We start from the raw sequence: 72,089 nt of genomic DNA, 5'->3' as shown, positions 1-72,089 counted from the left end.
ATCCCTTGTGCCTCATTAATAAAGTATTCCTTTGTCTTACCTTTCCTGAGAGTTGTGTCAGTTTGACCCTTGGGATACAACGTGGAACTCCGTGTACAGCTTTCTCCCATTGGACTGCTTCATCCCAGGAGGCGGTCATCTCTATTGTGCTGTGTCTCCAGCATGCAGGGTAATGTCTAATGATCACTCTGAGATGCATTTCCTTTTCCAGAAACCTAAAGAACACAGCTGGACATCATTTACCAAGATTCCAGGGTTTTATGAGGCACTTCTGATCACATACAGCCCCACCACATCACTAGTGTAGTTTTACCATGTCCTTGATTTAAATTAATTAGCAATAGACCCCAAGTAAATGGAATACTATCCCTGTAGATAGAGTGTTGGCAGATAAGATGACAGGATATACTCAGTGAGTGTCTACACAGCTACAGGTCATAATAAATAAAAAGCCTAAATGTCACAATGTCCATAAGATGATTCATATAGAGTATTGAAATTTCATTTCATAATATTATATAATATAATGATGCATAATGGCATTTCACATACTATATCAATATATTCATAGGGTTGTATTATTATTTATGAGAATGATTTTTAAATTGACATCAATGACACGTGTGACATGCTATGTGTTATCTGAAAGGGCATCTGTTCATTTGGTAGCTTTATATTCTGTGAATGGAAAGTCCAAAAAAGATTAGAGATAATAGGAATGTGAGGGGAAGGTGGGGAGAATCAGGTGGAATTGATCACAATGATCTATGTATAACCTTGTACTAGGGTGTGGGGAGAATGTGAAAGTGGTAAAAGGGAGACAGCCGTCTGGGTAAGACATGGGGAATTGTTTTAAAATAAATTATCAAGGGTTCATGAGAGAAGGAGGGTGGGAGAGTGGGAAAATGGAACTGATATCAAGGGCTCAAGTAAAAAGAATATACATTGAAAATGTTGATCGCAGCATATATACAAATGTGCTTGACACAGTGGATGCATGTATGGATTGTGATAAGACTTGTAAGAGCCAACAATAAAACAATTAAAGTGGAAAGAAAGTACAAGAGGTTTGCATGCGTATTGCAGAAGGGTCCACTCTAGTTGAAGACATGAGGAGAGAAGAGGGGAAATCTTTCTGAGGAGGAGCCACTTCAGGCAATAGATGGAGGACAGGGAGTGGAAGAAGTGTCCCAGGGAAGAGGCTCCTCTGGCCTGACTTGTATCTGCCTCAGGGGCCTTTTTGTACCTTTCATAGTTGAACTCCACCACTCACTGTTCTGGCTTGGCCTTTTGGCATCAAGAAAAGTCATTTCTACCTGATCAGTCCACGGGATGATAAAGATGTGGATGGGCCCCACCACAGAGCCTGATTAAAGGTCTAATATTGAAACATACACAGGAATTGTACATGAATACCCAGTGCATTACATTCTGTGTTTCTTTGTATTCTGCAATTAGGATTTTTGTTTGCTTTGCATGATTTTATACATTAGTAATTATTAGGGTACTTCAAAAAGTATGTGGAAAATTTGAATTAATAGTTAATAGAACACTGCCACTTGCTGGTGGGGGGAAAGTGTGCAAGTATTGTGAAGAACAGATCGTTGGTTCCTCCAAATGCTATCCCTAGGCAGCAAGTGAGCAGCAATTCATCTGCTAGATACTACCCATAAAGAATGAAAGAGAGGTGTATTACAGAAGCAGTATTCACAAGTACTATCTGGTAGAAACAATCCAAATGTCCATCAACAGATGAACACAACGTGGCCTCGACGTACAATAAGTGATTGCTCCGTCACTGAGAAACCATGAAGCACAGGATTACATGATACAGAATGAATGATTCTTGAAAATTTACACTACGTGGGTAAGAAATCACAATCCAACTCTCTGCCATGGTGTTGGTTCTGACTCAGAGTGACCTGTGGGGAGAGCAGAACTCCACAGAGGTTCCCCAGGCTGGAATCTTTATAGAACAAACTGCCAGATCTTTCTCCCATAGAGAAGCTGGTGACTTGAGACCTCAAACTACTGAAATTTAGGTTAGCAATGTGTTCATTTGGTTTCCTGTCACGTGATTGGGGCAGGATTCTTAGTAACATAACAATTGGTGTTTCCCCTGATGTGACGGAACCTAACCAACTCCATGGTGGAATTTACTGTGAGCAGCAAAGCAGATGTAAGAGGATGAGGGAGGAGAGAGCCTCATCACCCAGGCCATAGCTCTGCTGCAATTGACAAGGAGTTTCCTCAGGGGTGTGGCCTACTGTTATGCAAGCAGACTTTGTAGACTTGACATTTAGTCATTATTGGATTTGGATCCTACATCTTACCCTGGTGTTTTGGCCTTGAGTCAACAGCCTGCTATACTACCTCACAATCTGGGAGCTATCATTAGCCTGCCATAATGACTGCCAATCTTAGATTTTTTTTTACTCAGCAGGCAGAAGCCTGATCTGTTGGATTTTTCTCCCTCTACCTGCACCAGCCTGTTTTCTTTCTGCTTCCTGGGTAGTCTTCTTGCTTTCTGGTTTACCAACCACAGCACTTACTGGGTCATGTTAAGACTCCAGTTTAACATCTGACCCATAGATTTGAGCCAGATTGTGCTTACTCACTTCTCCATCTATCTATCTGACTATAGAGATACAGAGATAGAGATAGGAAAAATAGTATATATCAAGGGACTTTCTCACACTTGTAAAAGTATGATATAGATACATAGATAAACAGATACATCAATAAATAGATAGCTATAGATATCAAGATATCATGGGTCCTATTTCCACTGAGGACACATTCTAGCACCCGGCTGAGCGCTTAACCTCTGCGTCACCAGGGTTCTATTGGCCTGCCTGGGGTGGGGGAGGGGGCACCAGAGACAATATATCATATATTCCCATTTATGGAATATCACAATCGCCAAAAATTAAATCATTCTAAGTTGCATGTTTATCCATTTCATATTGGAAGCATTGGCAGCCTCCTTCAGTTTCTTCATCACTAACTCTTGTGGTTCGTGTATAAATTAGAATATTAGTTGTGTTGTTTGATTTCCTTGAACAGGAAAATATAATCCTATTGTAGATAGCACAGCACTTCAAGATAGATATTGAAATATCCTTCAGTTGGGGAACTGATAACAATGATTATTGATATTACCACCACCCCTCAGGGTGACCGACAACAGAAATGTTGGTGAAGGGAGACATCAGATAGAGTGAGTTCTGAAAATAATAATTTATAATTATCAAGGAGTCACAGGGTGGGAGTGTGTCAGAGGAGGGGAAAAAGAAGCTTATATCAAGGGGTCAAGCAGAAACAAAATGTTTTGAAAAGAATAATGGTGATATATATACAAATGTGCTTGCTAAAATTGACATGAATTATTATAACTGCTATAAAAGCTCACAATAAAATTATTTATATTAAAAAGAAAGAGAGATCCTTACTGTAAACACAGGGAATCCAGGACAGATGAACCCCTCAGGACCAGTGGTGAGACAATGGCAATACCGGCAGGATGGTGGGAAGGTGGGTTGGAAAGGGGGAACAGATTACGAGGATCTACATACAACCTCCTCCCTGGGGCACGGACAGTGGAGAAGTGGCTGAAGGGAGATGTTGGATTGTGTAAGATATGACAAAATTATAATTTATAAACTATCAAGGGTTCATGGGGAAGGAGGAGTGGAGAGGGAGGTGAAAATATGAGGAGCTGATACCAAGGGCTCAAGTAGAAAGCAAATGTTTTGAGAATGATGATGGCAACATATGTACAAATCTGCTTGACACAATGGATGGCTGGATTGTGATAAGAGTTGTATGAGCCCCCAGTAAATTAAAAAAACAAACAAACCAAATCTCCTAAAAAACAACAAAATTATTTATACTTTTAAAAAAGGGACACAGGAATAAAAGAAAGGCAGGGAGATCCTTTCTGATATTGAATTCACACCTTTCCTCATGATGGTGTCATTCCTGCCTTAGTGAACCGTATGATTCTCAGATTTTAAACGGCCTGTTTCAGCTCATCCACGTCTAGGATCTTGATCATTTTAGGATTCGTTTCTTTTTTATGACTTCCTATTTCCCTAGATCCCTACTTCATACATCTCAAGTCCTGATTATTAAAGGATTACTGCAGGTATTTACTTTCTCATGTTGAGTCATGCCCCATCAGCAAATGAAGATCTGGAAGGCTCTGCTCTGCAGCGTGGACACCGTCCCTGGCAATGTAGACGACTCTACTTGGAGAAGGCAGCTCTTCCTCTGTCACGTTCTGAGTGCCCTCTGACCAGAGGGGCTCATCTTCTGGCACTCTGTCTGACAAAGCTCTCCTTCTGTTCATTTGGCCTTCAGTGTCTGACCTTGTCCTGATGCTGTGTACAAGGGGTTTAGTGGTCAATTCTTCTGAAGTGGGTTGCAGATTCATTCCTTGTGCTCTATTCTCCATTTGGAAGCTCCCCTGACAGAAACTTGTTCAGTGTGGGTGACCCTGCTATTGTCTGAACTATCATTGACTTATCTTCCAGCATCACAGCAACACACAAACCCCCACAGTGTGCCCAACATGTGGGAGAATTCCATTGTAGAGATATGATTAACCTTTTATTGGGAACATTATAAACCATTCCCTTAGGATATGTGATAATTATATTGATAAGAAAAGAATTTAGCTAATATAGTAGAATTTGAAATACTCTTTAGAAAAACAAAGTATAAAAATACAGGACAGATTTTTTTTGAAACAAAATACATAGATGTTTGACCTATACATATAAAAAATTCAAGTGATTTGACATTATTAATTTTGCAAAAACTAGGGTTGGATGAAGTCAATTAATAATTCTCATTCACAAAAGAAAACCCATGCCTGCTAGATTAAGATATGTCACTAAACAGTAAAGAAAATCTGAATTCATATATGGCCTTCCTGAACTTCCATTCATCCGTTTCTTCTCACACGAGGGCACTTCTGCCTTACATCCAGGAGAATCCCTCAGTTTCTTAAATGCACCACTAGCAAGTATAAGACAAACAGTTTGCTAAGTGGGCCTTCAAATCAGAGCCTTCCTTTGTGACCTGTGAAGAATGTTGTGCTTGTGCATCTTGAAAGGACAGAGTCTACAGCCCTGGGTTTCCAAAGGCTGGATACAAACTAGATCAATTTTGCTGATTAGAAACCTAATACCAAGCATATTTCGACCTTGGGTAGGGGGATTCCATATGACTAATGTTAAGCCGTTTTCCCAATGGCCGATTGCCCACGTGGGTTACTAGCAGATGTATGTATGACTACCTTCTTTAACATAGATGTATCCAAGCTTCTTTACTTGAATTTCCACTAAGGTTCACTGAGCATCCTGGTAGGAGTGTCTGTTGATCTGGGGTGATCATAGAACAATGTCATATGACATAAAAAGACTTGTCTTCTTCTTCTCTCCTCAACATAGAAACAGACCACAGCTGAGGGAGGCCTCTGTCAAAGTGGTTACTACGATGGACAAAGAAGTGGATGATAGATGGGTCATGAGCATTAGGGAGACACACTTCTTCATTACTTGACAGAACAGATTTGATGATTACCTGACCTGAGAACAGATGTCTTGGGCAAATACTTATCAATGTGGGTTATGAAACTTTCTCTTGAATATAGAGATGTTGATACAAATGAAAGAAATGAAACAAAAGAGCTAAAAAGAACATTGCAAAGGCCAGCTCTCGAAGATAACATAATACCAGGAAATGTGCACAGAACTGGTGCTAAAACCCAAGAAAGAACAACCATAGTATTTTGTAAGCAGAAAGGACTGAAGGAAAAATGGAGGCCCTAAGTTGCAATATTGAAAGATTCTGTTGGCAAAACCTTGAATGATGCAGAAATCTTCAGGAGTTGGAAGGAGTAGAGTCGTAACACAAAGAGGCATGGATTGGCATGGCACCTTTTCAAGGGCGAACGCATGATCAAGAACTGGTGCCTCAGTCAAGTGACCTGGAAGACAGCTCCCAGACACCTGGAACAGTAGTTCTACTTTTAGAAAAACAAACAAACAGAAAACAAAATGCTGGAGAGAGTGTGGAGATACTGGAATCCTTATACACTGATGGTGGCTTGTAAACGTGGAGAAACATTGTGGAAACTGATTTGGTAATGCCTAAAATAATGGAATAGAAATACCAGACCACCCAGCAGTTCCTCTGCTGAGTAGACACTTGAAAGAAGCAACAACACAAACGGATCTATGCTTTCCTGTGTTCATCATAGCGAGTTCCTAATAATAATAAGCTGGCAGTAGCTCACATGCCATCAGTAGAAGAATTGATAAAGAAACTGGTACATAAACACAATGGATACTGTGCATCCGTAAAATACAGTGATGAAACCATGAAGGTCCTGATGATGGATGAACTGGGAAACCATGAAGCTGAGTGGTTAGTCAACCACTAAAAAAGAACTCCTGTATGGGCCACCACTGTAAGGATAAATGCCAAAACGCAGACAGACTTGTGATCTCAAGTCACGCAATCTTCTAATGTATTCTATCAGGTAATAAGGAAGTGTGTCTGCCTAATGGTCGTGATCTATATACCATCCTCTTGTTTTTCCATCTAAGTAACAACTTTGACAGAGAAGGCGTCTCTCAGCTGCAGTCAGTTTCTATGTTGAAGAGAGAAGGAGACACGTCATCTCCTGTCATATGACATTGTTCTGTGATCACCCCAAATCAACAGACACACCCACAAGGGTGCTCAGTGAACCTTAATGGAAATTCAAGTAGAGAAGGGCAGGTAGGTCTGCGTTGGTGAAGGGAATCACACATCTGTTGGAGAGTAACCTAGATGGGCAATATGCCATTGGATAAAGTGGTTAACATTTCTCATAGAGATTCCCTACCATCAACAGTAACACCAGGACCACCACCCAAGGTGAGGATCTGCCTGGTATTATGTTTCTAATTGGCCACTGTTTAACCCATTTGTTTCCAGCCTTTGGTAACCCAGGACTTTAGGCTCTGTCCTTTTAAGGTGAATAAGCACAACATCCTTCACAGGTCACAACAAAGTTCTGATTTGGAACCTCCATGAAGCAAACTGGACTTTGTCTTAAACTCACCTATAATGCCTTTAAGAAACTGAATGACTCTCTTGGATTAAGGCTGAAGTGCCCTAGTGTGAGAAGATGCAGATGGATGGCAAGTCAGCAAAGTCATATGCTATTGAACTTCTCTTTATTTTAATGACATATCTTAATCTAGCAGTCATGATTCTTCTTTTTGGTGAATGGGCATTATTGTTTGGCCTTTGTCCACCCCTACGTTTTGCAAAAATATTGTTCAGTCACTTGAATATATGATCTGTACAGGTCCACAATCTATCAATCTATGTACTTTGGCCCCAAACCTCTCCTGTATATGTATATTTTCTTTTTCTAAAGAGTATTTGAAATTCTACTACATTAGCTAAATTAATATATTATAAAATACGTATCACATACCCTAGGGAGGTAATTTATAATGTTCCCAATAAATGGCTAATCATATTTCTAAAATGGACTACACCACTTGTTTACCATACTGTGGTTGGTGGCTTGGGTGCTGCTGGAAGACATGCTAGTGAAATTTCAAAAGTCAGCAGGGTCACCCACACTGAACAGGTTTCTTATAGGGGTGCTTCCAAACTAAGAATGGAACACAAGGAAGGAAGCAGCTGTCCACTTCAGAGGTACTGACCACTAAACCCCTTACGCACAGCATCAGGACACGGTCAGACACTGAAGGTCTAATGAACAGAAGGAGAGCTTTGTCAGACAGAGTGTCAGAAGATGAGCCCCTCAGGTCAGAGGGCACTCAGCACCTGACAGAGGAAGAGCTGCCTTCTCCAAGTAGAGTCGTCTCCATGGCCAGGGACGGTGTCAACGCTGCCGAGTAGAGCCTTCCAGATCTCCATTTGCTGATGGGGCAAGCCTCAACATGAGAAAGAAAATGACTACAAAAATCACCCAATAGTCAGAACTTGGAATGTATGAAGTAGGAATCTAGGGAGCTAGGAAGTCATACAAAATGAAATGGAACCTAAAATGACAGCAATCCTAGACGTGAAGGAGCTGAACTGGGCCATTTAAAATCAGAGAATCATGCGGTTCACTATGTCAGGAATGACACCATCATGAGGAAAGGTGTGAATTCATTGTAAGGAAGGATCTCTCTTTTTTTACCTTTCTGTGTCCCTATTTTAAGTTTAATGAATTTTGTTTTTATTTAGGGCATTTAAAATGATATTATTGGGAGCTCATACAACTCTTTATTGTAAGGTGATCAAGAGGTGCCAGAGACCACATCGGTCAAATTTAAGCAAACAGCCTTTATTAGGGAGAAAAACCCAGCCTGGGTGAATTCCCACAGTCCACAGTGTCTGATGGAGGGAGTTGTGGCCCAGGCTACAGGGTGGTGTTTATATTGCCAGGTAACGTGTGACTGGGCTGCCTTGAGTTTGTATAAATTAACGTAGTCAGGGATTAGGAGATACAGGTATGTTCGGGTTTCAGAAATGTAAGGTGTCTTCCTCATTCCGGGTGTATTGGTGCCAGATGTAGGGCAGGCCTTGAGCAAAACGGGCCATGTGAAAACAGGGCTTACAAAGCTGCTGACAGTTTACATTAGCCAACTCTGGTCAGCTCCACACATGGGCGGTGGGGGAGGGGGGGTTCAGAGGGCACTCTCTGCAAGTTGCTTCAGCCACCTCTGGTCAGCTCCACAAGCGGGTGAGGGGAGGTTCAGAGGTCACTTGCTGCTAGGAGCCGGCCTGACATTGATCCAGCCAGACACTCATCACACTCCATACATCCCTCCATTGTGTCAAGCTCATTTGTACATTTGTTGCCATCATCATTCTCAAAACATTTGCTTTCTACTTGAGTTCTTGGCATCAGTTTCTCATTTTATCCCCATCCTCCCCGCTCCCCCTTTCCCCATGAACCTTTAATAATTTATAAATTATTATTTTGTCATATCTTACACCATCTGACATCTCCCTTCACCCATTTCTCCACTGTTTGTCCTCCAAGGAGGCAGTTATATGTAGATCCTTATAATCCGTTCCCCCTTTCTCCCTCACCTTCCCTCCACCCTCCCTTGATTCACCACTGTTACCACTGGTCCTGAGGGCTCATCTGTCCTGGATTCCCTGTGTTTCCAGTAAGGATCTCTCTTTTTATCTTTTTAACAAAAATTATTTTTTGTGGGTTTTTACATCTCTTTTAACTATTCATGTGTCAATTTTATCAAGCACATTTGTGTGTATGTCACCATTATCCTTTCCAAAACATTTTGTTTCTACTTGAGCCCTTGGTGTAAGCTCCACTTTTTCCCTCCACACATTCCCACCCTCATGACCCCTCAAAAATATAAATTATTATTATATTCATAACACTCACCATCTGCTGTCTCCCTTCACCAACATTTCTGATATTTGTCCCCCTGGGGGATGGTGGTGGTAATATCGATCATGGTGATTGATTCTCCCTCAGAAAGGATATTTCAAGATCTATCTTGAAGTGCCGTGCTATCTGTAATACGATTATATTTATCCCTCTTCAAGGAAATCAAACAATACAACTAATATTCCAATTTATACATGATCCAAGATAGGTAGTGGTGAAGAAATTGAATGATTCTGCCAATGCTTCCAGTATGAAATGGATAAACATGCAATGTAGAACAACTCATAATTATTGGCGATTGGGATATTTCATATAAATGGGAGTACATGCTATATGGCCTCTGGTTCCCCTTCCCCACTCCACGTAGGCCAGTAGAATCCTGGTGACACAGAGGTTAAGCATTCTTGTTGATGCTAGTAGAATGCATCCTCAGTAGAAACAAGACCCATGATATCCTGATATCTATTATCCATCTCTCTATGTATCTATAACACACTTTTACAACTGTGAGAATTGCCTTGATACATATTATTTTTCCTATCTTTACCACTGTATCTCTATAGCCATATAGATAGATGGAGAAGTGAATAAACACAATCTGGCTCACATCCGTGGGTCAGATGTTAACCTGGAGTCGACATGACCCAGTAACTGCTGTGGTTGCCCAACCAGGAAGCAAGAAGACGAACCAGGAAGCCAGAAGACCACAGGCTGGTGCAGGTAGAGACAGAAAAGCTCAAGTTCAACTGGTCAGGCTTCAGGCAGCAGAGTAAAAAAACAAAACAAAACACCATATTGGCCGTCATATGGCAAGTAATTGATAGCTCCCAGATTGTGGGGCAATATAGCAGGCCTTTGGCTCAAAGCCAAAACACCAGGGTCAGAGACAGATAGATGTTGGATCCAGATCCACCATGGAGGAAGTGGCAAGTCCACCTACAAAGTCTTCTTACATAAGAGTAGGCTACACCCCCAAGGAAATTTTCCTTCAATTGCAGCAGAGCTATGACCTGGGTGATGAGGCCGTCTACTCCCTAACCCACTTATGTCTGCTTTACCATTCACAGTAAATTCCATCATGGAGTTGTTTATGTTAGTTCACATCAGGGGGAAACACCAATTGCTAACTGCTAAGAATCCTGCCCCAACTACGTTGACACAAAACCAAAGGAACACAGTTGCTAACCTAAATTCCAGCAGTTTGAGGTCTAAAGTCACCAGTTGCTCTATGGGAGAAAGATCTGGCAGTTTGTTTTATAAAGATCCCAGCCTGGGGAACCTCTGTGGAGTTCTGCTCTACCCCACAGGTCACTCTGAGTCAGAACTGACTGCACGGCAGTGAGATGGATGCGCTTTCTTCCCACTAGGAGTAAGTTTCCAAGAATCACCCATTCCCTATCACAGAATCCTGCTTCATGGTTTCTCAATGACTAACAATCATCTAGTGTATATAAATGCCACATTGTGCTCTTCTGTTGACATTTGGGTTGTTTCTACCAGTAAGTACTTGTGAATACTGCTTCTGTCAGAATTCATATACCAGTATTTGCTTAAATACCTATTTTTAATTCTTTTTAGGTTGTACCTAGCAGTCGAATTGCTGGTCACTTGCTGAACTTAGGGGTAGCATTTTGAGGAAGCAACAATCTGTTCTTCACAATAATTGCGCCTTTACCCCCACCAGTAATACATGAGGTCTAAATGTGAGTGGTGGAAAAATTGTGGCAACATTCCATTAAATATTAATTCAAATATTCCGCAAATTTCTGAACCCACTAGTAATTACCAATATACAAAATCACGCGCACAAAAAATGAATTGCAGAATAGGAATCAACACTGAATGCAATGTGCTGGGTATTCACGTACAAATCCTGAGCATCCTCTAATATTGCAGTATCCTATAATTTTTTTTCAGCCTTTGTGGTGGGGCCCATCCACATGTGTGTATCATTCCATGGACTGATCAGGTATATGTGATTTTAATTGATGCTAATAGACCAAAGCAGAACAGTGAGTGGTCGAGTTCAGCTGTAAAATGTACACAAAAGCCCCAGAACAAGATAACAATCAGGCCAGAGGAGCCTCTTCCCTGGGACACTTCTTCCACTCCCCGTCCTCCATCTATTGCCTTGTGTGGCTCCTCCTCAGAAAGATTTCCCTCTTCTCTCCTCAAGTCTTCAACTAGAGTGGATCCTGCTGCAATACCTCTTTCCATTCACAGAACAGAAAGCTACCAGATGGACAGATTCCCTTTCAGATAACACTCAGTATGTCGCAGGTGTCATTGATTTGAATAAGCAAATCATTCTCAAAAATAATAAAAGAAACCTATGAATATCTTTATATGGTATGTGACATGTAATTATGTTATATTTTTATCATTATATTATATGATATTATGAAATAAAATTTCAATACCCTATATGAACCATCTTATGGACATTGTTACATTTAGGCTTTTTATTTATTATTACCCATAGATGTGTAGATACTCACTGAGAATATCCTATCTTATCTTCCCACAGACTATCTGCAGGGATGGCATTCCATTTGCTACCTGTCTATTGTCAATTAACTGAAATAAAAGACGTAGAAAAATACAGTAATGGTGTAGTGGGGATACGTGTGTGAGCAGAAGTGCCTTGTAAAACCCTGGCATCTTGGTAAATGATGTCCAGCTATGTTCTTTAGGTCTGTGGAGAAGGAAGTGCATCTCCGAGTGATCAGTAGATATTCCCCTGCATGCTGGAGACACAGCACAATAGAGATGACCGCCTTCTGGGAAGAAGCAGTCCGGTGGGAGAAAGCTGTACACGGAGCTTCACCTTGTCTCCTGAGGGTCAAACTGGCACATGTTTGAATTTTCTTCTCTTAGATCCAGAGAAATAAAATTCTCAGGGAATGTAAGACAACAGAATACATCATTAATAAGGCACCAGGGATTTCATCCACTAGAGCCAAAACACTGTAAATACTTCCTCTACACTGACCAAGCTCTACCTGATTCATCTAAGGGGATGAGAAAACACAGTTGTACCTTCTAGAAGCCACATGAATGGGTCCATCTCCATGTTCTTCCTGGGGGCACAACCTCTAACTTTAGCAGTGGCACTTGGGAGAAACAGCACTGGTGAAGTCTTCGCTGGATGAGGTACAACATCATCTCAGCTGCTTGGACATTGGTGATGCATGATGGCCCTGTCTTATTGGCAGTATCTGTAGGCGTATCAACAAGTATAACAAATAAAAGCAAGTTTAATGGATTCAGTCCTGATAAGTTAGAGTCTCTGGTTCTAGAGACTGATTCTGGCTACATGACAATGTCTTCTTTCTCAGATCTGTCTTCCCCGGTGCTGGCTCTCATTCCTGCAACCTCCTTCTCTCTACAGCCTTCCTTACTTCACTGCATTAATGTGTCTGTTAACCTCATTCAACTATTTGTCCACACTGTAACTCACAAAGCTCTAATTTAGAATTAAATTATAGTCTGGATACAAAGAAATAAGTAGACATTTTCCTTCTTTCCAGTATCTGACGTTCTCCGTAAGGGAACAGACGGTAAGTGTATGCTTATCCCGGCTCTGCAATCCTACTGAAATGGATCATAATGTTGTTGCCCTTCCTGAGGAATTTTAGTTTTGTTGGATTCAATTAGTTAGTATTTTGTTGAAGATTTTTGCATTTTTATCATGGGTAATATTGAACGATAGTCTTCCTTTGTTATATATTTGTATCTGGTTTTGATATTACTCACTGCCATTGAATCTATTCTGAGTCATAGAGAGCCTGCAGGACAGAGTATAATTGTCCCCATGAGTTTCCAAGACTTTTACTCTCGATGGAGCAGAAAGCCTCATCTTTCTCCCATGCAGTGGCTGGTGATTTCAAATTGTTGATCTTGCTGCTGCAGCTTAGTAAGCAACCCACTCTCCTACAAGGACTCCTGGATTTGATATTAGGATATAGCTGGCTGCACTGAATGAGTTAGGAAATACTCCCTCTGTTCTTCCTTTCTTAAAAAGATTATAAACTATTTATATCGTTACTATTTTTTTAAGTTTATAAAATCCACTAGAATTTGACTAGTATATTGAACTATCACTGCATTTAATCTCAAAACGACTCCTAAATTCACTGAATTCTCTTCCATTTTTCTATATATGAATGTTTCAATTAATTATTCCTATTTTAGTTTTATATTTCTGATGTAAGCATATGAATTCATGTAAATCATATGTATTAAAATATGTATCTAGTTGGGTAATTTCACTATTATTACTTTTCTGGGTATTGTGAAGTTTAGGTAATATAACCTTCCTTTCTCTGATCCTTATACTGATTTTCTTTCCTCCCCTTTTATCTACTTCCTCCCCTTTTGTCTATTTCATTCCTTCCTTCTTTTCTGTACTCTGGCTTTCTATCACAAGGCAGAGGATGGCCGCAAAAAAATCTCTGCCCAAACGATTACTGGTGTTTGAAATACCCAAAGGCCTGATTTTGGATTATGTCTCTCAACTCAGTTCTTATAGGAGAGTGAAACTGAAATTTTCTTTTAGTGTTTTTTGTTGCTGAATTGGCTCAGCCTCCATAACCCACCATCATAGTTTAATGTGGAGAGAGCAGGAGCAGTTATCAGTAAATGAGATATAAATTGAAAAGATACCTTAGCCTGACATTTAAAATTCAAAAAGGAAATACTATACCCACATAGAAATTAAAGGAAGAATAACTTTTGTGAAAGGCTGAATAATACCATTCATGGACATTATATTACTATATACAAATGACACCATACTGTAGCACATAAAAATATTTATGTTGTCAGCTGTCACCAAGTCAATTCCATCTCTGGATGTGTAGAGTAGATCTGGGCTTTGATATTTTCAAGGCTGTGACTTTTGGGAAGCAGATCACCAGGCTTGCCTTTAGATTCCTCCATGTTGATTGTAAATGAAAAACTCTTAGGTAGTAGTCATGTGGTTGCGGTTGCTCAGTATAGTTCAATAGGATATGATATAATTGGGTGTGGTATAATAATACATATGACAATTGTGAAAGGTTTTTAAGTTTTTTATCATGGAGTCTTTTACAACCTCATAACCATCTGATCCCTTATTCCCATCACTTTAACGACAACTTCAGTTCAGATTCCTTTTATGCACATCAGTTACACCATCCACCTTGTTGTCAGAGGGGGTGAGGATTACTCCTATATCAGGAGTGTCGCACAGGTGCTAACTCTGTACATGTTCTTCTCATGACTAGCATCCTGACTGCATTCATGTTCCTGCTGTAAGCCTCAGTATCAGAAGTGATTATATTAAGAAGCATTTCTCTTTACTCTGTAACTTGCTTATGTCTCACCATAAATTACGTGGCTTACAGACCTGACCATCATTCAAGAAATGACGCACATTCTGATTTAATTCATCCATTAAAATTCCCTGATGTGTCATAGCGCATCCTGCTGCCTCTTTGTGTTTCCTGTTTTCATTCCTCCTTCCTTCCTTCCTCTCTGAATTTTGTTGCTGGGAAAGTGCTGCCCTCTTGAATTTACATAGTTGAATATTAGTACAAGGAGGAGATTTCAGTTCCAGATATGACTGCTGTTTGCATTCTCCAGGAGTCCAGTGTACCTATTGTTTCCTTGTGTCTTTCAAACTCCATTACTCTTCCTAACTCTGGAAGAGGAGGGCCCATTCCTTAGATCTTATGCTGTTCACATCAAATAAGGGTAAGACTTTTCATATTTTTTCACGGTTGTTTCCAGAACTGTAAAGAACACTTGGCATAAAACATTTGGAAAAACACATTTGTTGAATCGTCAATCAGATTGTTAATGAATTTGTAGAGAAATATAATGCTTTAAGGAAAAGATGGTATTAGAAGAAATGAAAAATACATGGTTTCAGCATCAAAGACAATATTGAGCACATGAGATTCAAGATAAGATACACAGATGTGAATTGAGATTAATTAATTAATTGTTTAAAATATAAATGACAGTATATCCTTTAAAATGTTAACACCTCATGGCAGAGTTTGCAATGCTCTTTTCTCTTTCCCAGTAGTTTCATCAGCTCCATGGAACCAGGAAACCACACTCATATTCCAGAATTCATCCTTCTGGGGCTTTCTGAAGAGGCAGAGCTGCAGCCCCTCCTCTTTGGACTCTTCCTCTCCATGTACCTGGTCACCTTCACTGGGAACCTGCTCATCATCCTGGCCATCACCACAGACTCCCACCTCCACACACCCATGTACTTCTTCCTCTCCAACCTCTCCTTCGCTGATATCTGTTTCACCTCCACCACTGTCCCAAAGATGCTGATGAACATCCAGATGCAGACCAAAGTCATTACATATAAAGACTGCATCACACAGATGTACTTTTTCGTGCTTTTTGCAGCCTTAGACAACTTCCTATTGACAGTGATGGCCTATGACCGGTTTGTGGCCATCTGTCACCCACTGCATTACATGGTCATCATGAACCCAAAATTCTGTGGCCTGTTGCTTCTGGCCTCCTGGGTATTATCATTTCTGTACTCTTCATTAAGTAGTTTATTGATTTTGCGACTATCTTTTTGTACAGAACTGGAAATCTCCCATTTTTTCTGTGAACTTAATCAGGTCGTCCAACTTGCATGCTCTGACACCTTCCTCAATGTCTTAGTCATGTATTTAGCAAGTGGACTTCTGGGTGTTATTCCACTCTCTGGGATTCTTTTATCTTACATGAAGATTGTGTCCTCCATCTTGAAAGTTTCATCAGCTGGGGGCAAATATAAAGCCTTTTCCACCTGTGGGTCTCACCTCTCTGTGGTCTCCTTGTTCTATGGCACAGCTTTAGGAGTTTATCTTAGTTCTGCTGCTATTGAAAACTCCAGGGCCACTGCAATAGCCTCAGTGATGTACACTGTAGCCACACCCATGCTGAATCCTTTTATCTACAGTCTGAGAAATAAAGACATAAAGCAAGCCGTACGAAAACTTTTCAGCTGAGATCCGTTTTATATAACAGAAACACATCCTTAAGTTTAGAGAGTTCCATTTGAAAAAAAATTCAAAATCTGTAATTTATTTTCCTCAATTTTTCATGCTTATGTACATAAATCAATCTCCTTAATATTTAAGACATAATAAGAAAAATTGAAGACATAATATAAAATTAACTCCTGCATATATTTAAATGTATTTACTTTAATCATATCATCCCTTCAAGGGCCAGTTCTTTCAGGGTGCTTCAACTTTCATTAGGAAATAGATTTTCATCACCAGCCGCAGAGGAATAGCACGCAGTTATCACAAAAGACCAGTGCTCATTATCATCCTGAACCATTAAAACCTGGGACAGAAATTCTCTGAATTCTATTTTCAAAAAATTTTCTCTTGTGATTACACTTGGCATGACACCTTCAACCCCCCCCCCCTGTGTTATTTTCTTTACACTGAAGTCCTTTTGAATATTTTGAGCATGTACTCTGTAAACTTGTTTTGAATAAACTATGAAAAGCAAAAAGGTGGTATGTTCAAATATTGGAAACGACTTTCAGTACCACACTGAAAATCAGACTAGCTAAGCTCGTGGATGCCTGTTCTATCATCAAAAAGATGGGAGAATTCCTAAGACTGATGTCACTGACTTCCTGGACATGACTAACCTTGTGCCATGCAGATAGTAGGAATTTTTGTTGTAATATTTTGTTCAAGACTAGTAGTTATACTACCTCTCTAGACCTCAATTTGTTTAGCAATGGTATGTGTATCGCTTCTTGGCTTCAATGATACTAATGGAAATTTGTCTTTATCATTTCACAAGAACCCATTGCTCTCCAATTATGCTTGACCACAAAATTATTTTCACCAAAACATCTGCCTCAATTTTGCTCTTGAGTTACTCCCTGATTAGCATCTCAAATAATCACAGGTGAATCTCTGTCTTTATGATTCTGGAAATTACAACTCCCTCTATTTCTCTGCACGCAGGAAGCAGCTCTGTTGAGTTAAGCTTTGGGCTACTTGAAAGGTTGGATTTTTAAACCTATTCACTGCTCAGAGGGTAAAAGATGAGACAATATGCTCCCATTAAGATTACAGCTTTTCCCCCATGTCTTACAATGTCCAATATCTCTCTTCATCTACTTTTCTGTTGTCCATCCCCCAGGGATGAGGTTATGCGTAATTCATTGTGATTGGTTCCCCCTTCCTCCCTCACTTCCCCTTCCCCTTCTGGTATCTCTACTCTCATGATTGGTCCTGAAGGATTTATCTCTCCTGGATTCTCTGTAATTCCAGTGTACATCCTCTGGTCTGTACCCGTGCAGAACCACTGGTCTAACAAGATTTGTAATGTAGAATTGGGAACCCGATAGTGGGGTGGGTGAGAGGGGAAGGAAGCATTAAAGAATTAGAGGAAAGTTGTGTGTTCCGTTGGTGCTTTACTCCACCCTGACTGGATCGTCTCTTCCTTATGACTTTTATGTAAAGCTGTTTTCCAATTGTCTGCAGATTGGCTTTGGGTCTCAGCTCGGTGTTCCCTCTCATTTCCACGTTTTAATTCTAATATATACAATTACTTCATGATTTCTTTAAAACGAATGCTTTGTGGAGTGCAAAGTGCATGTTTGATAAAACCAAAAAAAGCCCCCAAATCCTCACTGCCATGGAGTCCAATCCAGCTCAGCAGCTCTATAGAACAGGATGAAATTGCCTCTGTAGGTTCTCAAACCTGGGATTTTCTACAGGAGTAGAAAGTCCATCTTTCACCTGTGGAGCAGCTGGTGGTTTCGAATGGCTCACCTTCAGGAGCACAGTCCAACTCTGCCACACATTCTTAGATAGTCTCTTTTTTAGGACAAATAATACTGGGGTAAAATATATAATATAAAATTAATAATTTAAAAATTTTTTGAGAACCACTCCTTGAAAATACATCAAGTCTTTCAGCGTGAATCATCAGTTTATTTTTTAAAATTTGCACAGTTTATTTCCACCTATCCATTTCTAGCCTCTTAATGTACCTGCCGTCACTTATGTCATTTCCTCCTGTGTTCCTATTTCTATTCCGCCTTCTCTGTGAGCCCTTCTTACTTTAGGATAGTATACTGTTACTTTTTCTCATACTGGGGGAGTTTAATTCCAGTCTATGGGTCAGTAAGGGCTATAATCTTGGTGGTATCACCAGTCTCTATCCAACCAATAAGCCTTATAATTTTGAGTTCTGTTCCACATTTTTCTCACACTTCTATAGTAATTTATATAATGGATAATTTATGTTTGTACCTTCTAGGGTGGGCATTTTCAGAGGAGTTCTGTGTTGGTATCAGGAAACCATCCTACACTCAAGATCATGGAGACTAATATTTTCAAGGTCGCTTGGTCCACCAGCTTGTTTCCACGTGTTTTTGTTTCCATTACTTTTATTTTCTCCGGATGGAAAGAGACAAAAATTTGCATATGTTATGCCTGCTTATGAGCACTTATGATTCCAGCTTTGAAGTACCAAGTCAGAACACAGAGCATTGTCCTTGCTCACTCTGCCCTGCCAGTTGACCTTGGTGAGTCCAAGATGATGGTTCAGATTGCCCAGGCTCAGGGTCTGCTTTCCTCAAGGTGTTTGTTTATGTCTAAGAGGTTTTCATAACTTTACTCCAATCATGTCCCTATATGTTTCATCAAAGAAGGAAAGTCTTTGCCCAACAGAGAAGCACCGCTCCTAGGAGTGAAAGTTCAAGGGATTCTGAGCTTGGTGTGTTCACGATAGGAATCACCGGGATTCACTTGCTGAGTGGGAGTAGGGGAAATGCAGCAATGAGAAGAAGGGCTGACTTAGGCATATTGCATTGTTGTGGTTGATGGTCTGAAGGCAAGGCAGCCAAAGGGGCATCCTTGTGAGAGGAAGTGAAGCAGCCCACTTGAGTTCACCAGAAACTGACAAGATGAAGAGCAGATTTTTGAGCCTGTGAACTGGTGCATATTGCGACGGACTTTGTGGATGGCCTGCTGAGATTTGACTTTGCTTATGGATGCTGACGTCACCAGGTTCCAATTTGAATGCAGAGTCTTCACATCAGAGATTAGGATTGTCTCCTCGGTGCACTGGAGTAATAGAAAACAGCAGTCCAGAAATTGGATACCCAAAATGGGGGATAACGGCATGAAATGGTTGGCTTACAACTTTCATAGATTAGGGAGTATGTCTATAGGGTTATGAAGTAGGGGTCACATATGTATATAAAATTTGTGTTTTGTTCACTTATAGAATGTTACATTTAAATGAGGGTGGCACATTTTTTAATTGTGTGAATTTTAGGTTTATCCTGTAAGATACAGATACACTTATATTATTGTTCGTTTGAAAATTCTAGATTAGTGGTTCTCAACCTGTTGGTTGTGAACCCTTTGGACGTTGAATGACCATTTCACAGGGGTTGCCTATGACCAATGGAAACACTGCTCCTCTATCCGTCTCCTGGTGGGTCCATCCACATGCAGATATGCCCACATATGAGTACCCCATATGATGATGTCACGGCAACAACTCCATCACATACACGTTGTACAAAGAGAGGTGTATGGCAAAGGGTTGGCACCATAATGTGCTTATGTGGACCAGTCACACAGGTGTACAGAGCTGCTACTGCGTTGAGAGAAGTTCCTGTGTAGAAAGCAATTGCTGTGTTGAAAGCAACTACTCTGTAAAAAGAAGCTACTTGTTGAAAGCAACTACTCTGTTAAAAGTAGCTACTGTGTTGAAAGCAGCAGGATTACAGGTAAAACAACACATCATGAATTATAATTACTGGTAGAAGTAAAATATTGTACTGTAAAATCATCAACTACTGATATGTATATATATATATATATGATTAGAACTTAATCTGGATGCTGATTGGTCTTTTTATATTCAGCTGTGGTTGACACAACCACGGTCACACACAACCTAATTAAGATATTACCAACCTAATATTCAGTGGGTTTGAGGTCTCAAGTCACCAGGTACTCTATGAGAGTAAGATTTGGCACTTTGTTTTATAAAGATTACACCCTGGGAAACCTCTGTGGAATTCTGGTCTACCCTACAGGGTGACTCTGAGTAAGAACTGACTCCACAGCAGTGAGTTTGAGTGTGATTTCTTATGCACTAGGCATACATTTTCAAGAATCTTCCATTCTGTATCATGTAACCCAGCTTCATGGTTTCTCAATGACTGAACAATCATCTAGTGTATGTCAAGGCAACACTGTGTTCACCTGTTGATGGACATTTGGATTGTTTCTACCAGTTACTGCTTGTGAATACAGTTTTTGAAAGCATTCATATACCAGTGTTTGTTTAAATACCTATATTTAAATACCTATAGGACCTACCAGTCAGATTGCTGGTCACTTGCTGCACCTAGGGGTAGCATTTGGAGGAACCAATGATCTGTTCTTCACAATACTTTCACCCTTTCCCCCCACCAGCCATATGTGAAAGCTATATATGAGTGGTGGAAAAGTTTAGGCCAATATTTGATAAACTATTAATTCAAATATTTCACATATGTTTTGAATCACCATAAAAATTTCTTATGTATAAAATCATGCGAAACAAAAAATCGAATTGCAGAATGGAAAGCAGCACAGAATTTAATACACTGAGTATTCCTGTACAAATACTGAGTATCCTTTAATATTAGACATATTATTCAGGCACTGTGGTAGTTCCCATTCACTATTTATCATCCTGTGGACTGATCAGTTAGGTATGACTTTCATTGATGCTAATAGGCCAAACCAGAACAAAGAGTGGTGGCGTTCAGTTGTAAAAGGTACAAAAGGGTCCCTGAAGCAGAAACCAATCAGGCCAGAGGAGCCTCTTCCCTGGGACACTGCTTCCTCTCTCCGTCCTCCATCTATTGCTTTAAGTGGCTCCTCCTCAGAAAGATGTCCCCTCTTCTCACCTCATATCTTCAACTAGAGTGGATCCTTCTGCACTACGCATGCAAACCTCTTGTACTTTCTTTCTTCTTTAATTTTTAACTGTTTTATTGTTGGCTTTTACCGCTGTTATCACAATCCATCCAACCATCCATCCATTATGTCAAGCACATTTGTATATATGTTGCCATCAACATTTTCAAAACATTGTCTTTCTACTTGAGCCTTTAATATCAACTCCTCATTTTCTCATTCTCCCACCCTACTTCCCTCCTGAACCTTTGACAATTTATTTTAAAACAGTTCCCCATGCCTTCCCCAACTATGTCTCCATTCAACCTCTTTTCTGTTGTTCCTCCTCTACCCCAGGAAGAGATTACATGTGGATTATTGTGATCTGTTCCACCTGATTCCCCCAAATTCCCCTCACACTCCCGGTATCCCTATATCTCTTTGTACTTTCCATTCACGAACAGAAAGCTACCAAATGAGCAGATTCCCAATCAGATAACACTTAGCATATCAGAGGTGTCATTGATTTTAATTAGCAAATAAGTCTCATAAATAACAATATAACCCTTTTAATATATTGATATAGTATTTGTAATGTTATAATGCTATATTATGTATTATTATATTACATAATATTATGAAATAAAATGCCAATATTATTTATGAACCATCTTACAGACATTGTGACATTTAGGCTTTTTATTTATTATGACCTTTAGATGTGTAGACACTCGCTGAGAAAATCCTATAATCTTACTTCCATTCTTGCATCCCTAACTACAGGGATGACATTCCATTTAATCAGAGTCTACTGTCAATAGAAGACATGGTAAAAATACAGTAGTGAGGCTGGTGGGGCTCTATGTGATATAAAGTGCTTCATAAAACCCTGGCATCTTGGTGAATGATGTCCAGCTGTGTTCTTTAGACTTTAGATAAGGAAATGCATCCAAGAGGAGTCATTAGCCTTTACCATGCATTCTGGAGACACAGCACAATAGAGATGACCACTTTCTGGGAAGAAGCAGTCCAATGGGAGAAAGCTGTACACGGAGATCCACGTTGCCTCCCAAAGGACAAACTGGCACAAGTTTGAATATTGTTCTCTTAGCTCCAGAGAAATAAAATTCTCAGGGAATGTAAGACAAAAGAATACTTCATAATGAGGCACAAGGGATTTCATCCACTAGAGACAAAGAACTGTAAATACTTCCTCCAAACTGACCAAGTTCTACTTGATTCATCTATATGGTGAGAAAACATAACTGTACCTTCCAGAAGCCTCACTAGTGGGTTCATCTCCATGTTCTTCCTGGGGCACACCTCTAACTTTAGCAGTGGCACATGGGAGAAACAGCACTGCTGAAGTCTGCTGTGGATGAGATACAGCATCATCTCAGGTGCCTGGAGATTGGTGATGTGTGACGACCCTCTCTTTTGGTAGAATCTGTACGGGGATCAATATGCATAACAAATAAAAGCAAGTTTAATGGACAAAGTCCTGATGAGTTAGAGTCTCTGGTTCTAGAGACTGATTCTGACTACATGACAATGTCTTCTTTCTCTGATCTGCCTTTCCCGGTGCTGGCTCTCATTCCTGCAACCTCCTTCTCTCAACAGCCTTCCTTGCTTCGCTTAATTAACGTGTCTGTTAACCTCATTCAACTATTTGTTCACACAGTCTCTCAAAAAACTCTTATGTAGCATTAAATTATAGTCTGGACACAAAGAAAGGAGTAGACATTTCCCTTCTTGCCAGTATCTGACATTCTCCGTAAGGTAACAGACGGTAAGTGTGTGCTTATCCCGGCTCTGCAATCCTGCTGAAATGGTTCATGATGTTGTTGCCCTTCCTGGGGACTTTTAGGGAAGGTTTCACAGAGAGATGATGGTCTCACTGAGTTTTGAAGGAGGAGACAGTTGGACAGTAATGTTGTCATTATTAAAACCATATGGTGTGCATTGGAAATTGCTCATTATAATTAATACCTGATAAACAAGGAAAGCAAGGAATGGAAAGTGAAGCATGAGTGTGGACAGATAGGCAGCAGCCATGTAACACACAGCTGTATATTTTTCCTAAGAATGGACACCTGTGGAATTAGCGGAGAGTCAAGGCAGAATTAGCAGCACAGCATGTCTGTAGTCAAACTTGTCTTGGATACATTGCTCTGGTCCATGTGCCCAGCCGACTCCTGCTGCTGTGAAAACCGTAGAGAGATAAAGAGTGGAAATAGCACAGTAGAAGTGCGAGATGAATCTATGATGCTTGGAAGTATAATGCATCCCCAAATCCACTGAGCAGTACAACTCAGCTTGACATTTTAAATTACTTATGTATTTTAAAACATTATCTATTTTTTAGTTCTTCTATAAAATTGGCATCAGAATTTCAGTTTAAGAGATGCCGAATATGTGATATAAAGCTGTGATTTTTCTAGTCCAAGGCAGGTAGTGAACTCTGAGTCAAGTTTATAGCTTGTTGTTTTCAAGGTATTTGCATAGGACTAATTTTAAAATTTGTAGTTAATGTTCTCTTTCAACAGTTTTCTAACACTAATTTATTGTAATGCACTTTTCTTTTTTTTTAAATAAACATGTTAGGACCCAATCCAGACATCATGCCATTCCATAGTTCAATCACACAAAGCAATGCTGTGTATTATCAGTTTCAAAACAATTTTTTCCTTCTTGTGATTCTTGATGTGAGCTCCCTCTTTTTCTTTTCCCTGCCCCATCTTGATCCTCTGCCATCCCCAGCAAGAACTCTCATTCTAGTTATTGTCTCTGACCATAATTCAGATATAGAATAACATGGTTGTCCAATAGAATACTGTAGAGATAACCATAGTAGATTAAAATAATAATTTGACTTCAATGGTTAAAATCTTGTCATTAGAGCTCTCTACTTGGTGTGCATTCTGGTTGTTAATATTTTAAATATTTTCTATTTTTCTTCATATTGGATTTATCTCTGTTGTATTTTGTCTCTTGGTAACTCTCTTGACTCTTGGTTATGTATTTTCTTATGTGCTTTTTGTCATGCAAGCCAGCATGGCTGAAGCTCTAGAGATAACAGGTTTCTTTATTTTATTTAACAGAAAAATTACAAATACAGTAAGGACATGTCCCCAAAATTTTTCACTTAGATGCCTATTATCATCTCTATCCAGAATCCTGCATTTATATGTCAGTCTTCCTTGGACTCTTGCAGCTGTGACAGTTACCTTGATATTTTTCTTGTTTGATGGCCATGCAAGTGTTGATGTGTGTTGGTTAATTATTTTGTAAAATGTCTCTCACTTGGTATTTGGCTGATGTTTTGTCTCATGGGAAGAATGGAATTATAGTTTAAATTTCTTCTTTAAATTTTGTTTTCTTGGTTTGGTGAAGAAGACCACAAGGGTTAAATATCAACTTCATCTGTCAGTTTTTCAATAGCTATAAACTGATTTAGATCTTGATTGAAAGTGTATTCAGTATATAGATCTAGTTGGGAAGATTTTACAATTCACAGGATTACTGATCCTTCCAATGCATGAACAGAGGATATCGGTGTATTCCAACCCATGAACAAAGGATATCAGTCCATTCATGTCACTCACCGGTATTGTGTGGTTTAAACCATTGATTTTTTTGCATTTAGATCTCTTATTGCCATGGCCTCCAAATTTCATTTTGATAGCTCGCTGGTCATTATTGTTACATGGAAAGGTACTTGAGGGTTTATCTTTATTTTTCAAGCTATCATTTTGCTCTCCTTTTCAGTTTTAGTATTTTTCTGTTTGTGGCTGTTTCTTTGGGTTTTCTACATCGACAGAGATGTCTTCTGTGAACAAAGACAACACTTTTTTCTTCCTTCCCAGGCTGTGTGGTTTGTATTTTTAAAGTTTGTGTTATTTTGTTTGTAGTACTTACATTTAAATAAAAGGGTTAAGAGGGGTTATCCTTGCCCTGTTATGAATCCAAAGAGAGAAAAATCTTAATTTTCACCATTAAACATCACCCTAGTGGTAAGTTTTCCGGGGAGGATTAAAATGTAATAAAAAATTTGAATGGCATCAAATGCTTATTGTGATTTGACTTTATGACTTTCTCTCTTTAGTCGATGTTTACTTTTTCTACATTTAAATTTTTTAACTAGTTGATGTAGGATGTTACATAAACTGATTTAAAATTTTGAATGACTCTCATTGCTGCAATAAATACCTTTTTGATGTAGTATATTATACTGGTCATAGATAGTTGTATTCAACTATTTAGTATTCTGCTGAAGTATTTTTCATTTATTGTCATGGGTAATGTTGATTGGTAGTCTTCCTTTGTTAGATATTTGTACCCGATTTTGATATTACTCACTGACTTTGAACCTATTCTGACTCATAGAGACCCTATAGCACTGCGTATAACTGTCCCCATAAGTATCCAAGATTTGACTGTCGATGGAGCAGAAAGCCTCATCTTTCTCCCATGCAGTGGCTGGTGATTTTAGACTGCTGATTTTGTTGTTGAAGCTTAATGATAATCCACTATCCCACCAGGACTCCTGGATTTGATATTAGGATACTGCTGGCTTCACAGAATGAATTTGGAAACATTCCCTCAGCTCTTGCTTTCTGAAAGAGATTATAGAGAATTTACAGAATTGCTATTTTAGTAAAGCTTGTAGAATCATTTCACTGGTATATTACATAATTACTGCGTTTAATAACAAAATGCCACCTAAATGAGCTGAATTTTGCAAAAAGAAATGAAATGCTCCTTTAAAAAATTTTTCTTCCATTTTTCAATATATGAGTATTTAATTAATTACTAATATTTTAATACCTCTATAATGTGAGCGTAGGAATTCATTTAGCTCACACATATAAAATATATATCTACTTGGGTAATTCAAGTATTTTTACTTTTCTGGGTATTGTGGGGTTTAGTACTTGGTAATATAACCTTACTTTCCCTGATTCTTACATACTTTGTAATAATCTTCTTTCTTCCCTTGTTGTCAACTTCATTCCTTCTTTCCTCTCAGTAGACTGGCTTTCTATTACATGGCAGAAAATGGCCACAAATAAAATCGGTGCTCAAGGGATTACGGGTTTTTGAAATACCCAAAGACCTGGTTTTTGATTACTGACTCTGAATTCAGTTCTCACAGGAGTTCAAAACTGACCTTTAAAAAAAAAATTAGTGCTCTTTTGTTCTTGAATTGGCTCAGCCTCCATAACACATCATCAGAGGTCAATGTGGAGAGAGCAGGAGCTATTATCAGTAAATGAGATACATGTTGAGCAGACACCTTAACCTGCCCTCTAGAGTCCAAAAGGGGAAATACTATACCACCTAGACTGAGGGAAGAATACTTTTTGCAGAGGGCTGTTCATGTACATTATATTTGTATATACGAATAACACTACATTGGATCACATAGCAATATTGATGCTGTCAGCTGTCACCAAGTCATCTCCAACTCAGGATGGACCCACGTGTGCAGAGTAGAACTGGACTTTGGGATTTTCAAGGCTGTGACCTTTGGGAAGCAGATCACCAGGATTGTCTTTAGATTCCTCTGTGTTGATTGTAAATGCCAAACTCTTAGCTAGTAGTCAAGTGCTTGCTCATTTGCACCGCCTATAGGCTTAGCATAATACAGTAAGATATGCTATAAGGTATTGTGAATAATAATGCATATAAAATAATAAATGGTGTTTAATCTCTTTATTATGGAATCTTCTACAATCTCACAACAATCTGATCTCATATTTACATAATTTTTAAAATTATAATTTCAGTCCAGATTCCTTTGTTGCTCCTCAGTTACTCCATCCACCGTGGTGTCAGAGGGGTGAGGAATAGTCCTCTGTTGGGGGAGCACAGGCACTGTCTCTGTACAACGTGTTCTTCTAGTGACTAGCATCCTAACTGCATTCAGGTTTCTGCTGTAAGCCTCTTTATCACAAGAGATTATACTAAGATGCATTTCTCGTTATCTGTCATTTGCTTATGTCTTACTATAAATTACCTGGTTACAGACCTGACCAGCATTCAAGAAATCACACACATTGACGTTTAATTCATGCACTGCAATTTCCCAATGTACCACAGCTAATCCTGCTGCCTCATTGTGTTTCCAGCTTCCATTTCCTCCTTCCTTCCTAACCCTCTGAATTTTGTTCATGGGAAAATGCTGTACTGTTGAACTTACATATTTCATTCCTGGTTCATGGAGATGGGTTCTATTCCAGACATGAGAGATGTTTTGTATGCTCCATGAGTCCATTGAATCAATTGTCTCTGCATCTCAGTCATTCTTCCTCCCTCTGTAAGGGAAGAGCACAGTAGTAACATCTTCTACTGTTCACATCAAATAAGGGTAAGAATTTTATTTTTTCACTGAGGTTCCAACAATTTTCAAGAACACTTGGCAGAAAATATTTGGTCAAACACATCAGTTGAATGAACAGTCAATGGCTAAAGAATTTGTAGAGAAAAAAATGTTTTAGGGGAAAGATAGTATTAGAAAAAAGGACAACTAGACAGTTTCAGCTGTAAAGACAGTATTGAGCACATGAGATTCAAGAACATGAAAATATAGATATGAATAGGGTTTAAAAGCATAAAATAGAAATGACAGTTTATGCCTTAAACTGTTTTCAACAACTTATGGCATAGTTTGCAATGTTCTTTTCTCTTTCCAAGGAGTTTTATCAGCTACATGGAACCAGGAAACCACACTCAGATTCCAGAATTCATCCTTCTGGGGCTTTCTGAGGAGGCAGAGCTGCAGCCCCTCCTCTTTGGACTGTTCCTCTCTATGTACCTGGTCACCTGCACTGGGAACCTGCTCATCATCCTGGCCATCGCCACAGACCCCCACCTCCACACACCCATGTACTTCTTCCTCTCCAACCTCTCCTTTGCTGACATCTGTTTCACCTCCACCACTGTCCCAAAGATGCTGACGAACATCCAGATACAGAGTACAGTAATTACATATGAAGACTGCATCACTCAGATGTATTTTATCATGCTTTTTTTGGCTTTAGATAACTTCCTCTTGACAGTGATGGCCTATGACCGGTTTGTGGCCATCTGTCACCCACTGCACTACACGGTCATCATGAACCCAAGATTCTGTGGCTTCCTGCTTCTGACCTCCTGGGTATTGTCGCTCCTGGACTCTCTATTAAATGGTTTATTGGTTTTACGACTGTCTTTTTGTACAGAATTGGAAATCTCCCATTTTTTCTGTGAACTTAATCAAGTAATCCAACTTGCATGCTCTGACACCTTCCTCAATGTCTTAGTCATGTATTTAGCAAGTGGACTTCTGGGTGTTATTCCACTCTCTGGGATTCTTTTCTCTTACATGAAGATTGTGTCCTCCATTTTGAAAATTGCATCAGCTGGGGGCAAATATAAAGCCTTTTCCACTTGTGGGTCTCACCTCTCTGTTGTCTCCTTATTCTATGGCACAGCTTTAGGAGTTTATCTTAGTTCTGCTGCTATTGAAAGCTCCAGGGCCACTGCAATAGCCTCAGTGATGTACACTGTAGCCACACCCATGCTGAATCCTTTTATCTACAGTCTGAGAAATAAAGACATAAAGCAAGCCCTACGAAAACTTTTCAGCTGAGGAACGTCCTATATAACAGAAATTCATCTTTAAGATTAGAGAACCATGTTTGAAAAACAAAATTCAAAATAATAAAACTCTGTATTACAGTGTCTTCAGTTCTAAATATATTGATGTTCATAACTCCATGTCCTTAATATTTAAGAAATGAAGAATTGAAGACATAATATGACATTACTACTAGTATTTATTTTAATGAAATCTTCCCTTCTAAGGCTAATTCTTTCAGGGTGACTTCAGCTTTCATCAGGAAATAGATTTTCATCACTAGTCATGGAGGAATAGCATGCAGTTATCCCAAAGGGCCAGTGCTCATTATCATCCTGAACCATTAAAAACCGACACAGAAATTCTATGATTTCTATTTGTGGAAATGTTTTACTTGTGATTACATCTGGCATGAGACCTTCAACACTCCTGGGTTACTTTCTTTACACTGAAGTCCTGTTGAATATGTTATCATTAATTTTGTAAACTTGTTCTTATTAAATTATTTAAGGCACTGGTGGTATGTTCAAGTATTGGAAATATCTTCCAGAACCACACTAGAAATCAGACCAGCTAAGCATGTTCATACCTCTACTATCATCAAAATGAGGTAGAGTCAAGAAGACTAAAGTTATTGACTTCCTGCACATAACTAATCTGCCATCCAGATAGTAGGAATTTTTGTTTGATTGTTAGTTTCAAGACCTCTCTAGACCTCAATTTGTTTAGCAAAGGTACGCGTATCCCTTTTTGGCTTCAATGATACTACTGGAAATTTATCTTAATTGTTTCAAAAGGACCCAGTGTTCTCCAATTATGCTTGACCACAAAATTATGTTCAACAAAACATCTGCCTCACTCTTGTCCTTGAGTCTCTCCCTGCAATCTGATCAGCATGTCAAATAATTACCTGTGAAACTCTTGGTTTTCATGGTCCTGGAAAATACCGTGCCCTATATTTTCTCAGCACACAGGAAGCAGCACTGTTAAGTTTTGGGCTGCTTGAAAGGATGGCATTTTAAACCTAGTCCCTGCTCAGAGGGAGAAAGATGACACTGCTCAGAGGGAGACAATACGCTCCCATTAAGATTACAACTTTGTTTTTTTCCCCCATGTCTTATACTGTCTGATGTCTCTGATCATGTACTTTTCTGTTCTCCATACCCCAGGGAGGTGGTACATGTAGATCATTGTGATTGATTCCCTCTTTCTCACCCACCTTTCCATTACCCTCCTGGTATCTCTGCTCTCATTATTGGTCATGAAGGGTTAATCTGTCCTGGATTCCCCACGTTTCCAGCTCTTATGTGTACCAGTGTAAGGTAGAATTATGAAACATGATAGTGGCGGGAGGAAGCATTAAAACACTAGAGGAAAGTTGTATGTTTCATCAGTGCTATACTGTACCCCGACTAACTCGTCTCCTCCCCATGACCTCTATGAAACGTGATGTCCTGTTGTCTACTGATGACCTCTGGGTCTCCACTACACACTCCCCCTCATTCACAATCATATGATTTTTCATTCTTTGATGCATGATGCCTGATCCCATGGACACTTCATGATCACACAGGCTGGTGTGCTTCTTCCATGTGGACTTTGTTGCTTCTCAGCTAGATGGTCACTTGTTTGTCTTCATGCCTTTAAGATTCCACATGTTATATATTTTTTACAGCTGGGCACCACCAGGTTTCCTCACTACATTTGCTTATGCACCTGCTTTGCCTTTAGCGATCATGTCAGGAAGGTGTGCATCTGGAATGCCAAGTGAATAGAACAAAGTGTTCTTGCATTGAGAAGAGTACTTGAGTAGAGGCCCAATGTCCATCTGATAACTTAACACTAAACCGATAAATATATGCATATTGGTCTATTTCCTGATGGTCATGTATAAATATATTTACATATGTACATGCCTGTATTTAGACATCTATAAATGCTTCTTTTCTACTATGCAGGGAGGGTGGGGGAGAGAAGATAAAAATGAGCAGCTCATACCAAAGGCTCAAGTAGAAAGAAAATGTTTTGAGAATGATGATGGCAACAAATGTACAAATGTGCTTGACACATGGATGGATGTATGGATTGTGATAAGAGTTGTATGGGCTCCCAATGAAATGATGTATATATAAAAAATTACAGCTTTGTAAACTCCATCATGGAGTTCAATCCCATGAGTCCGACTCACTTGATAGCTGGGTAGTGAGTTGGTCATATGGGAATGCTGAGTGTCATCCTTACTATTCCTCCAGTGGAAATTGTAGACTCAATTCAAAACCCACTGCCATAGTGTCCACCTCACAATACACAGACAGTGATGAGTAACTTCCCCAGAGCATGTCTGAAGCTTTGCATCATTACAGAGAGGGAGGTTGTAACATTATTAAACCAGGTAGCAGGTAGTAGATTTGAAACTACTTTTAGTTACCAGCCTAGCACTTTAATCAGGAGAATGCCAAAGTTACTTTTATTGTGAGTGAATAAGTTGATTGTATACAAACTTCCTTAAGATTTTTTCATGTTTAAAAAATCATTATAGTGGGAGCTCTTACAGCTTTTATCACAATGCATACATGCATCCTTTGTGTCAAGCACATTTGAAAATATGTTGCTGTCATAGCTTTCAAACCGTATCTTTCTTCATGAGCCCTTGCTATCAGCTCATTTCCCCCCTCCTCCCTCCATTCTGAAATCTTGTTAATTTATAACCTTTTTGATATGTCTTACACCAAACACTGTCTCCCTTCACCCTCTTTTCTGTTGTTCATTCTCATGCATGGGTTTTTTTTTTTGGTTTTTTTTTGTAGACCCATTGAGATCGGTTCCTCCTATTTTCCCGCATCTTAACCTTACCTTCCTGGAATCACTATTTTCATTATTGGTCCTGAGGGTTTTATCTCTCCTGCATTCCCTATGCTTTGAGCTCTTATCTGTACCAGTGTACATGCTGTGGTCTAGTCTGATATGTAAGGTTGAATTGGGTTCATGATAGTGGGTTGGAGGGAAGCATTAAAGAACTAGAGGAAAGTTGTATGTTTCATCGGTGCTATACTACACCATGACTGGATCATCAATTCATTGTGACTCTTCTGTAAGCCATTGACCAGTGTCTACAGATTGGCCTTGGTTCTCAACTCCATGTTCCCCCTCATTTTCATGTTTACATTCTTATATATATATAATTAGTTCATGATTTCTTTATATTGGATGCTTTGGGGAGGAGGAAGGATTTGATTTTTAAAAAATCCTCGCTACCATGGAGTCAGTACCAGCTCAGCAGTTCTATAGGACAGGATTAAATTGCATCCACAACTTCTCAACCCTGGAATTCTCTACAGGAGTAGAAAGTCCCAGCTTTCTCCTGTGGAGCAGCTGGTGCTTTCGAAGGGTCCACCTTGAGGAGAACAGTTCAACTCCGCCAGACATTCTTAGATAATCCTCTTTTAAGGACAAATAATACTGTGGTGAAATATATAACATAAAATAAACCATTTAAAACATTGTGAAAACCACTCCCTGTGATAACATCAAGTCTTGCAGCTTGGATCATCAACTGATTTTTAAAAATTTACAAAGCTCATTTCCACTGATGCATTTGTAGCCTTTTAATGTCCCTGCCATCACTTCTGTCATTTCCTCCTGTGTTCCCATTTCCATTCCTCCTTCTCTGTGAGCCCTTCTTATTTTAAGATCTTAAATTGTTAGTTATTCTAATATAGAGCGACTTTATTTCCAGGTCTTATGGGTCGCTAAGGGCTATAATCTTGGTGGTATCACCAGTCTCTATACAACCAATAAGCCTTATAATTTGAGTTCTGTTCCACATTATTCTCCCACTTCTGTAGTAATTTACAGAATGTATAATTTATGTAAATACCTTCTAGGGTGGGCATTTTCAGAGTAGTTGGCATTGGTATCAGGAAACCATCCTACTCTCAAGAGAATGGAGACTAATATTTTCATGGTCCCTTTGTCCACTGGTCTGTTTCCTTGTGTTTTTCAGTTTTCATTACTTTTATTTTCTCCGGATGAAAAGAGACAAATATTGCACATGATAGGCCCGCTTAGTACCAAATTGGAACAGAGAACATTGTCATTGGTAACTATGCTATGCCAGCTGACCTAGGTGAGTCCAAGACGATGGTTCTGATCCCCCAGGCTCAGGTACTCCCTTACTCAAGGTGTTTGCTTATGTCTAAGACCTTTCAAAAATTTAACTCCTTTCATGTCCCTATATGTTTCATCAAAGAAGGAAAGTCTTTGTCCATCAGATAACCCCCCATTCTAGTAATTAAAATTAAACGGAGCGCGTGCTTGGTGTGTTTATGATAGTAATCACCCGGATTCATTTACGGAGTGAAAGTATGGGAAATGCAGCAATGAAAACAATGTTCCAGTGTTACTTGTGACGTGTTCCACAGAGACTATAGATGAGAGAGGTCAATAGTGAGAGATTAGAGGAGGACTGGGTGGTTGGAATTTTAAAAAGTATATTGAATATTTATAGATACATGTGTAACAATGGTAAATACACTTAAATACATATTTGTGTTAAATCTATAAGTCTTCATGGTACACTCCAAGACTCCCAGACCACTCAACAAGCACCCATACTTCACTACTATTTCAGAATGTATTTTTATGTAAAGGAGAAAAGGAATTTACTGTTATTTCTTGTAACTGAACATGCTCTCTTAATATGACAGCCAAATTTGACAAATGGTTGTTTCATCAATACTTTTTAAAATACTATTCCATTAAAATCAATTGGACTTTTTCACTTATACTGGATTTTCAGTTAACCATCCTGGAAAATGCTGACTCCCCAGGAATGCTTTCCTCACTTGTTCTAAATGCTGGCCTATGATGTTATTCACAAAGTATCACATGTTCATGTCACCACCCATCTCAACTGAAGAGAAGATGGTGGCAGGAAAATTTTCTCCATAATCTTAATTTCTGCATAATAACTTACTTTTTAAAAGACTTTTAAAAATCTTCAAATCATTTTATTAGGGTGCTTACAGATCTTATCAGAATCCATCCATCCATCGATTTTGTCAGGCTCATCTGTACATATGTGGCCATCATAATTTTTGAAACATTTTCTTTCTACTTGAGCCTTTGATATCACCTCCTCCTTCCTCCAACTCCTCCTTCATGAACCCTTGATACTTGGTTAGTGCCCCCGCCCCATGTATTACACTGACCAATGTCTCCCTTCACTCACCTTTCTGTTATCCATCTCCCTAGGGAGAGGTTAAATGTAGATCATTGTGAAGACGTTCCCCCTTTCTCTCCCCACCTTCCCCTTAATCTCTTGGTATCTCTATTCTCATTATCTCAGTAACTTGAGCCCTTGATATCAGCTCCTCTTTTTACCTTTCCTCACCCCTCAGATTCTTGTGATGCCTTGATAAATTAGTATGTTTATATCTTACACCATCTCTATCTCCCTCCCTTTGCAGTGTCATCCCTCCTCATATCCCCACCTTCTCCGTACTCTCTTGGTATCCTTACTCCCATGTCTGTTTTCAAGGAATTTATCTGATCTGGCTTCTGTGTGTCCTGAGGTCTTATATGTACCTGTGTGCACTAGCCCTCAGTGAAAGGCAGGATTGGGGTCATGATACAGGGGGAGAGGAAGCTTCATGGAGTCATAGGAACATTGAGTGTTTCATTGGTGCTATACTGCACCCTGGTTGACACATCCATTCCTTGCAGCCCTTCTGTGAGGGGATGTCCCATTGTCTACAGATGGGTTTTGGGTCTCTGCTCCAAGTCCCTTCGTTCTCAGTAATGTTTGTTTGTTTGTTTGACTTGGGTATTGTGATGACTGTTACCTTATAATTGATGAAAAATGAAAGCAAGGAATGGAGAGTGAAGCCTGAGGGTGACCAGGTAGGCAACAGTTGGATAACAGAGATTCTCATAGTTTTTCTGCAGGAAGGGCAATTCTGAAATTAGTGGAGGGTCAATGTAGAGTTTATATCAGTGGATGTCTACCCTCAGACTTGCCCTGTGGAGACATTGCCTTGATGAAAGTGAAGAACACACTATTGCTCTTGTGAAAACCCTAGAGAGATGAAGAGTGGAAAAAGCAGATTAGAAGTAGGTGATGAATGTGTGAAGTTTTGAATTTTAATGCATCCAATAACTCATGGAGTACGTCAGACAACTTGATATTTTAATTTAATTATTTAAGGTTTTAACTCTCCTTTAAAATGGGCATCAGAATTTGGGTTTAGGAGATGAAGGATATGATGGTTAAAGCTGTGGGTTTCCTTATCGAAGGCAGGTAGTGAGCTCTGGATGAAGCTCACAGCTTGTTGTTTCCCATGAACTAAGTTAAAATGTTATTTTACTGAACTTTGGTGTTTGAATAATTATTCTTCTTGTTGTTGTTATAGAAAAATTACAAGTACAGTAAAGATTTGTCCCACAAACCTCACACTTAGATGCATATCATTATCATTTTTATACAGATTTGCAGATTACCCATTTACACCAATTTGAGGCTCAGTATAAAACCATATGATTGTTGTGATGTTTTGTGGTGTGGTGTGATATAATATTATATACAAAAGTAGTAAACCAAGTATAAGATCCCATACCATCAAGTCTCCTGCAACTTCACAATACTATGGTCTCCTGTGTTCACTTTAAACCACCTCAATCCAGCTTCCTTTTAGCGCTTTACTTAAAACTTTCACCTTTGTTGCTGTCAGATGGTATGAGGCATACTCCTGTCTTGGGGACTTTGCACTGTCTGTATCTCTTCCTCAAATGTTTTTTCTCATGACGATCATCTTATCTGCCCTCAGATTCCCTGCAAGAAGACTCCTTATCAGAAGTTATTATGCAAAGAAGCATTTCTGCTTTACTCTAACTTACTGACTTCTAACTGTGAAGATTATGGACCTGTCTAAATACTATGATTCACACACATTGTGATGTAACTTATCCACTGCAATCAGCCCATTTTTGCAACAACTCTGCCAATCCTTTTGTCATTGTCCCTCTACTTTACCAAGTATGATGTCTTTTTCCAGGAACTGGTCTTTCCTGCTAACATGTCCAAAGTACATGAGATGAATATAAAGTGAGCATATCAGGTTGTGGTTGAAGAGGTGAGTGAGCTCACAGTCAGTAAGTCAGATGACATGTCATAGAGCAGGCCACTGATGGCACCCAGGATCAGCAGGCAATATGGCAAACTATTGCCTTGGGTCCAAAGAACCAGAGGCTGATGAACCAGATGTGTGATGCTGGCCCTGAAAGAAGGATCAAGGTTCACCATCAGGTCCACTTATATAGAAATTAAGTTACAACATGAAGAAATTGTCTTTCAATTACATCAGACCACTCTCAGTCTCTTCCACCATATTCCTGGCATTTTGTCATATTTTGGTGGTTTGCTAGGACTACAGATTCCAGAGGGATGATGTTACATCCATTCTATGAATAAATGTATAGAAGAACATTTCCACTATCTTGAACTACAGTGTTGCATCTTTCCTAATGTCTATATGCCTGGAAGGAACTCCAATGAATGCAAATAATATCCAAATTTACATACCAACCACTGTAACTACTGATGGAGAAAATGAAGAGCTCTACTAATTTCTTTGGTCTGAAATTGATTAATCATGAAATCAAGATTCATGATAATTTTGGGTATGTGGAATGCAAAAGTTGAAAACAAAGAGGAAGATAAAAAAGTTATATTATATGGTCTTTGTGATAGAGGTGAAGTTAGAAAGCATGCAAGGGTTTTGATAGACTGATTGTTTATTCATTGCAGTGGTACACATCAACCTAGTCAAATGTAATACACAGGAATCAAATCGACACTATCCTCCAGGCCAGATGATGGAGAAGGTCAATGCTGTCATCCTAAATGAAGTCCTGGGCTGACCGTGGAATAGATCACCAATTGCTCATATGTAAGTTCATAAGGAAGCTGAAGAAAATTTAAACAAGCCCACAAAATTCAAAATGCAATCTCGAACTTGTATATACCACATGATTTAGAGAACATCTCAAGAACAGTTTTGACATAGTGAACACTAATGACAGAGATCTGGTAAGCTGTAGGATAACATCAGCAATGTCATGCATGAAGAAATTAACAAGTTATCATAAAGTAGTGTGTTAGGCATGGTTCCCTGATCTTATTTACAGATAAGAGGACTCTGCTGACACTGAGGTTAAACACTCATCTGGGTGCTAGAATGCATTCTCAGTAGAAACAAGACCCATGATATCTTGATACCTATAGCTATCTATTTATCCACCTATCTATGTATCTATGTATCTATATCACACTTTCCCAAGAAATTCCCTTTATATATACTATTTTTTCCTATCTATAGCTCTGTATCTCTATATATAGATAGGTGGAGAAATTAGTAAGCACAATCTGGCTCAAATCCATGGGACAGATGTTAAACTGGATTCGTAACATGACCCAGTAACTGCCATTGTTGGCAAACCAGGAAGCAAGAAGACCACCAGCAGAATGACCACAGGCTGGTATACATAGGGGCAGGAAAATTCAAGTTCAGCAGGTCAGGCTTCTGCCTGCTGAGTAAAAAATCCAAGGTTTGCATTAATTATAGTAGGCCAATAATAGCTCCCGGATTGGGAGGCAAAATGGCAGGCCATTGGCTCAAGGCCAAAACACCAGAGTCAATGAGACAGATGTAGGATCCAGATCCAAAAAGGAGTAAGTGGCAAGTCTACCTACAAAGTCTGCTTATATAAGGGTAGGTCACACCCCTGAGGAAACTCTTTCAATTACAGCAGAGCTATGATCTGCGTGATGACGCTGTCTCCTCCCTATATCCTCTTACATCTGCTTTACTATTCACAGGAAATACCATCATGGAGTTGTAGATGTTAGGTCACATCAGGGGCAAACACCAATTGCTATACTACTAAGGATCCTGATGCAACCACGTTGACACAAAACCTGATTAACACATTACCAACCTAAATTTCAGTGGGCTTGAGGTCTCAAGTCACCAGGTACTCTATGAGAGAAATAATTGACATTTTTATTAGTAAAGATTACAGCCTGCGGAACATTTGTGGAATTCTGGTCTACCCTCCAGGGTCACTGAGTAAGAATTGACTCCTCAGCAGTGAGTTGGATAGTGATTTCTTACCCACTAGGCATAAATTATCAAGAATCACCCATTCTGTATGATGTAATGCTGCTTCATGGTTTTTCAATGACTGAACAGGCATATAGTGTATGTCCAGGCCACTTCGTGTTTATCTGTTGATGAACATTTGGTTTGTTTCTACCAGTTAGTACTTGTGAATACTGTTTTTGTAAGCATTCATATACCACTGTTTGTTTAAATACCTATAGTACCTACCAGTCAAATTGCTGGTCACTTGCTGCACCTAGGAGTAGCATTTGGAAGAACCAAGGATCTGTTCTTTACAATACTTGCACCCTTTCCCCACCAGCAATATGTGAAAGCTATAGGTGAGTGTTGGAAAAATGGGGGTCAAAGTTTGATTAACTATTAATTCAAATGTTCCACGGACTTTTTGAAGCACCCTAATAATCACGAATCTATAAAATCATAAAAAATAAAAAAAATCATGGAATAGAAAGAAACACAGTATTTGATGCACTGGATATTTCTGTATAAATACTGAGCATCCTGTAATATTAGACCTTTTATTCAGGCTCTGTGGTGGTTCCCATCCACTATTTATCATCCTGTGGACTTATCAGGAGGGTATGACTTTCATTGACGTGAATAGGCCAAACCAGAACAGTGTGGTGTGTAGTTCAACTGTAAAAAGTACAAAAACTCCCTAAAGCAGATACCACTCAGGCCAGAGGAGCCTCTTCCCTGCAACACTTCTTCCACTCCCCGTCCTCCATCTATTGCCTTAAGGGGCTCCTCCTTAGAAAGATTTCCCTTCTTCTCTCCTCATGTCTTCAACTAGAGTGGATCCTTCTGCAATACACATGCAAACCTCTTTGTGCTTTCTTTCCTCTTTATTTTTAACTGTTTTATTGTCGGTTCTTACAGCTCTTATCGCAATCCATACATCCATCATTGTATCAAGCACATTTGTATATATGTTGCCATTAACATTTTCAAAACATTGTCTTTCAACTTGAGCCCTTGCTATCAGCTCCTCATTTTCTCATTCTCTCACCCTCCTTCTCTCCTGAACCCTTCATAATTTATTTTAAAACAATTACTATATCAATATATTCATGGGTTATATTCCCCATGCCTTTCCCCAACTGTATCTCTATTCAACCTCTTTTATGTCGTTCCTCCCCTCCCTCACGAAGAGGTTACATGTTGACAAATTGTGATCTGTTCCACCTGATTCCCCTCCATCATCCCCTCACACTCCTGTTATCCCTATTTTACTTTGTACTTTCCATTCACAGAACAGAAAGCAACCAAATGAACAGATTCCCTTTCAGATAACACTTAGCATATCACAGGTGTCATTGATTTTAATTAGCAAATCAGTCTCATAAATAATAACATAAAATGCTGAATATATTGATATAGTATTTGTATTGTTATTGTGCTATATTAGGTATCATATTATATTATGAAATATAATGTCAATATTATGTATGAACCATCTTATGGATATTGTGACATTTGGGCTTTTTATTTATTTTGACCTGTAGATAAGTAGACACTCACTGAGAATATCCTATCATCTTAGTTCCCTTCTTACATCCCTACCTACAGTGATGGCATTCCATTCACTCAGAGTCTACTGTCAATAGAAGACATGGTAAAAATACAGTAGTGAGGCTGGTGGGACTCTATGTGATCATAAAATCCTGGTATCTTGGTAAACGATGTACAGCTGTGATCTTTAGGTCTTTGGAGAAGGAAATGCATCTCAGAGTGATCATTAAAAATTACCCTGCATGCTGGAGACACACCACAATAGAGATGACCGCCTTCTGGGAAGAAGTTGTCCAGTGGGATAAAGCTGTACACTGAGCTCCTCATTGTCTCCCAGGGGTCAAACTGGCACACGTTTGAATTTTGTTCTCTTAGTTCCAGCGAAACAAAATTCCAGGGAATGTAAGACAAAAGAATACTTCATTAATGAGGCACAAGGGATTTCATCCACTAGAGTCAAAGGACTGTAAATACTTGCTCTACACTGACCAAGATCTACTTGATTCATCTATGTGATAAGAAAACATAATTGTATCTTCCAGAAACCTCATGAGTGGGTCCATCTCCATGTTTTACCTGGGGGCACAACCTCTGACTTTAGCAGTGGCACATGGGAGAAGCAGCACTGGTGAAGTATTCTCTGGATGAACTACAACATCATCGCAGATGCCTGGAGATTGGTAATGTGTGATGGCCTTTTCTTATTGGTAGTATCTGTAGGCGTATCAACAGGTATAACAAATAAAAGAAAGTTTAATGGATAATGTCCTGATAAGTTAGAGTCTCTGACCCCAGAGACTGGTTCTGGTTACATGACAATGTCTTTTTTCTCTGATCTGTCTTCCCTGGTGCTGGCTCTCATTCCTGCCACCTCCTTCTCTCAGCAGCCTTACTTGCTTCACTGCATTAACGTGTCTGTTAACCTCATTCAACTATTTGTTCACATAGTCACTCACAGAACTCTTATTTAGCATTAAATTTTAGCCTAGACACAAAGAAACAATTAGACACTTTTCCTTATTGCAAGTATCTGACATTCTCCATAAGGTAACAGACGGTAAGTGCGTGCTTATTCCGGCTCTGCAATCCTACTGAAATGGATCATATTGTTGTTGCCCTTCCTGGGGACATTTAGGGAAAGTTTCACAGAGAGATGATGGTCACACTGAGCTTTGAAGGAGGAGGCAGGAGGGGAGTAACGTTGGGATTATTAAAACCATAAGGTATGCACTCAGTATTGCTTATAATCATTAATACCTGATGAACAAGGAAAGCAAGGAATAGAAAGTAAAGCATGAGGGTGGACAGGTAGGCAGCAGCCATGTAACACACAACTTTATATGTTTCCTAAGGATGGACAATACTAAAATTAGAGGAGAGGTAAGGCAGAATTGGCAGCACAGTCCGTCTGCAGTCAGACTTGCCTTGGAGACGTTGCTCTGTCCATGTGCAGAGCAGACTACTGCTCCTAGGAAACCTGTAGAGAGATGAAGAGTGGAAAAAGCACAGTAGAAGTGGGAGATGAATCTGTGATGTTTGTAAGTATAATGCATTCCCAAATCCACTAAGTAATACAACTCAGCTTGGCATTTCAATTTACTTATTTTTTTAAAAAGTTATTTATTTTTATCTCTTCTATAAAATTGGCATCAGAATTTGGGTTTAAGAGATGCAGAATATGTGATGTATAGCTTTGATTTTTCTAGTCTAAGGCAGGTAGTAAACTCTGGGTCAATTTATAGCTTGTTGTCTTCAAGGTATTTGCATTGGATTCATTTTAAAATTTGTACTTGACTTTACTCTTTCAGCAGTTTTATTAATACTAATTTATTGTGATGTATTTTTTTTAAATAAACGTGTTAAGACCCAATGCAGACATCATGCCATTCTATAGTTCAATCACATCAAACAATGCTGTATATTATCAGCTGCAAAACAGATTTTACCTTCTTGTGCTTCTTGATATCAGCTCCCTCTTATTTTATCCCTGCCCCCATTTGATGCCCTGCCATCCCCGGCAGGAAATGTTTTTCTAGTTATTTTTCTGACCATAATTAAGATACAGGAATAACCTGGTTATTCAACAGAGTATTGAAGAAATAACCACAGTAGATTAAAATAATAATTTGTCTTCAATGGTTAAAATCTTGTCATTAGAGCTCTCTACTAGGTGCACATTCTGGTTGTTAATATTTTAATTGTTTTCTATTTTTATTCATATTGGGATTTATCTCTGTTGTATTTTGTCTCTTGGTAACTCTCTTGACTCTTAGTGATGTATTTTCTTATGTTCTTGGTGACATGCAACCCAGCATGGTTGAAACTCTAGAGATAATAGGTTTGTTTGTTTTATTTAATAGAAAAATTACAAATGTAGTAAAGATATTTCCCATAAAGCTTTCACTTAGATGCCTATTATTATCTCTATCCAGAATTCTGCATTAATTTGTCGGACTTCTTGGACTCCTGTGGCTGTGACAGGTACCTTGATATTTTTTCTTGTTTGATGGCCATGCAAGTATTGTCATGTGTTGGTTAACTAGTTTGTAAAATGTCTCTCACTTGGTATTTGTTTGATGTTTAGTCTCATGGGAAGATTCGAATTATGGAGTTTAAATTTTGTTTTCTTGGTTTATTGGAAGAAGAACACAAGGGTTAAATATGAACTTCATCTGTCAGTTTTTCAATAGCTATACACTGGTTTAGATCTTGATTGAAAGTGTATTAAACATATAAATCTAGTTGGAAAGATCTTACAATTCACAGTATTAGTGACCTTTCCAATTCATGAACAGAGGGGATCTGTGGATTTGGTCCTTTCATTTCACTCATTGGTATTATGCAGTTTTAGACCATTGATTTTGTTTGCATTTTGATCTTTTATTGCCATGGCCTCCCAATTTCATTTTGATAGATCGCTTGTCATTATTGTTTCGTGGAAATGTACTTGAGGGTTTATCTTTATTTTTTAAGCTACCATTTTTCTCTCCTTATCAGTTTTAGTATTTTTCTGTTTGTGGCTGTTTGTTTGGGTGTTCTACTTCGACAGAGTTGTATTCTGTGAACAAAGACAGCTTTATTTCTACCTTCCCAGTCTGTGTGGTTTGTATTTTTTAAGTTTGTGTTTTTGTGTTTTTTAGGACTTGCATTTAAATAAGAGGGTTAAGAGGGGCTATCCTTGCCCTGTTATGAATCCAAGGGGGGGAAAATCTAAATTGTCACCATTAAACATGACCCTAGTGGTAAGTTTCATAGATGTACTCTATCAAACCAATTTTTTAAACTTTTTTTCAACTTTTCCAGAGAGGATTAAAATGTAAGTAATAATTTTGAATGCTATCAAATGCTTATTGTGATTTGACTTATGACTTCTTTTTCTTTAGTAGATGTTTACTTTATCTACATTTAGGTTTTTAACTAGTTGATATAGGATATTACATAAACTGATTTTCAAATTTTGTACCACTCTCTCATTGCTGGAATAAATACCACTTAGTTGTAGTATATTATACATGTCATACACAGTTGGATTCCACTATTTAGTATTTTGTTGACGAATATTTCATTTTCATGGATAATATTAATGGTAGTCTTCCTTTGTTAGATATTTGTACCTGGTTTTGATATTACTCACTGACTTTGAATCTATTCTGACTCATAGAGACCCTTTAGGACAGAGTATAATTGTCCCCATGAGGTCCCAAGACTTTTACTGTCCATGGAGTAGAAAGCCTCATCTTTCTCCCATGCAGTGGCTGGTGATTTCAGACTGCTGATCTTGTTGTTGAAGCTTAATGATAATTCACTATCCCTCCAGGATTCCTGGATTTGATATTAGCGTACTGCTGACTTCACAGAATGAATTTGGAAACATTCCCTCAGCTCTTGTTTTCTGAAAGAGATTATAGAGAATTTATAGAGTTGCTATTTTTGTAAAGCTTATAGATTCATTTTACATGTATATTAAATAATCACTGCATTTAACATCAAAATGCCTCCTAAATGAAGTGAATTTTGGAAAAGCAATGAAATGTTCCTTTTTAAAAAGTTTCGTCCATTTTTATATATAAGAGTATTTAAATTAATTACTAATATTTTATTATCTCCATAATGTAGTGGAGGAATTCACTTAGATCACACATGTAAATATGTTTCTACTTTGGTAATTCAAGTATTTTTACTTTTCTGGGTATTGTGGGGCTTAGAACTTGGTAATATAACCTTACTTTTCCTGATTCTTGCATACTTTGTAATAATCTCCTTTCTTCTCCTGTTGTCTACTTCATTCCTTCTTTCCTCTCAGTAGACTGGCTTTCTATTACATGGCTAAAAATGGCCACAAATAAAATCTGTGCCCAAGGGATTCCTGGTTTTTTAAATACCCAAAGACCTGGTTTTGGATTACTGACTCTCAATTCAGTTCTCACAGGAGAGCAAAACAGACTTTTTTTAAGTGCTGTTTTATTCTTGAATTGGCTCAGCCTCCATAACACAGCATCATAGATGAATGTGGAGAGAGCAGGAGCAGTTACCAGTACATGAGATGCACTTTGAGCAGATACCTTAACCTGTCACCTACAGTCCAAAAAGGGAAATATTATACCGCCTAGAAATGGAGAGAAGAGCAAATTTTGTGAAACGCTGAATTATATACTATTCATGTACATTATATTAGTATATACAAATAACACTACAGTGCATGGCATAACAATATTGATGCTGTCACGTGTCACCAAGTCAACCCCAACTCTGAATGAACCCACATGTGCAGAGTAGAACTGGGCTTTGGGATTTTCAAGGCTGTGACCTTTGGGAAGCAGATCACCGGGCTTGCCTTTAGATTCCTCCATATTGATTGTAAATGCCAAACGTTAACTAGTAGTCAAGTGCTTGCTCATTGGTACCACATAGCAGCTCAGTAAAATGCATTAGGATATGATATAATGTGGTGTGTTATAATAATGCATATAAAAATTATAAATGATGTTTATGTTCTTTGTCATGGAGTCTTCTATAACCTCACAAAAATCTGATCCCATATTCCCATCACTTTTAACCACAACTTCAGTCCAGATTCCTTTGTTGCCCCTCAGGTACACCATCCACCGTGGTGTCAGAGGGGTGAGGAATAGTCCTGTGTCGGGGGGAGCACAGGCGCTGTCTCTGTACAACGTGTTCTTCTCATGATTAGCACCCTAACTGCATTCAGGTTTCTGCTGTAAGCCTCTGTATCACAAGTGATTATACTAAGAAGCATTTCTTTTTACTCTGTAACTTGCTTATGTCTTTCTGTGAATTAAATGATTTACAAACTTGAACCAATATTCAAGAAATAATACACATTCTGTAATAACTCGTCAACTACAATTCCCCGATGTATGGTAGATCATCCCTCTAACGCCTTATGTTTCCTGTTTCCATTCTTCCTTCCTCCATAACACTCTGAATTCTGTTCCTGGCAAGTGATGTCCACTTGAACATACATAGTTGATTACTGGTACTTGGATGGGAGTTCTGTTCTAGACATGACTGCTGTTTGCATGTTCCATGTGTCCTTTGCATCAATTGTCTTTGCATTTCCAATACTCTTCCAACCTGTGTGAAGGAAGAGCGCAATATTTGCATCTTATGCTGTTCACATCAAATAAGAGTAAGAATTTTTATTTTTTTCACTGATATTTCCACAACTTTCAAGAAGACTTAGCATAAAATATTTGGTGAAACACATTTGTCAAATGAACAATCAAAATCTTAAGGAATTTTTAGAGAAATATAAAGTTTTAGGGAAAAGATGGTATTAGAAGAAAGGACAACTAGACAGTTTGAGCATCAAAGAGAATATTGAGCACATGAGATGCAAGAACAAGAGATATACAGATAAGAATAGGGATTAATTAATTGATTGTTTTAAATTGAAATGACAGTACATCCTTAAACTGTTGTTAAGAGCTTATGGCAGAGTTTGCAATGCTCTTGTCTCTCACCCAGTAGTTTCATCAGCCACATGGAAGTAGGAAACCAAACTCAGGTTCCAGAATTCATCCTTCTGGGGCTTTCTGAAGAGGCAGACCTGCAGCCCCTCCTCTTTGGACTGTTCCTCTCCATGTACCTGGTCACCTTCACTGGGAACCTGCTCATCATCCTGGCCATCACCACAGACTCCCACCTCCACACACCCATGTACTTCTTCCTCTCCAACCTCTCCTTTACTGACATCTGTTTCACCTCCACCACCGTCCCAAAGATGCTGATGAATATCCAGATGAAGAAGAAAGTAATTACATATGAACACTGTATCACACAGATGTATTTTTTCATGCTTTTTGGGGGATTAGACAACTTCCTGTTGACAGTGATGGCCTATGACCGGTTTGTGGCCATCTGTCACCCACTGCACTATACTGTCATCATGAACCCAAGACTCTGTGGCCTCCTGCTTCTGGCCTCCTTGGTATTATCATTTCTGCAGTCTCTATTAAATAGTTTATTGGTTTTGCCACTGTCTTTTTGTACAGAATTGGAAATCTCCCATTTTTTCTGTGAACTTAATCAGGTCATCCATCTTGCTTGTTCTGACACATTCCTCAATGACTTAATCATGTATTTAGTAAGTGCAGCTCTGGGTGTTATTCCATTCAGTGGGATCCTTTTCTCTTACATCAAGATTGTGTCCTCCATTTTGAAAATATCATCAGCTGAGGGCAAATATAAAGCCTTCTCCACCTGTGGGTCTCACCTCTCTGTGGTCTCCTTGTTCTATGGTACAGCTTTAGGGGTTTATCTTAGTTCTGCTGCTGTTGAAAACTCCAGGGCCACTGCAGTAGCCTCAGTGATGTACACTGTAGCCACACCCATGCTGAATCCTTTTATCTACAGTCTGAGAAATAAAGACATAAAGCAAGCCCTAAGAAAACTTTTCAGCTGAGGAACATCCCATATAACAGAAACAAAATTAAAAATAATAAATATCTGTACTGTGCTTTCCTCAATTCTAAATGTGCTTATCTACATAATTCAGTCTCCTTAATATTTAAGACAGAGTATGAACAATTGAAGACATAATACAAAAATACTTCCAGAGTATTTTCTTTAAAATGTATTTACTTTAATCAAATCTTCATTTCAATGTGAAATTTTTAAGGTACTTCAGCTATACATAAGAAATAGATTTTGTATTACTAGCCATAGAGGAATTGCATACAATTATCACCGGGACCAGTGCTCATTATTATCCTGAGCCATTAAAAACAGGCATAGAATTACTATGATTCTTATTTTGGAAAACATTTTTCTTGTGATTACATCTGTCTTAAACTTTCCACCCACCTGGGTATTTTGTTTATACTGAAGTCCTGTTGAATATATTGAGCATGAAATTTGTAAACCTGTTTTTATGAAATTATTCAAAGCACTAGTGGAATGTTTAAACATTGAAAGTGGCTTCCAGAACCACACTGAAAACCACACCTGCTAAGCACGTTCATATCTCTTCTATCATCAGAAAGATGGTACAATCAAGAAGACTGAAGTTATTGACTACCTATACAGGACTAATCTTCTGCCAGCCAGATAGTAGGGAATTCTGTTGTAATAGATACTTCAATACCATTGTTTTCAAGACCTCTCTAGACCTCCATTTTTTTAACAAAGGTATGCGTATTCCTTCTTGGCTTCAATGATATCACAGGAAATTGGACTTTATTGTTTCAAACTAACACAGTGCTCTCCAATTGTGCTTGATCACAAAATTATCTTCATCAAGGCATTGGCCTCACGTGTGCCCTTGAGTCTCTCCCTGCGATCTCATCATGATCTTAAATAATTACATGTGGAACTGTTAGTTTCATGATCCCTATATTTTCTCTGCACACAGGAAGCAGCTCAGTTGAGTTAAGTTTTGGGTACTTGAAAGGTTAGAGTTTCGAGCCTATTCACTGCTCAGAGGGAGAAATATGAGACAATATGCTCCCGTTTAGATTACAGCGTAATTTTTTTGCATGTTTACACTGTCTGATGTCGCCATTAATCCACTTTTCTATTATCTGTCCTCAAGAGAGGGGGTTTATATGTAAACCATTGTGATCAGTTCTCCCTTTCTCCCCCACATTCCCTTTACCCTCCTGGTATGACTACTCTCTTTGTAGGTCCTGAAGGGTTTATCTGTCCTGGATTCCCTGTGCTTCCAGGTCTTATGTGTACCAGTGTAAGATAGAATTGGGATTATGATAGTGGGGGGAGGAAGCATTAGGGAGCTAGAGTGATGGTATATGTTTAATTGGTGTTATACTGGACCCTAACTGGCTCATCTCCTTCCCATGAGCCATCTGTAAGGGGATAGTCACTTCCCTACAAATGGGTTTTGGGTCTCCCCTCCCCATTCCCCCTCATTCACAATGATATGATTTTTCGTTCTTTGGTGCCTGAAACTTGATCCTATTGACAACTTGTGATCACACAGGCTGGTGTACTTCTTCCACTTGGGCTTTGTTTCTTCTCAGCCGGATGTGCGCTCATTTATCTTCATGTCTTTAAGACTCCAGATGCTATATCATTTCATAGATGGCCTCCATCTGCTTTCTTCACCATATTTGATTATGTACCTGCTTTGTCTTCAGCAATCATGTTTGGAAGGTAAGCATCATGGAATGCCAGTTTAATAGAACAAAGTGTTCTTGTATTGAGGGAGTACCTGAGTACAGGTGCAATTACCATTGGCTACCTTAATCCTAAACCCATTAATATATGCACATAGATCTATTTCCTGATAGTCATATAGATATATATTTACATATGCAAATGTCTCTATTTAAATCTCTGTCAATGCCCTTTGCCTCCTAGGAAAGGAGGTTGAGGGGAGCGAGGGGAAAAGTGAGGAGCTGCTACCAAGGGTTCAAGTAGAAAGCATATATTTTGAGAATGATGATGGCAACAAATGTACAGATGTACTTGAAACAATGTATGTTTGTATGGATTGTGATAAGAGTTGTACGGGCCCTCAATAAAATGATTTCTATAAAAAAAATGCAGCTTTGTAAACTGTATCACACAGTTCAGTGCAATGAGTCAGACTCAATTGATAGCAGGGGAAGTGAGTTGGTCATACAGGAATTCTGAGTACCAACCCCGTATTCCTTCAATGAAAAATGTAGACTCGATTCAAACCCACTGTCGTGGGGTCCACCTCACAGCACACAGACAGTGATGAATAGCTGCCTCATAGGATGTCTGAAGCTGGAATCTTTACAGAGAGGCAAACTATCACAGTTTTCAACAAGGGAGCAGATAGTGGATTTGAATCTCCGATTTGGAGTAGCAGCTTAGCACTTTAACTAGGAGAATGCCACATTTCCTTATATAAAGAGTGAAGAAGTTGATTGTATCCAAACTTCCTTAAGATTTTTTCAGGGCAGTTTTTTTTTATTTTTAAAAATCATCTTATTGAGGACTCGTACAACTTTTATCACAATCCATATTTATCCATCATGTCAAGCACATTTGTACAATTGTTGCCCTCATCATTTAAAAAATATATGCTTTTTACTTGAGCCCTTGGTATCAGCTCCTCACTTTTCCCTTCCCTGTCTCTCATGAACCCTTGATAATTTATAAATTGGTAGTTTTTTGGTCAAGTTTTACACTGACCCATCATATTATTTTTTTTAAATAATTTTACTGGGGGCTCATACAACTCTTAACACAATCCATACAACCACTCTTATCACCGTTTTTAAAAAAATCATTTTATTGGTGGCTCTTACAGCTTTTATCACAATCCATACATGCACAATTATGCCTAGCACATTTATACACATGTTGTACATCATCATTTTCAAAACACACATTTCTACTTGAGCCCTTGGTGTCAGCCCATGTCCCTCCTCTCCGGGCCTCCCTCCCTGCTGAAATCTTGATAATTTGTAATCTATTTTTTAATGTCTTACACCAACAGCTATCTCCCTTCAGCTACTTTTCTGTTGTCTGTTCCCCCACATGTGGGTTATATGCAGATCATGTGATCTGTTCCTCTTATTTTACCCCACCTTACGTTACCCTCCTGGTATCGCTACTCTCATTATTGGTCCTGAGGGGTTTATCTGTCCTGAATTCACGGTATATTGAGCTCTTATCTGTACTAGTGTACATGCTCTGGCCTAGCTGGATTTGTAAGTTGAATTGGGGTCATGATAGTGGTGGTGGGGAAGCATTAAGAACTAGAGGAAAGTTGTGTGTTTCATCCGTGCTATACTGCACCCTGACTGGATTGTCTCTTCCTTATGACTCTACTGTAATTTGTTGTCTATTTGTCTACAGATTGGCTTTTGATCTTGGCTCCGCAAACTGTGTCATTATCAGCGTAATGAAATATGTACATTCAAATATGTACAGTTAGTTCATGATTTCTTTAGAATGGATGCTTTGTGGAGTATGAAGTGAGTATTTGATAACACCAAAAAAAAATCTCACAAAACAAAACAAAAACTGACTGCCATGGAATCAATACCAGCTCAGCAACTCTATTGGACAGGGTTAAATTACCTCTGTAAGTTCTCTAACCTGGAATTCGCTTCAGGAGTAGAAAGCTCCAGGTTTCTCTTGTGGAGCAGCTGGTGGTTTCGAACAGCTCACCTTGAGGAGCACAGTCCCACTCTACCACATAGTCTTAGATATTTCCCTTTTAAGGACAAATAATACTGTAGTAAAATATATAAAATAAAATTAACCATTCAAAACATTGTGAAAATCACTCCTTGTGCTTACCTCAGAAATTCTCTATTAGTGGGTCCCAACCTGTTGGTTGTGAACCTTTTGGGTGTCAAAGACCATTTCACAGGGGTCGCCTATGACCAATGGAAGCACTGCTCCTATATCCTTCTAAAGGCGGGTCCCTCCACATGGAGATACTCCCACATATGAGTCGCCCATATGATGACGTTATTACACTGACTCCATCACATACATCTTGTACAAATACTGGTGTATATGACAGGGTTAGTGCCATAATGAACTTATGTGGACCAGTCACACAGGTGTAGAGAGCTGCTACTGTGTTAAGAGCAGCTACTGTGTAGAAAGCAGGTGCTGTGTTGGAAGCAGCAGGATTAGAGGTAAAACAACACATCGTGAATAATAATTACTGGGTAAAAGGTATATCATGTACCGTCAAATCATGAACTACTGATATGTATGTGTATATATATATATATATATATATATATGGAATTTAATCTGGATGCTGATTGGTCTTTTTATATTCAGCTGTGCTTGATGTGAATACTGCCCCCTTATGATAGTAACAGGTATGGTAAAAAAAAAAGTACACAAAGAATGGTAAATCATAGGAAAATTTAAAGAACTGCATTGACTGAACTGTGCCATGCATCATCTTTTGTATTATGAAAGCTATTGTTATATATTATTTTCATTAGCAAACCATCCCATGACAACGGATCATGTAGAGAAGAATGTTAAGAAAAGAAAATATAGTGAGGATTTTTTGCAGTGTGGTGTTACGTCAATAATTACAACAGGAATTGAGAAAGCAAATTGTGTAATTTGTGTGAAGTTCTATCAGCCTATTCCATGAAGCTGAAGAAACTAAAATGCCATTTTGATAGCAAGCATCTGAGCTTTGCTGGCAAGGAGACCAACTATTTAGAATCAACGCTGATAGACTCAAGAAAGCCAAACTTGACACTGGTGGCAAGTACCACAAACAAACGTAGCAGCCATGGAAACTTCATATTTGGTGGCACTCAGTATCACCAGAGCTGTGAACCCTCACACTTTTGCTGAAGATTTACTGTTGCCAGCGGCCAAAGACATTGCACAAGATATGATTGGAGACAAATTTGTTACAAAATTGAGTGTACTGTCTGCAGAAGAATAGATGACATGTCTACTGATTTAATCTAGGAAATTAAATCTGCTCTAGTTCCAATAATTAGCATCCAGCTTGATGACATTGCACACTGTTCCCAGTTACAGGTTTACATGAGGCGTATTAATGGTGGTGCCGCTATAGATGAGTTTCTTTTTTTCACACCTTTTGTATGACAACAACTGCACGTGATGTATTTGACACAGTTGATTCATTTCTGAAAGAGCATAAGATCTCTTAGGAAAGGGTTTGTGGTGTTTGCACAGATGGTGCTCCAGCTATACTAGGAAGTTAATCTGGATTTCAATATTTGGTACTGAATGAGTCACCAAAAGTCATTGGAACTCACTGTATGATTCATGGGCAAATTTTAGCAATGAAGATGCTGCTACCAGAGTTACGAGAAGTAATGAAAATTACTCCGTGAATTTTGAAAAGGCAAACACCTTAAACAGCCACTGTTGTTGCAACGGTGCAATGAGTGGGATGTGCCATAATGCTTTTGCTATTTTACACTGAAGTGAGATGGTTGTCAAGAGGAAATGTTTGAAAATGTGTTTTTGAGCTTCATGATGAACTTGAAATGTTTTTAGATCAGAATTTCAAGTCTCTGCCATTAGATCTCCATTTGGATCATCATCAGTAATGTCTCACTGGGAGTGAGCATGGGTCCCATGGCAAGTTATTTATCTCCTTAGCACCTCCAAATGAGATCATAATGCTGTGATCTGAATGACAGCCTAAACTCCACCCCTTCACTCTTAAGTCTCAAACTGAAAACAAATTATGTAACTACCACACTCAATTACCTGACACAATCACTGATGACAAAATGGGTGCATAGGTAAATGTGGTGAAGAAAGCTGATGGTGTCTGGCTAGCAAAAGCTACAGCATCTGTGGTCCTAAAAGTTTAAAGATAAACAAGCAGCCAACTAGCTGAGAAGCAACAAAGCCCTCAAGGATGAAGCACACAAGCCTATGTGATAATGAGGTGTCAATGGGATCAAGTACCAGGCATCAAAGACCCAGAACAAAAAATGATATCTATGTGAATGAGGGGGAGGGTGTTGTGGAGAACCATAGCCCATCTATAGACAATTGGACGTCCCATTACAGATTGGTCATAAGGATGACATGAGCCAGTAAGGGTGCTTTATATCCCGGATGAAACATACCACTTTCCTCTATTTCTTTAATGCTTCTTTCCCCCACAATCATGACCCCAATTCTATCTTACAAATCTGGCTATACCAGAGCATGTACACTGGTAGAGATAAGAGCTCACAGCACGGAGAATCTAGGACAGTAATCCCCTCAGGGCCAATAATTGGAGTAGCAATACCAGTGACTTAGGGGAAAGTGGGAGAAGAAAGGGGGAACCTATCCCAATGATCATCATATAACTTCTGTCCAGGGGGACAAACAATGAAAAAGGGGGTTCAGGTGTAAGATATGAAAAAAATAATAATTTATAAATTATCAAGGATTCATGAGGGAGGATAAGGTGGGGAAGGGGGAAAATGAGCTAAAAGCAAGGGCTCAAGTAGAAAGAATTTTTTGAAAACGATGAAGGCAACATATGTACAAATGTGCTTGACACATGGAAGTATGGATTGCAATAAGAGCTGTACTATCTCCCAATAAAATGATTTTTAAATATGACACATCTCTGAATGTAGCAGTTGAACAATTCCAGGAAGACATAAAATGTACATTTGAAAAATGTTGTATATAAAAATGATTGTGTATTTCTGAACAATTATATTTTTCTTTAATTTGGACTCATTGGCCATAACCTCGCATTTTGTTCTTTTTGGAAGGCCACATAAAAATTGAAATTAAAAAGAAATTCTTATTTCAAGAGGAAAAACTCTCATGGAGATCTGCCATGGATCACTCCATATGACAAACAAAGGGACTTATTTCTGCTCCCTTGTAAAACTGTTTACACTCTCTCAGAGCAGAAAATTGAAATGACATGCTCCAAATTAGTTTATTTTTGATTGGGTGGTGGGCTTTTAAACGTGTACAAAAGTTGCCAAAATTGATATGGCAATACCTGAAAGAAGTAACAACACAAACAGATATATGCTTTCCTATGTTTATCACAGCGAGTTCATAATAAACTGGAAATTGAGCAAACGTTCATCAGTGGGAGAATTGATAAAGAAACTGGTACATAAAGACAACGGAATACTGTGTATCCATAAAATCAGTGACCAATCCATGAAAGTCCTGATGATGGATGAACTGGAAAACCATGAAGCTGAGTGGTTAGTCAACCACTAAAAAAGAACTATTATATGGGCCAGCACTATAAGATGAAGGGACACTTCTGTTCTCAGGTCAGGTAATCTTCGAATCCATTCTGTGTCTGCCTAATGCTCACAGTCTATGTATCATGCAATTCTTTGTCCAACTTTGTGACCACTTTGACAGAGGTCTTCCTTAGATGCGGTCACTTATGTTGAAGAGAGAAAAAGATGTGTCATCTCCTGTCATATGACATTGTTCTGTGATCACCCCAAATCAACAGATACCCCTACCAGGCTGCTCAGTGAGAATTCAAGTAGAGGAGAGCAGGTAGGTCTGTGCTAGTGAAGGGAATCACACATCTGTCGGTGAGTAACCTAGAGGGGCAATCTGCCATTGGGAAAAGTGATTAACATTTATCATTGAAATCCTCCCCCCCCACCACAACCCAAGGTAAGGATATGCCAAGTATTATTTTTCTAATTGGCCATTATACAACCAGTTTGTATCCAGATTTTAGTAACCCAGGTGTATAGACTCTGTTGTTTTAAGGTTGACAAGTACAACATCCTTCACAGGTCACCAAAGGTTCTGATTAAAAACTCCCACTCAGTAAACTGGACTGTGTCTTATACTCACCTGTAGTGCATTTAAGAAACTGAATGACTCTCTTGGATTAAGGCACTACTATGCAAAGAAGCAGATGAATGGCAGGTCAGCAAGGCCATATAGTATTTCAAACTCTCTAATGACATCTCTGAATCATCTAGTAGGCATGGTTCTTCTTTGGTGAATGAGCATTATTAATTGACTTTTGTCCAACCCTAAATTTTGTAAAAGTATTGTCAATCACCTGAATATTGGATCAGTACAGGTAAAAAAGCCATGAAACTATGCATTTTGGTCCAAAAACTATCCTGTACATGTATATTTGCTTTTTCTAAATAGTATTTGAAAATTCAATACTTTCACTAAATATTAATTTATCATTATAGTTATCACATACCCTAGGGGGGTGATTTACAATGTTACCATTTAAAGGATAATCATGTGTTTCAAGTGGACTACTCCCACTTGTTTACTATGCTGTGGTGGCTTTGTGTGTTGCTGAAGACACATCACTGAAATTCCGAATGCCAACTGAACAGGTTTTTCTCAGGGGAGCTTCCAAACTGAGAATAGAACACAGGGAAGGCAGCAGCTGTCCATTTCAGAGGAACTGACCACTAAATCCCTTGCGCACAGCATCAGGACACGGTCAGACACTGAAGGCCTAATGAACAGAAGGAGAGCTTTGTCAGACAGAGTGTCAGAAGATGAGCCCCTCAGGTCAGAGGGCACTCAGAACGTGACAGAGGAAGAGCTGCCTTCTCCAAGTAGAGTCGTCTCCATGGCCAGGGACGGTGTCAACGCTGCAGAGCAGAGCCTTCCCGTGCTTCATTTGCTGATGGGGCATGGCTCAACATGAGAAAGAAAATTACTACAAAAATCACCCAATAGTCAGAACTTGGAATGTATGAAGTAGGAATCTAGGGAGCTAGGAAGTCATACAAAATGAAATGGAACCTAAAATGACAGCGATCCTAGACGTGAAGGAGCTGAAATGGGCCATTTACAATCAGAAAATTGTACATTTCAGTACGCCAGGAATGACACCATCATGAGGAGAGGTGTGAATTCATTGTCAGAAAGGATCTCTCTTCCTTTTTAATCTACATTATTCTATTGTGGGCTCTTACAGCACTTATAACAATTCATGTACCAAGTGTATGAAACTCATTTGTACATATGTCACCATTATCCTTTTGCAAACATTTTGTTTCTACTTGAGCCCTTGGTATAAGCTCCTCTTTTTGCCTCCCTCTTCCACCCTCACACCCTCCTCACCCCTTGATAATTATAAATTATTATTAAATTCATAACTCACACTGCTGTCTCCCTTCACTAACATTTCTGTTGTTAGTCCCCCTGGGGGGGGGGGGGTGGTCATACAGATCATTGTGCTCGGTTGCCCTTCTGAAAGGATAGATCAAGATGTATCTGAAGTGCAGTGCTATCTGTGACAGGATTATATTTATCCTTCTTCAAGGAAATCAAACAATACAACTAATGTTCCAAATTATACATCAACCAGGAGAGCTAGTGATGAAGAAATTGAAGGATTCTGGCAGTGCTCGCAGTATGAACTGGATAAACATGCAATTTAGAACAGCTCATAATTATTTGCAATTCAGATATTTCAGATAAATGGAAGTACATGATATATGGCTTTTGGTGTCCTCTTCCCCACCCCACATAGGCCAATAGAACGCTGCTGACATTGAGCTTTAAAACTCATGTGGGTGTTTGAATGCATTCTCAGTGGGGACAAGACCCATCATATAGTGATATGTATAACTGCCTATTTATCCATCTATCTATGTGTCTATAACAAACATTTACAAGTGTGAGAAATCCCCTTGATACATATTATTTTTCCTATCTATATTTCTGTATCACTATATACATATAAATAGATGGAGAAGTGAGTTAGTACAATCTGGCTAATTTGTATGGATCAGATGTTTAACTGGAGTCTTAACATGACCCAGTAACTGCCCTGGTTGGCAAGCCAGGAAGCAAGAAGACCATGCAGGAAGCAGACAGATCACAGGCTGGTGCAAGTAGAGGCGGAAAATGTCAAGTTCAACAAGTCAGGCTTCAGGCCCCATAGTAAAAAAACTCAACATTGGCAGTCATATGGCAGGTCATTGATAGCTCCCAGATTCTGAGGCAATATAGCAAGCTTTTGGCTCAGAGACAGATGTCAGATGGAGATCCAGCAAGGAGGAAGTGGCAAGTCTGCCTACAAAGTCTGCTTACATAAGACTAGGGAACCTCCCTGAGGAAACTTTCTTTCAATTGCAGCACAGCTATGACCTGGGTGATGATGCTGTTTCCTCCATAATCCTCTTAAATCTGCTTTACCATTCACAGTAAATTCCATCATGGAGTTGTACATTAGGTAACATCAGGGGGAACCATCAATTCCTATAATACTAAGAATCCTGGAGCAACCATGTTGACACAAAACCAAATTAACTCAATTGCTAACCTAAATTTCAGCAGTTTGAGGTCTCAAGTCACCAGTTCCTCTATGGGAGAAAGATCTGGCAGTTTATTCTATAAAGATCCCAGCCTGGGGAACCTCTGTGGAGTTCTGCTCTACCCCACAGGTCACTCTGAGTCAGAACTGACTGCACGGCAGTGAGATGGATGCGCTTTCTTCCTCACTAGGAGTAAGTTTCCAAGAATCACCCATTCCCTATCACGTAATCCTGCTTCATGGCTTCTCAATGACTAACAATCATCTAGTGTATATAAATGCCACATTGTGCTCCTCTGTTGACATTTGGATTGTTTCTACCAGTAAGTACTTCTGAATACTGCTTATTTCATAATTCATATACCAGTATTTGCTTAAATACCTATTTTTAGTTCTTTTTATACCTAGCAGTCGAATTGCTGGTCATTTGCTGAACTTAGGGGTTAGCATTTGGAGGAAGCAACAATCTGTTCTTCACAATACTTGCACCCTTCCCCAACATCAGCAATACGTGAAGGCTATATGTGAGGGTTGGAAAAGTTGTGGCAAAGTTCCATTAAGTATTAATTCAAGTATTCCACATATTTTTGAAGAATGCTAGTAATTACTAATGTGCAAAATCATGCAAGACAAAAAAAGGAATTTCAGAATAGGAAGCAACACAGAATGTACTGCACTGGGTATTCATGTAGAAATCCCGAGTATCCTTTACTATTGGACTTTTCATTCAGGCTCTGTGGTGGGGCCCATCCACATATGTTTATCATCCCGTGGACTCATCAGGTAGGTATGGTTTTAATTGACGCCGATAGGACAAGCCAGAACATTGAGTGGTGGAGTTCAGCTGTAAAATGTACACAAAGGCCCCTAGAGAAGGTACCAATCAGGCCAGAGGAGCCTCTTCCCTGGGACAATGCTTCCACTTTCCATCCTCCATCTATTGCCTTAAGTAGTTGCTCCTCAGAAAGATTTCCCTCTTCTCTCTTCAAGTCTTCAACTAGAGTGGATCCTGCTGCAATGCCTCTTTCCATTTACAGAACAGAAAGCTAACAGTTGGACAGATTCCCTCTCAGATAACTCTTAGTATGTCGCAGATGTCATTGATTTGAATAAGCAAATCATTCTCAAAAATTATAAAAGAAACCTATGAATATCTTTATATAGTATGTGACATGTTATTATGTTATATATTTATCATTATATCATATCATATTATGAAATAAAAATTTCAATACTATATATGAACTATCTTGTGGACAGTATTATATTTAGGCTTTCTAATTATTATTACCAATAGATGTGTAGACACTCACTGAGAATATCCTATCATCTTACCTTCCAACAGACTGTCTGCAGGGATGGCATTCCTTTTGCTCACGGTCTATTGTGAATTAATTAAAATAAAAGACATAGAAAAAATACAGTAGTGGTGAGGTGGGGATAGGTGTGTGAGCAGAAGTGCTTCATAAAACCCTGGAATCTTGGTAAATGATGTCCCGCTGTGTTCATTAGGTCTGTGGAGGACGAAATGCATCTCAGAGTGATCATTAGACATTCCTCTGCATGCTGGAGACACAGCACAATAGAGATGACCACCATTCGGGAAGAAGTTGTCCAGTGGGGTAAAGCTGTGCATGCGCTCCACGTAGTCTCCCAAAGGGCAAACTGGCACACATTTGATTTTTTTTCTCTTATCTCAAGAGAAATAAAATTCTCAGGGAATGTGAGACAAAAGAATACTTCATTAATGATGCACAAGGGATTTCATCCACTAGACCCAAAGGGCTATAAATACTTCCTCTACACTGACCCAGATCTACTTGATTCATCTAAGGGGATGAGAAAACACAGCTGTACCTTTTAGAAGCCTCAGGACTGGGTCCATCTCTATGTTCTTCCTGGGGCACAGCCTCTGACTTTAGCAGTGGGACATGGGAGAAACAGCACTGGTGAAGTCAGCTCTGGATGAGCTTCTACATCATCGCAGGTGCCTGGAGAGTGGTGATGCGTGATGTCCCTCTCTTTTGGCAGTATCTGTAGGCATATCAACAGGTATAACAAATAAAAGCAAGTTTAATGGATAAAGTCCTGATGAGTTAGAGTCTCTGGTTCTAGAGACTGATTCTGGCTACATGACAATGTCTTCTTTCTCTGATCTGTCTTCCCCGGTGCTGGCTCTCATTCCTGCAACCTCCTTCTCTCAACAGCCTTCCTTGCTTCACTGCATTAACGTGTCTGTTAACCTCATTCAGCTATTTGTTCACACTGTAACTCACATAACTCTTACTTAGCATTAATTTATAGTCTGGACACAAAGAAATGAGTAGGCATTTTCCCTTCTTGCAAGTATCTGACATTCTCCGTAAGGGATGTGTGCTTATCCCAGCTCTGCAATCCTACTGAAATGCATCATAAAGTTGTTGCCCATCCTGGGGAATTTTAGTTTTGTTGAATTCAATTAGTTAGTATTTTGTTGAAGATTTTTGCATTTTTTATCATGGGTCATACTGAAAGATAGTCTTCTTTGTTATATATTTGTACCTGGTTTTGATATTACTCACTGTCATTGAAACTATTCTGACACATAGAGACCTTGCAGGACAGAGTATAAATGAACCCATGAGTTTCCCAAACTTTTACTGTAGATGGATCAGAAAGCCTCATCTTTCTCCCATGCAGTGGCTGGTGATTTCAGACTGCTGATCTTGCTGTTGCAGCTTAGTGAGTAATCCACTCTCCTACCAGGACTCCTGTATTTGATACTAGGACGCAGCTGGTTTCACAGAATGAGTTAGGAAATATTCCTTCTGCTCTTGCTTACATAAAAAGATTATAGACTATTTATAATTTTACTATTTTTTAAGTTTAAAGAATTCACTAGCATTTGACTAGTATATTAAAAAATCACTGTATTTAATATCAAAACGACTCCTAAATGCACTGAAAAAAGTACTTTTAAAAATTCCCTTCCATTTTCCTATATATGAATATTTCAATTAAATATTAATTTTAGTCTTATATTTCTAATGTTAGCATAAGAATTCACTTAAATCATATATATTAAAATATTTATCTAGTTGGCTAATTCCAGTCTGATTACTTTTCTGGGTATAGTCAAGTTTGTGTAATATAACCTTCCTTTCTCTGATTATTATACCGATCTCCTTTCCTCCCCTTTTGTCTACTTCCCCCCCTTTTGTCTATTTCATTCCTTCCTTCCTCTCAGTACTCTGGCTTTCTATCACAAGGCAGAGGATGGCTGCAATAAAATCTCTGCCCAAAGGATTACTGGTCTTTGAAATGCCCAAAGACCTGATTTTGGATTATTGACTCTCAACTCAGCTCTTATAGGAGAGTGAAACTGACTTTGTTTTAATGTCTGTTTGTGGTTGAATTGGCTCAGCCTCCATAACACACCATCATGGATGAACGTGGAGAGAGCAGGAGCAGTTATCAGTAAATGAAGTACATGTTGAGCAGACACCTTAACCTGCCATCTACAGTCCAAAAAGGAAAATACTATACCACCTAGAAACTGAGGGAAGAGTAACTTTTGTGAAAGGCTGAATTATACTATTCATGCACATTATATCAGTATATACAAATAACACTACACTGTATCACATAACAATATTGATGTTGCCAGCTGTCACCAAGTCAACTCCAACTCTGGATGAACCCACATGTGCAGAGTAGAGCTGGGCTTTGGGATTTTCAAGGCTGTGACTTTTGGGAAGCAGATCACCAGGCTGGCTTTTAGATTCCTCCGTGTTGATTGTAAATGACAAACTCTTAGCCAGTAGTCAAGGGATTGCTCAGTATAGTGCCATAGGATATGATATAATGTGGTGTAACAATACATATGACAATTGTACAAGATGTTTAAGTTCTTTATCTTGGAGTCCTCTTTGGACTGTTCCTCTCCATGTACCTGGTCACCTTCACTGGGAACCTGCTCATCATCCTGGCCATCACCACAGACTCCCACCTCCACACACCCATGTACTTCTTCCTCTCTAACCTCTCCTTTGCTGACATCTGTTTCACCTCCACCACTGTCCCAAAGATGCTGATGAACATCCAGATGCAGAACAAAGCAATTAGCTATGAAGAGTGCATCACCCAGATGTACTTTTTTGTGCTTTTTGGGGGATTAGACAACTTCCTATTGATAGTGATGGCCTATGACCGGTTTGTGGCCATTTGTCACCCACTGCACTACATGGTCATCATGAACCCAAGATTCTGTGGCCTCCTGCTTCTGGCCTCTTGGGTATTGTCACTCCTGGGCTCTCTATTAAATGGTTTAATGGGTTTGCGACTGTCATTTTGTACAGAATTGGAAATCTATCCTTTTTTCTGTGAATTTAATCAGGTAGTCCAACTGGCTTGTTCTGACACATTCCTAAATGACTTAGTCATGTATTTAGCAATTGGACTTCTGGGTGGTATTTCACTCAGTGGGATCATTATGTCTTACATGAAGATGGTGTCCTCTGTTTTGAAAATTGCATCAGCTGGGGGCAAATATAAAGTCTTTTCCACTTGCGGGTCTCACTTCTCCGTGGTCTCCTTGTTCTATGGTACAGCTTTAGGAGTCTACCTTAGTTTGGCTGCTATTAAAAACTCCAGGGCCACTGGAGTAGCCTCAGTGATGTACACTGTAGCCAAACCCATGCTGAATCCTTTTATCTACAGTCTGAGAAATAAAGACATAAAGCAAGCCCTACGAAAACTGTTCAGCTGAAAATCATCCCATCTAACACAAACTCATCTTTAAATTTAGAGAGTTCCGTTTGAAAAAAAATTCAAAATCACAAATATTTGTATTATACTTTCCTCAGTTTGTATGCATTAATGTACATACATCAATCTCCTTAATATTTAAGACATAATAAAAATTGAAGACATAATATGAAATTACTTCCTGCATATTTTTAAATGTATTTACTTTAATCATATCGCCCCTTGAAAGGCCATTTCTTTCAGGGTGCCTTCAGCTTTCTTTAGGAAATAGATTTTCATCACTAGCCATAGAGGAATAACATGCAATTATCATAAAGTTCTAGTGCTCATTATTATCCTGAACCATTAAAAACTGGGAAAGAAATTCTCTGATTCCTATTTTCAAAAATTTTTTTCTTGTGATTACATCTGGCATGAAAACTTTTTTCTTTACACTGAAGTCCTGTTGAATATTTTGAGCATGAAATCTGTAAACTTGTTCCTAATAAATTATGAAAAGCAAAGAGGTGGCATGTTCAAATATTGGAAGCAACTTCCGGAACCACACTGAACACCAGACCAGCTAAGCACGCGGAGGCCTGTTCTATCATCAAAAAGATGGTAGAATCCAGAATACGGATGTCACTGACTTTCCGGATATGACTAACCTGCCATGCAGAGAGTAGGAATTTTTGTTGTAATTGTGGCTTCAAGATCAATAGTTACAAGACCTCTCTAGACCTCAATTTGTTTAGCAATGGTATACATATCCCTTCTTGGATTCAATGATACTAATGGAAATTTGTCTTTATTGTTTCAGAAGAACCCATTGCTCTCCAATTATGCTTGACCACTAAATATATTTTCACCAAAACATCTGCCTCACTTTTTCTCCTGAGTGACTCCCTGAAACCTGATCAGCATCCCAAATAATCACAGGTGAATCTCTCTGTCTTTATGATTCTGGAAATGACAGCTCCCTATATTTTCTCTGCACACAAGAAGCAGCTCTGTTGAGTTAAGCTTTGGGTTACTTGAAAGGTTGGATTTTAAAACCTATTTATTGCTCAGAGGGAGAAAGATGAGACAATATGCTCCCATTAGGAATACAGCTTTTTTTATTTCCATATCTTATCCTGTCCAATGTCTCCCTTCATCCACCTTTCTTTTGTCCGTCCATCAGAGAGGGGGTTATATGCAGATCATGGTGATCAGTTCCTCCTTTCTCCATACTTACTCTTCCCCTCCTGGTATTTTGCCTCTCATTATTGGTCTTGAAGGGATTATCTGTCCTGGATTCCCTGTAATTCCAGTGTACATCCTCTGGTCTGTACCCATGTACAAACTCTAGTATAACCAGATTTGTAATGCAGAATCGGGACCCTGATTGTGGGGGTGAGTGGCCGAGAAGGAAGCATTAAAGAGCTAGAGGAAAGTTGTATGTTCCGTTGGTGCTATACTCCACCCTGACTGGATCGTCCCTTCCTTGTGACTTTTATGTAAGGCTGTTTTCCAATTGTCTGCAGATTTCCATGTTTTAATTCTAATTGCCATGTTTTATTTCCATGTTTTAATTCTAATATATACAATTAGTTCATGATTTCTTTAAAAGGAATGCTTTGTGGAGCATAAAGTGAGTGTTTGATAAAACCAAAAGAAGCCTAAAAATCCTCACTGCCATGGAGTCCATACCAACTCAGCAGCTGCATAGGACAGTATGAAATTGCCTCTGAAAGTACTCAAACCTGGAATTCTCTACAGGAGGAGAAAGCCCCAGCTTTCTCCTGTGGAGCAGCTGGTGGTTTCGAATGGCTCACCTTCAAGAGTACATTCCAACTCTGCCACACATTCTTAGATACTATCTTTTAAGGACAAATAATACTGGGGTAAAATATATAAAATAAAATTAACCATTTAAAACATTGTGAAAACCACTCGAGATTACATCAAGTCTTGCAGCATGGATCTTCAGTTTATTTTTTAAATTTTGCACAGTTTATTTCCAAACATCCATCTCTAGCCTCTTTATTTTTTTCTTTGTTTTAATTAATAAATCCTTTTATTGGGGCTCATACAGCTCTTATCACAATCTGTGCATATATCAATTGAGCAAAGCACTCTTATACATTCGTTGCACTCGTCATTCTCATAATTCACCTTCCACTTGGGTTCCTGGAATCAGTCGGTTTCCCTTTTTTCCCCTTCTCCTCCCTCCCTGCTCCCCCCTTCCCCCTGGTCCCTTCATAGTTTATACATAATTATTATATCTTATCTTACACTCCCCAGTGTCTCTCCTCACCCACCTCCCCATTGCCCATCTCCCAGAGAAGAGGCCTTTTAATGTACCTGCTGTCACTTATGTCACTTCCTCCTGTGTTCCCATTTCCATTCCTCCTTTTCTGTGAGCCCTTCTTACTTTAGCATCTTAAAGTGTTAGTTTTTCTAATATTGGGCAAGTTTAATTCCAGTTCTATGGGTCACTAAGGGCTATAATCTTGGTGGTATCACCAGTCTCTATCCAACCAATAAGTCTTATAATTTTGAGTTCTATTCCACATTCTTCTCCCACTTCTATAGTAATTTACATAATGTATAATTTATGTCAGTACCTTCTAGGTTGGGCTTTTTCAGAGGAGTTCTGTGTTGGTATCAGGAAACCATTCTACTCTGAAGTAATGGAGACTAATATTTTCAAGGGCCTGTGTTCTACTGGTCTGTTTCCATGTGTTTTTCATTTTGCATCACTTTTATTTTCTCCAGATGGAAAGAGATAAATATTTGCACATGATAGGCCTGCTTATGAGCACTTATGATTCCAGCTGCTAAGAACCAAATCAGAACACAGAGCATTGTCCTTGCTCACTCTACTATGCCTGTTGACCTTAGTGAATCCAACATGATGGTTCTGATCCCCCAGGCTCAGGATCTTCTTTCCTCAAGGAGTTTGTTTATGTCTAAGAGGTTTCCATAATTTTACTCTGATCATGTCCCTATATGTTTCACCAAAGAAGGAAAGTCTTTGCCCAACAGAGACACCCCTTCTAGGAGTGAAAGTTCAAGGGATTCTGAGCTAGCTGTGTTCACGATAGGAATCACCGGGATTCACTTGCTGAGTGGGAGTAGGGGAAATACAGCAATGAAAAGAGGGCTGACTTGGTCATATTCCATTGTTTCCTGGTCCACAGAGACTACCCATGAGAGATGCACAAGGTGAGAGAGAAGTTGAAGTCTGGCTTTTCCAAACCTTAAAAAGAATATTCCACATTTAAAGATATATTTGTAACAATAGTTAAATATACTTAGGTACATTTTCTGTGTCATATCTATAAGTAGTCATGGTACACTCCAAGACTCCTAGACCTTTCAACAAACACCAACATTTCACTAGTATATCACAGGGTATTCAGGACATTTCAAGGTGAAAAGACATGCCTGGGTGGTTGTTGACAGATTAAAATGAAGAATTTTTTGGTTATTTGCATTTGAACTAATGGTTTATGCCTGATGGTAGAATAATTTGGCACATGAAAGGAACTCTCTCCTCCCGAACTGAACTGTTAAAGGGTGCCTTTGGGCAAGATGATATGCTTACTAGGTTACCACCTGGATCCCTTGTGGAGTGCAAGTGAGATAAATTCAGCAGTTGAGAGACGGGTTGAGTCTGGCCACTGCCAGAAAGGGAGCTGGTTCACAGGGATTAGAGGAGAAAATGAGAGCAGGTTGACTGGTCCTAAGTTTATTTCTGAGCACCAGAGTGATAGATTTTCTGAGGATTCCTGATGGGGCCCATGGTCTACATGCAAGGCAGCCAATGGGGCGTCCTGGTGAGAGGAAGTGAAGCAGCCCACATTGAGCTTACCAGAAACTGACAAGATGAAGAGCAGATGTTTGAGCCTGTGAACTGGTGCACATTGCAACTGACTTTATGCATGGCCTGCTCAGATTTGACTTTGCTTATGGATGCAGACGTCACAAGATTCCAACTTGAATACAGAGTCTTTACCTCACAGATTAGGATTGTCTCCTCAGAGCACTGGGTTGATAAAAGATGGCAGAACAGATATTGGATACCCAAAATGCGGGGATAAAAGCATGAAGTGGTTGGCTTAAAACTTTCATAGATTTGGGAGTATGTTCATAGGATTATGAAGTATGGTGTCACATAAGTATAGAATATTTGTGTTTTGTTCACTTATAGAATGTTATATTTAAATGAGGGTGATACATTTTCTAATTGTGTGCATTTTAGGTTTATCACATTTTAGGTTTAATACACTTATATTATTGTTTGTTTGAGAATTCTATATTAGTGGTTCTCAATCTATTGGTTGTAAACCCTTTGGGCATCGAATGACCATTTCACAGGGGTTGCCTATGACCAATGGAAACACTGCTCCTCTATTCGTCTCTAGACAGGTCAGTCAAAATGCAGATATGACCACATATGAGTGCCCCATATGATGACATCATTGCACTAGATCCATCACATACAACTTGTACAACTACAGATGTATCTGACAGGGCTGGAGCCATAATTTGCTTATGTGGACCAGTCACACCAGTGTAGATAGCTGCCACTGTGTTGAGAGCAGCTACTGTGTAGAAAGAAGCTACTGTGTTGAAAGCAACCACTCTGTTAAAAGCAACCACTCTGTTGAAAGCAGCAGGATTAGAGGTAAAACAACACATCATGAATTATAATTACTAGGTAAAAGTAAAATCATGTACTGTAATATCAGAAACTACTGATACATATGTGTGTGTGCATATATATATGAATGGAACTTAATCTGGATGCTGATTTGTCTTTTTATATTCATCTGTGGTTGATGTGAATTCTGCCCCCTTGTGATAGTAACAGGTATGATAAAAAAATGACACAAAGAAGGGTAAGTAACAGGAAATTTTAATGAACTGCATTGACTGAACTGCGCCATGCACCATCTTTTGTATTGCAAAAGCTATTGTCGTATATTCTTTTCATTAGCAAACCATCCCATGACAATGGATCATGTAGAGAAGAATGTTAAGAAAAGAAAATATAGTGAGGATTTCTTACAGTATGGTATTACCTCAATAATTACAGCAGGAATTGAGAAAGCATAATGAACAAAAAATAATATCTCTGTGAATGAGGGGGAGGGTGGAGTAGAGACCCAAATCCCATCTGTAGACAATTGGACATCCCATTACAGAAGGGTCATAAGGATGAGATGAGTCAGTCAGAGTGCAGTATAGCACGCATGAAACATACAACTTTCTTCAATTTCTTTAAAAATTCTTTCCCCCACTATCATGACCCCAATTCTAGCTTACAAATCTGGGTAGACCAGAGCATGTATACTGGTAGATATGAGAGCTCACAGCACAGGGACTCTAGGACAGATAAACCCCTCAGGACCAATAATTAGAGTAGCAATACCATAAGGCTATGGGGAAAGTGGGAGAAGAAAGTGGGAACCTATCCAAATGATCAGAATATCACTTCTGTCCAGGGGGACGAACAACGAAAAAGGGGGGTGAAGGTGTAAGACATGAAAAAATAATAATTTATAAAATATCAATGCTTCATGAGGGAGGGTAAGATGGGAAAGGAGGTAAATGTGTTAATACCAGGGGCTCAAGTAAAAAGAAACTTTTGAAAAGGGTGAAGGCAACATGTGTACAAATACACTTGACACATGGATGTATGGTTTCCGATAACGGCTGTAAGAGCCCCCAATAAAATGATTTTTAAATTATGACACATCTCTAAATGTAGCAGTTGAACAATTCCAGGAAGACAGAAAATGTACACTTGAAAAATGTTGTATATAAAAATGATTGTGTATTTATGAATAATTATATTTTTCTTTATTTTGGACTCATTGGCCATAACCTCCAAATTTGTTTTTTCTGGAAGGCCACATAAAAGTTAAAAAAAAATTTTAATTCTTATTTCAAGAGGAAAAACTCTCGTGGAGATCTGCCATAGATCACTCTCATAAAACAAACAAAGGGACTTATTTCTGCTGCCTTGTAAGACAGTTTACCCTATCTCAGAGCAGAAAATTGAAATGACATGCTCCAGATTAGTTTATTTCTAATTGGGTGGTGGGCTTATAAATGTGTATAAACATTGTGAAAATTGATATGGCAATATTCAAAATAACTGGAAATAGAAATACCAGACAACCCAGCAATTCCTCTGCTGAGTAGATACATGAAAGAAATAACAACACAAACAAATATATGCTTTCCTATGTTTAACACAAAGAGTTCATAAGGAAATAGCTCAAATGTCCATCTGTAGAGGAGTGGATAAAGAAACTGGTACATAAACACAATGGACTACTGCATATCCATAAAAACAGTGATGAATCCATGAAAGTCCTGATGATGGATGAACTGGAAAACCATGATGCTGAGTGGTTATTCAATCACTAAAAAAGAACTATTGTATGGGCCAGCACTATAAGAAGGGAGACTTCTCTTCTCAGGTGAGGTAATCTTCTAATCCACTCTGAGTCTGCCTAATGCTCACAGTCTATGTATCATGCACTTATTTGTCCATCTTTGTAACCACTTTGACAGAGATCTTCTTTAGAAGCGGTCAGTTACTTATGTTGAAGAGAGAAGGAGACAAGTCATCGTCTGTCATATGACATTGTTCTGAGATCACCCCAGATCAACAGACACTCCTACCTGGGTGCTCAGTGAACCTCAGTGGGAATTCAAGTAGAGAAGGGCAGGTAGGTCTGTGTTGGTGAAGGGGATCACATATTTGTTGGTGAGTAACCTAGAGGGGCAATCTGCCATTAGGAAAAGTGATTAACATCACTCATAGAGAACCTCCCCCACCACCACCCAAGGCGAGAACGTGCAGGTATTAATTTTCTAATTGCTCATTTTTGAACCAGTTCGTATCCAGCTTTTGGTAACCCAGGAGTATAGACTCTGTCCTTTTAAGGTTCACAAGAACAGCATCCCTCACAGGACACAACAGGTTCTGATTAGAAACTCCCACTCAGTAAACTGGACTGTGTCTTAAACTCACCTGCAGTGCATTTAAGAAACTGAACGACTCTCTTGGATTAAGGCACTATTGTAAGAAGAGCAGATGGATGGCAGGTCAGCAAGGCCATGGAGTATTTCAGACTCTCTACTTTAATGACATCTCTGAATCAGCTAGCAGGCGTGGTTCTTCTTTGGGGAATGAGCATTATTGATTTACCTTTGTCCAACCTGAAGTTTTGCAAAAGTATTATCCAATCACTTGATATTGGATCAGTTCAGACCAACAAGCTATGAAACTATATATTTTGGTCCAAAAGTTTTCCTGTCCATGCATAGTTTCTTTTCTTAAAGAGTATTTGAAAATTTACTACCTTCGCTAAATATTAATTTATAAACATACTTATCACATACCCTAGGGGCATGATTTATAATGTTACCATTTAAAGGCTAACTCAATTTCTCAAATGGACCACTACCACTAGTTTACCATACTGTGGTGGCTTGTGTGTTGCTGAAGACACATCACTGAAATTTCAAAAGCCAAACATTGTGATCTGTTCCACCCGATTCTCCCCTATTTGACTGTGTACTTTCCATTAAGAGAACAGAAAGCTATCAAATGAACAGATTCCCTTTCAGATTCCGTTAGCATATCACAGGTGTCATTGATTTTAATTAGCAAATCAGTCTCATAAATAATAATATAACCCTATGAATATATTAATATAGTATTTGTAATGTTATAATGCTATATTATGTATCATTATATTATATTATGAAATAAATGTCAATATTATGTATGAACCATCTTATGGAAATTGTGACAATTAGGCTTTTTGTTTATTATGACCAGTAGATGTGTAGACACTCACTGAGGTATCCTATAATCTTACTTCCCTTCTTACACCCTTACCTACAGGGATGGCATTCCATTTACTCAGGGTCTACTGCCCATAAAAGAAATGGTAAAAATGCAGTAGTGAGGCTGGTGGGGCTCTATGTAATCATAAAACCCTGGAATCTTGGTAAATTATGTCCAGATGTGTTCATTAGGTCTTTGGAGAAGGAAATGCATCTCAGAGTGATCATTAGACATTACCCTGCATGCAGGAGACACAGCACAATAGAGAAGACCCCCTTCTGGGAAGAAACAGTCCAATGGGAGAAAGCTGTACACGGAGCTCCACGTTGCCTCCCAAGGGACAAACTGGCACAAGTATGAATTTTGTTCTCTTAGCTCCAGAGAAATATATTCTCAGGGAATGTAAGACAAAAGAATACTTCATAATGAGGCACAAGGGATTCCATCCACTAGAGACAAAGGACTGTAAATACTTCCTCCAAAATGAGCTAGATCTACTTGATTCATCTAAGGTGATGAGAAAACACAATTGTGCCTTCCAGAAACCCCACGAGTGGGTCCATTTCCATGTTCTTCCTGGGGCACAACCTCTGACTTTAGCAGTGACACATGGGAGAAACAGCCCTGGTGAAGTCTGCTCTGGATGAGCTACAACATCATCACAGGAGCCTGGAAATTGGTGATGTGTAACGGCCCTCTCTTATTGGTAGTGTCTGTAGGCGTATCAGCAGGTATAACAAATAAAAGCAAGTTTAATGGATAATGTCCTGATAAGTTAGAATCCCTGGTTCTAGAGACTGATTTTGGCTACATGATAATGTCTTCTTTCTCTCATCTGACTTCCCCGGTGCTGGTTCTCATTCCTGCCACCTCCTTCTCTCAGCAGCCTTCCTTGCTTCACTGCATTAACGTGTCTGTTAACCTCATTCAACTATTTGTTCACACTGTCACTCACAGAACTCTTATGTAGCATTAAATTACAGTCTGGACACAAAGAAATGAGCAGACATTTCCCTTCTTTCCAGTATCTGACGTTCTCCGTAAGGGAACAGACGGTAAGTGCGTGCTTATCCCGGTTCTGCAATCCTACTGAAATGGATCATATTGATTTTGCCTTCTCTGGGGATTTTAGGGACGGTTTCACAGAGAGATGAAGGTCTCACTGAGCTTTTGATGAGGAGACAGGTGGGCAGTAATGTTGGCATTATTAGAACCATAAGGTGTGCATTGGAAATTGCTCATTATAATTAATGCTTGATGAACAAGGAAAGCAAGGAATGGAAAGTGAAGCATGGGTGTGGACAGGTAGGCAGCAGCTATGTAACACACAGCTGTATATTTTGGCTAAGGAAGGACAACTCTGAAATTAGCGGAGCGTCAAGGCAGAATTAGCAGCACAGTCTGTCTGCCGTCAGACTCGCCTTTGGAGACATTGCTCTGTCCATGTGCAGAGCAGACTCCTGCTCCTGGGAAACCCGCAGAGATGAAGAGTGGAGAAAGCACAGTAGAAATGGACGATGAATCAGTGACACTTGGAAGTATAATGCATCCCCAAATCCACTGAGTAATACGACTCAGCTTGACATTTTAAATTACTTATTTATTTTAAATTTTAAAAAGGTATTTATTTTTTAGCTCTTCTATAAAAGTGGCATCAGAATTTCAGTTTAAGAGATGCAGAATATGTGATGTAAAGCTGTGATTTTTCTAGTCCAAGAAAGGTAGAGAGCTCTGGGTCAAGTTTATAGCTTATTTTCAAGGTGTTTGCATAGGACTCATTTTAAAATTTGTACTTAACTTTATCTTTCAACAGTTTTTCTAATACTGATTTACTGTAATGTATTTTTCTTTTTCTAAAATAAACCTGTTAGGACCCAATCCAGACATCATTCCATTCCCTACTTCAATCAAATCAAGTAATGCTGTGTATTATCAGTTTCTAAACAATTTTTTCCTTGTTAGGCTTCTTGATATCAGCTCCCTCTTGTTCTGTTCCCCTGTCCCCATCTGATCCTCTGCCATCCCCAGCAGGAACTCTCATTCTAGTTATTGTCTCTGACCACGATTACACACAGGAATAACGTGGTTATCCAACGGAGTACTGTAGAGATAACCATAGTAGACTAAAATAATAATTTGACTTCAATAGTTAAAATCTTGTCATTATGCAAATTCTGGTTGTTAATATTTTAGGTGTTTTCTATTTTTCTTCATATTGGGATCTATCTCTGTTGTATTTTGTCTCTTGGTAACCCTCTTGCCTACTGGTTATGTATTTTCTTATGTCCTTTGTCACATGCAACCCAGCATGGGCGAAGCCCTAGAGATAACAGGTTTGGTTTATTTAATAGAAAAATTACAAATACAGTAAAGACATTTTCCATAAACCTTTCACTTAGTTGCCTATATTCATCTCTCTTTAGAATCCTGCATTTATTTGTCAGACTTCCTTGGACTCTTGGGGCTGTGCCGGGTTCCCTGATATTTGTCCTTGTTTGATGACCATGCAAGTGATGGCGTGTGTTGGTGAACTATTTTGTAAAATGTCTCTCACTTGGTATTTGTTAGATTTTTTTTCTCATGAGAAATTGGAAT

General features: G+C 39.0%; 4 protein-coding genes across 4 annotated transcripts; all 4 read left to right on the top strand.

The window, feature by feature from the left end:
• Nucleotides 1–15,528: 15,528 nt before the first annotated feature.
• LOC142432163 (olfactory receptor 7A5-like) lies at nucleotides 15,529–19,453 on the top strand. The gene is made up of 2 exons (XM_075537274.1): nucleotides 15,529–16,438; nucleotides 19,422–19,453. The coding sequence occupies exons 1-2, from the start codon at nucleotides 15,529–15,531 to the stop codon at nucleotides 19,451–19,453; spliced, it is 942 nt and encodes a 313-aa protein (XP_075393389.1).
• Nucleotides 19,454–28,045: 8,592 nt separating this feature from the next.
• Nucleotides 28,046–29,014, top strand: LOC142432152 (olfactory receptor-like protein OLF4). The gene has a single exon (XM_075537264.1). It carries the CDS (start codon nucleotides 28,094–28,096, stop codon nucleotides 29,012–29,014), a length of 921 nt encoding a protein of 306 aa, XP_075393379.1. The 5' UTR covers nucleotides 28,046–28,093.
• A 16,680-nt stretch (nucleotides 29,015–45,694) lies between these two features.
• On the top strand, nucleotides 45,695–46,618 carry LOC142432142 (olfactory receptor 7A10-like). The gene has a single exon (XM_075537255.1). The coding sequence runs from the start codon at nucleotides 45,698–45,700 to the stop codon at nucleotides 46,616–46,618; it is 921 nt and encodes a 306-aa protein (XP_075393370.1). The 5' UTR covers nucleotides 45,695–45,697.
• A 14,293-nt stretch (nucleotides 46,619–60,911) lies between these two features.
• LOC142450526 (olfactory receptor 7A10-like) lies at nucleotides 60,912–61,658 on the top strand. Its single transcript, XM_075552583.1, has one exon. The coding sequence runs from the start codon at nucleotides 60,912–60,914 to the stop codon at nucleotides 61,656–61,658; it is 747 nt and encodes a 248-aa protein (XP_075408698.1).
• The last annotated feature ends 10,431 nt before the right edge of the window (nucleotides 61,659–72,089 follow it).

The sequence above is a fragment of the Tenrec ecaudatus genome, chromosome 1 (assembly GCF_050624435.1).
Source record: "Tenrec ecaudatus isolate mTenEca1 chromosome 1, mTenEca1.hap1, whole genome shotgun sequence".
Taxonomy (NCBI): Eukaryota; Metazoa; Chordata; class Mammalia; order Afrosoricida; family Tenrecidae; genus Tenrec; species Tenrec ecaudatus.
This window is presented reverse-complemented; position numbering and strand designations above follow the sequence as displayed.

Coding starts and splice junctions, on each gene's coding strand:
- LOC142432163 (XM_075537274.1), top strand. CDS start 15,529: ATGGAACCAGGAAACCACACTCATATTCCAGAATTCATCCTTCTGGGG. Junction 16,439..19,421: donor AAAGCAAGCCGTACGAAAAC/TTTTCAGCTGAG, acceptor TGAACTGGTGCA/TATTGCGACGGACTTTGTGG.
- LOC142432152 (XM_075537264.1), top strand. CDS start 28,094: ATGGAACCAGGAAACCACACTCAGATTCCAGAATTCATCCTTCTGGGG.
- LOC142432142 (XM_075537255.1), top strand. CDS start 45,698: ATGGAAGTAGGAAACCAAACTCAGGTTCCAGAATTCATCCTTCTGGGG.
- LOC142450526 (XM_075552583.1), top strand. CDS start 60,912: ATGTACTTCTTCCTCTCTAACCTCTCCTTTGCTGACATCTGTTTCACC.